The sequence below is a fragment of the Lolium rigidum genome, chromosome 7 (genome assembly GCF_022539505.1).
Source record: "Lolium rigidum isolate FL_2022 chromosome 7, APGP_CSIRO_Lrig_0.1, whole genome shotgun sequence".
NCBI lineage: Eukaryota > Viridiplantae > Streptophyta > Magnoliopsida > Poales > Poaceae > Lolium > Lolium rigidum.
Window position 1 is genome coordinate 157,863,646 of NC_061514.1, and position 65,147 is coordinate 157,928,792.

The 65,147-nt window shown below is 42.2% G+C and overlaps 2 protein-coding genes and 1 non-coding gene across 3 annotated transcripts; all 3 read right to left on the reverse strand.

Annotated features, from left to right (window-relative positions):
• Positions 1-39,696: 39,696 nt before the first annotated feature.
• Positions 39,697-39,770, reverse strand: TRNAV-CAC. The gene has a single exon. It is a non-coding gene; the product is annotated as a tRNA-Val (tRNA).
• A 58-nt stretch (positions 39,771-39,828) lies between these two features.
• LOC124677759 lies at positions 39,829-40,472 on the reverse strand. The gene has a single exon (XM_047213721.1). It carries the CDS (start codon positions 40,290-40,292, stop codon positions 40,083-40,085), a length of 210 nt encoding a protein of 69 aa, XP_047069677.1. The 5' UTR covers positions 40,293-40,472; the 3' UTR covers positions 39,829-40,082.
• Positions 40,473-59,959: 19,487 nt separating this feature from the next.
• Positions 59,960-60,324, reverse strand: LOC124678935. The gene has a single exon (XM_047214787.1). The coding sequence runs from the start codon at positions 60,322-60,324 to the stop codon at positions 60,115-60,117; it is 210 nt and encodes a 69-aa protein (XP_047070743.1). The 3' UTR covers positions 59,960-60,114.
• Positions 60,325-65,147: the final 4,823 nt, after the last annotated feature.

The following is a 65,147-nucleotide window of genomic DNA, read 5'->3' on the forward strand; positions in this document are numbered from 1 at the left end:
CACAATAAATAGGAGAGTCACACACCCTAAAGATCACATCACACGATCTAGCTTAGACTAGAAACACAAACATAGACACATATAGAGAGATATGAGGGAGCAGGCCCAAGCAAGGAACTGGAGGAGAAGGACAAGCTCAGTTTTCCATCAACAACAGAATAGGAAGTGCCTAGTTCTTCAAAGGTTTAGCTAAAATCTCTTATGATAGAGCCATAGTCAGAATAAAACCATGGAGTAGATTTTTGCACCATAGGATTAATCCCTGGTATTGCATTAGCAAGGCACACACACTTGCTAGTGATTGCAAGCACATGCACCACTGGTAATCCCTAGATTAACCTTGCATTTCCACACTAGGAATCACCTAAGAAGATCTAGTGGAGAAGGGCACAAGGCACAACCACTAGTACTAAAAGACATGCTTAAATGGAGGCTATGTAGTCATAGCCAAGGATGAACTATGACCTAAGAGAGAGGAGAGGAAATTAATGCTAACAACCTAAATGATGAACAATAGAACCTATAAACCAATAGTAAGCTCAAAAATTAAGATACTAAGCTCGCACTTGAGGTACTACAACTAACTAACAAGTAACAACTAAAGGAATTTCTATAAGCACTGCATTAATTAGACAACACATGAAAAGACAACAATAACCATCAAAATTGAGTGCTAGATAATGATTTGAGTGTTAGATAATGATTTGAGTGCTAGATAATTACTTGAGTGTGCTAGAGAAACACAACAAACCTATAAATTATTTATTTTAGGTTGAATAGCAAGTAGCGGCAATTAACTGTCAAAACTAAAAAAATTAACAAGTTCTAGTAAGTACAATTGTTAATCCACAAGATAAATAATTTAAGATATTAACCTAGATCCATTATGAAGCCATCAAAGCCATTAGATCATCCATTAGAACCCTAGAACCATTTTCTAATAAGTGTTGACTGATAGAACTGAAGAAATTTAGTTAACAATGTTAGTTTGGAAGAATTGATGCTTAGGACTAGCTTAGATGTTGTCCTACTTACCAAGAACGCATCAAAACACCAGAACCACCATTATAACATCCTTGAAGCTGGAGAATTCAAGTTGGCCATGGTCAACAGTAGGAAACCCTAGAATTTTGATCAAGATGAAATCCATAAAGATATGAGTAGGTACGGAGGGAGGGGCGTAGGAGCCGTACCTTGACATTTAGAACACCGTAGGGGAGCTCCCGCTAGACTAATGGTAGCACCATGAAAGATGGAAGTAGAGGAAGTACAGGGAGCGCCGCTACGCTAGCTTGACCTACACAAGGACCTCGACACCACCGCGTAGATGCTATAGGAGCCATAGGCATAGCCATGAAGTCCATGAAGCTCTCAGAGCTGGACGACGCAACCATGGCGACTTCAGCAGCCAAACCCTAGAAAAGGGAGGCCATGCACAAGCTCGAATATGACAGGGGGAGGTAGAAATGTTAGGGTAGGCGTTAGAGGGCAGAGTGGCACATCGTTTGAGTGCTTGCATGGTGGGAGTGGCGGCCAGGAATGGCCGCGGCATGACAGGGGTGACTCGGTCCCCTCACGAGCGAGCGAGTGGAAAGAGGAAAGGAGAGAGTGGAGCGGTCGGTCGGTTCATCCAAACTGGTTTGGCCACGTTTTTGTCCCAAATGTTTGACGGGACCGGACCCACTTATGAGGGGCATTTTTATTTCATAAATACCTAAAAACCCTAAAAATCATTAGAAGCCCAAAACAATGTCAGAAAAATATAATGAACATACCTAAATAAAGATAAAGTGAATAATGGAAAAATGAACCTTGTTTGATTACTTGAAGTCATTTTGTTTATAGAATTGTCTGAGTTATTTAAATACCTAAATAGGAATAATGCCAATTCAAAATCCAATTTAAACTCAACTTAAAATTTTAAAATTAACTTGGATTTATGTTTTAACAACACTAAACCCTAATAAGGTAATTTTGAAAATTCCAAAGTTAAATTCATACAAGAATATTAAAAAGATATATGCAAATTCTAAGCAAAATTCATATAGATATATGAAAATTCTAACGTGAAATTTAAATAAAACATAATTGTTAAAGTTAATAAAACTTATAATACGATTTAATAAATTATTCAATATTGAGTGCGAGCATCCTAAGAAAGAAGTTCACTATTTTTATAAACATCAATGATAAAAGTAAAATATTTTATCAAATGAAATTCACCACTTTGCCATAAGGCAAGTAGTTGAAAATATTGAACCTAAACCCTAAAAACGCATCATTAATGGGGAGGGATACACCACACTAAAGATCATCCCATAGTTTGCACCATAGCATCATTTGGATCTTAAACATTGTCCTTATCGAATACTGATGTTATTTTTAGAGCCCATGGTCCAGGGCCACTTAAATTATGCAAACTATGGTAATTCACAGTCACCATCCAAGTTTATCTTGCATTTTGTTGGTAAAGTTTATATTTTTTTTCCAAAACCCTCATTTGCATTCAAAATAGAAACTATTTTCTAAATTATAAACTGAGGGTCATGGACCAAAATTCGTGTGCTCTATTTTTTGCAACCTTAAGTTTATAAAGAGAGATGGGTTTGGACCCACGGAGTTTCTGTTGCAATACTCCGAGGGGAGTAGTATTTACAAAATGGTGTTTCGTGAGTGTTATGCCAACGACTTGTACACTACAACATGCAGTGGTGTACTGGGCCACTTCAACTATTTCTATAAATTGAATCTCTCTGTGCCCTTCTCTTATCTGTAGGAAGCCTCATTACTTTGAGCATCTTCGTTTTGTGTTCTTTGCTTTTAAATTCCTTTCAATTAACCTTTCACCACAAAATTTCCTTTCACCCATTTCTTGTACAACATCTGCAGTCAATTCACTCAAGACTAGTGACACTTGGGTGCTACCAAAACACCCATAAAAATACACTATCCAAAGCTCTTCTTTGGGACAATATAAAATTGGGAGAATACTTCCACAAAATTGTTCTTTAGCAAACTTGTTCTAGTCTATGCATCACCTAGCTATCAGAACTGTTGCCCCTACTGTTATAACTCCTAACGTGTCATCTATTCCTCTAGATTCTCAAGGTGCTAAAACTTTGGTTGCCCCAAATGTCAGTGTTCTTGATGTGTCAGCTCAACCTATGGTACCTCCTCGAGGTGCTGCATTTTCCCTCGCCTTAAGTGTTAAATATCTTGATGCCAACCTCGTTCTATGCTAGATACTATAAGTGTTGCAACCTATGCTCCCATAACTTTTGTTGCTTCAGTATGTGTTGAATCTACTTGTGAAGATGTCCTAACTCCAAATGGAACATGACATGCTGTGCTAACTTAGGATGAAAGTGAACCTGATGTGCTAACTCAGGATGAAATTGAACATGTGTTCAGTACTCCTCTAGGTGATTCTGGTGGTGTGTTAAATACACCTCCAGATGCTATTGGTTCTATGCGAACTAGTCCAGATGATGTTGTGATAACCCCCACATAGCAATCATGCTTCTAGATTCGGTTATCCCACTAGCTTGTAGTACAAAACCTAAAGGTGTTCCAAGAAGGGAGTTGCATTTTTTTATTTTTGGAGGAAATAATTAGAAAAATAAATCACAAGAAATCATTCTAGGTAGCCATACTTCGCGCCCTTCTGGAAAGTGATCATTGCACATTGCAAGACTTAAGTATTCCATCCTGTTATATGTATTCAAGACAAGGGAATAACCAACTAGCTAGGCTCAAGGAGTCAGTCAGACCATGATACTAGACAAGCTCGTGGACGTCTGCCTGGTGGGCTTATGTGAAGGGAAGATAGGCTGGCTCGAAATCCTGGAAGGAGAGAAAGGGACCAACGTGGAATACAAGTCGAAGACTTAGTAGTAACTCTCTAGGACTCGGAGCCCTAGTGGAGTCGGCGTAATCTTGTAAACCATAGCAGGACGTCTGTATATGTCTCACGTGGAAGTCCTAGAGGACACCAAACATTATTTTCTCCCATTCTCTAGCTTCACTTTGTGCTTCTGGCAACCTTGTAAACTGGTTTATCAATACCAAACTAGCAGGAAGTAGGTCTTCACCTCCTCCAAGAGGGGCTGAACATGGGTACATCACGTGTGTGCCAATCCCATTGAGGTGATCCGATTTCACCATCACCTTCCACCTCTATGAAGATACCCCATGTAGCATCTATACCGTCAATCCCTCGATACTTGGCGCCCACCGTGGGGCATCGACTGACATCAACATTCATGATCTTGGCGGGAACTCCCCCCCGGTCAGCGACGAGACCGCAATGGGTTGGATGGTCACCGTTGTCAACTATGGTCTGGTCTCACGCCACAACTATAGGCTAGCTCCCGCACCAATCACAGATAGCACGGTCATACCGATCGGTCGCATCGATGTCTTTGTTGGCTTCACCGGTTCTACTGAGAGCCTTGGGCCTCATGACCCCGCCCCAACGGATGGACATCCATCGACAACATTGCCAACCCTACCATGATAGGAGGGGGGGTAGCAGTGAAACACTCAAACCGACGCCCCCAATGCTCACATCTGCGATGACGATGTTGGTAGTCCCATCACCAACCTCCCCGCGGGTGGCGGCCATGACAGCGAGATCCACAATGAATCGATCCTCTTCGCCCTGGACTACGATTCGAATGAGGATTCTACCAGCTGCATCTCACGTGGGACTGCTACACATGTCGCCTTATTCATGGCAAACCCCATCGACCCGACGACGATGGCTGCCGGCACCGTCACGATGGCCGCCGGCGCATGCACAACTATTGCCGGCGTGGATCGCGTCATGAGAGTGAGATTGCAAGAACGAAGGCAAACACTAAAGACGAGGCCGTGTAGCCGCATATGGAGGTTCCAACTCCGATGGCTTGCCGGGATGTCTCCAATGTCGCCTATCTTTCTTCAGAAAACTGTTTGAGAACCTCGTGATGGCAGCTAGTCTTATAAATTTTTTTATCCCGTGGGGAAATCAATCCGATGTCTGTGCACACGGTTTCGCTCTCATCGACAAGGTCATCGAGCAACAAGTCCAGGGAGTCGACTAGGAGGGGAGGTTCTAGTGTTGCCTGACTTCAAGCCAGACAACGTCCTCCAGAAAGGAGGTGGCCAGCCCAGCCACTGTTACAATCCGCCACCCTTCCCTAACGACACGACAATGACTCTCGCTCTTGGTGATGTGGAAGAATATGTTGGTGTCATCTACATTTCATAAGCTTCTTCCTCTGCGTGTTAGCATGTTCAACCTCCAAGCCAGTTGGCCTCGGCGGAGGCCCTCGTGTGTCTACATGGAGAAGGACCCGATCATAATTTTCATTTTTAATATAGGGTTCTTTTTTTTTGTAACATGAGGAGTTCGCTAGAATTTCTAGTCTTTTCAAAGTCCTCTATGTAACTTGTAACCCACCTATCAGATTTAATGTCGCTTCCGGGCTCTTCTAGACCCTTCCCTCGTTCCAAAATATAAAAATCCCAAACATCTACACCTTGCCGGCATTGTGGCCATGTCTTGGTGTGCTCATCTCATATGGTGGCAGGGCTAGACCCTAGCTAGCATTTCTAGCTATGTATCGTCCGAACTACCCTGCTCCTGAACGTTCCCGGCGCGTGCACAGTTGGGAAAAGCGAAAGTATGCTGCGGGCTCTCCTCCCTAAGAAACTGGGCTGACCGAAGAAACTAGAAGACCGTACAACAGTGCAATTGCAAGGTGTCGAGTTGCGCCAGGCTCCCCGACCCGGCCGTGCTGGGGCTTGGGCGTGCTCCACCACCCTTGGTCCGACAACGCGACGTACCTGATGTTGCCCTATATACGGTGGGCCAGCCATCTCCCGGCCGACCCAATCCGGAACTACATTTCGATTTTGGATTTACTTATATATTTCTTTATGCGCGCTCGACTAAACAGAGAAGCACAGAGTGGCAACCAAATTTTCGACTCGATCGATCCCAGTCCCAGCCAAGAGATTCCCTGGCCGGTGCGGAGCGAATCCGGCAAAGCGAGCGACGGCGAGGGGGGAGCCATGAGGAAGCGCGGCTACTACATAAGCCCCGCCTCCCTCCGTTTCTCCCGGCCGTTCGTTCGGGAAGGAAGAGGAGCTGAGGAGGATGGCGCGGCAGCGGGGGCGCGTGGTGCTGCGGCGGATCGAGGACCGGAGGCGGCGGGGGATCTGCTTCCGGAAGCGACAGGCGGGGCTGGTCAAGAAGGCGGAGGAGCTGGCCGTGCTCTGCGACGCCGACGTCGCGCTCCTCGTCGTCAGCCCCTTCGACGGCACCTTCCACCGCTTCGCCGCGCCGGCAACGTACGTGCCCCCCCATTTCCCCCTCTTTTCCTCCGGCGATTTGTTACTCTCACTTAGAATCAAGCTACCTAATTGTCTCCAAAAGCACTCACTTTTTTCCCCGTGCGAATGCGTGGTTCGACGGCCGGCGCCACACTCTTTGCCGCCGCCGGCTATTTTTCTTCTTCTCTACGAAGAGGCCATGGAGACCATTATGCGGTCGAGGAGCACTCTTAATTAAGCTCTGTCTCCGATCCGAGTCGCCGCTAGTTATTTTCTGACGCCGTTCCGGCAGTTGATCGGCAGCCACTCCGGTGAGGCTAGTGGCTGGCTGCTTTGAGATGGCTACACTGCACTGTTACACCACTGCACACTACAGTATTTTATGCTTCTGCTATGTGAGCTAGTACAGATACAGGCCTCGCTTGCCTTTATTTAATTGCTCGCAGGCGGCAGATGCAGTGTATGTACCGTTGTCCTGAATCAGCCATGTAGTCTAGTACGTGCCAAAACTATATCCAAGACACACAACGTTTAAATCATGTGGTTTCAGTAAAAAAATAAGACCTAAAAAAATAATTTCTCCACCTCCCCCATAGCAGGGACATGTGTGAGTCCCAACTTATAGCAAAGTTCATTCTACTAGATTTAGATGTGCGCCTTGGCGCACGATCCCGTGAAACTCGTATCAGTTCAAACTTTGTATAACACGGCTAAAAGTTACGTGAAAATGATATTCGTTTGTGAGGTTTCAAAAAACAAAGTCAATAGAATGATTTTACGACAAAGCACACAAAATTACAAACGAAGTTCTGAACATTTATATACAACCAGGAAAATAGATGATATATTATAGTACCAAACACTCCATGGCTATGTCGAGAGCAACAGAAGTAAGGACAAAAGAAACATCTACATAAGCTGGGCCATCTACTAAAGGAATAATTTTGATGTTGTTTGGTAAAATCGAGTTAATGAAATCCGCATGAGCAATGCCATCAGGATCCTTCTCCCATAGTCCATCTGATTGCCATAAAGAGATAAACATGTGTTTCCACGAAAAATCAAGAAGTTAAGTGGTAAGTCCTCCACTTTTTGTCAGTTTGGCTACTCCTTTCCCAACCTGTTTTTTACGACTTCCCATAATTACTCTTAAGAATGCCCCGAACTTGAAAATGGCAGATTCTAAGATTAGATCAATCTCTACAAAAGAAGACCAGTAACCTAGAATAATCATTTCAGTCTTAGGATAAACAACACAAAATGGCCCAAGAAACAACATCAAAATCATAAATAATTTCTTAAGACAAAGAAAAACCTACCATATTTCATTATACAGTCGACCCATCAGCTGATTAAAATAATAGTATGTTCAAACGATCACCACAATGTGAAATAACTGAATTTGACAATATTAAATTAGGATAATGATACAAACAGATCAATGCGGACCCATCTTTTACATCTCAGACATGGAGGATAATCTCCCCTTATTTTTGGCCGGCATGAGCATTTTGTTTGATCTTTGCATCGACAACAATCACATCACACAACTTAAAACATAATCATTGGATAATCTGAGCACAAGAATCACTGTCATCAATATTTATAAAGCCCTAGAGTAGCAGAAGTTTTTTTTTGAGCTGTAGAGTAGCAAAAGTTAGTACTGGCTTGAATGTAATTGTATAGGAATATCCCTGAAGTATAAGCCTCACATGGGTGAGACATACTTCTGATTCATTGTAGAATAATATACTTAAGTTTCAGTCTTGGATACAGCGAAATCTGCTATACACAAATTTAATGCGAATAAGCACGTAGGCTCACCTGATGACATGACGGCAGCAAAATTAAATGGAACTTCATCCCCAGAGACAGTTTGATTGGATCAGAATGAGTAGAAAGAGGAAACAATAATAAGCATGCATAACTATGGACGATATTCATATTAGTCAGAACAAGAAAAATATCACATCCAAAGCCATAAAAAAATCAAACAAACAAACTGGACGACCTCCTCAACCAGTGTCATTCAAGGCAGGGTTAGAGCCAGTCCTAGACGTGCTCAAACTCTGGAAGTTGACAGGGCCAAGTGACAACACAAAGGCAAAGAAAATGATTATAGTAGGAGCATCAATTTGATATCCTAATTTATAGATGTATCACGCATTACCAATATGTGTCCATTGCGGAGGTGGAGAAAGCTAACCTGCCCTGGAAGTCTCTGCTTTGAGGAGCAGCCGCAACAGCCAAACCAACATTGTCACTCGGGTTGTTCACCCCGCAGGAATGGTAATAGTCATCCTTCCAAAATGACTGTAGGAAGAAGGGGATCATCAATTAACACATGCACATGATATATCAATACTGCTAGTCTTTCAAAACATGTAATATAAAGTGCAGTCATGAACCATGGTGCATATTACAATGTCTGAAACAACAGATAGATAAGGAGAAAAGGCATGAGACAAAATATAAACAGAAAGAATAGTGGCAATGAGCACATGGATTGCAAGCGAGCTACTGAATAAGAACTTGATAAGAGAAAAGGAGAACACAAAAATGAGTTCAGATACATGAGATAGATCAAAGAGTAGTATTCAAAATGAGTCAAAACAAACCACACGCCTCTGAACCATCGTGTTGTCGTAAAGAAAATCTTAAGTCTTTCCACAAAATAATCGGACAAAAGTAAAAGAGCACAGAAAAATCATACTCGACAATTTAATCCAATAATGAAGAATCTAAAAGTCCGCAGATCGGAAATGCAGCCATTGGATTCTTCGATATAATCAAGTTCCTCCGAACTTTTCCTTTGTTAGTCTGCTTCTTCCTCGCAGCGGATGTAAGAAAATCATTAACCATCCAAGTACTGAAAACACTAAATGGTGAACAATCACAAATCCAAGTAACCATATAAGCTGATATGCATACAAAGGAACAATAATGAGCAAACACTTGCTCCTATAAATTCAAACATCAAGGATTCATTCATTTAATTTTGCATTTCCATGCGTCATCCATGGCATAAGTATGCAACGTGAACAACAAAATTAGAAACTACTATTGACTTTGTGTGATTTTAATCTATTATATAATTAAAACAACAGACAATCAATGATCATGCGAACACCTTCTCCTTCAAAATCAACAACACGAAATTATATTTGTTACTTCGATGCCAATAAAGTACATGAAAATGCATTCACAAAAGCAAGGCAGTACCAAAAAAAACCTCCATTGCTTGAAGTTCATCACAGCTGTATAACCCATAAATAAATAGGAACAAAGAGAGAGCACACAACCTACAAATCCAAGCTGAGCCGTGAGAATTTATGGTGCGCCATGGCGCACGATCCCCTGAAACTCGTGTATAGATGAAAAAAAATGATAAGACTTTTCTTAGGTTTTACAAAACGTAATGAACTACACAAAATTACAAATAAAGTAACAAACGTTTATACATAACCAGGAAATCATGAGGGGATATATTATAACATCTAAATCTCGTTGATACCATCAAGGAACACAAAAATCATGTCACAACATAACGGCACCAAGCAAATGTAATCCCAATTAGACCACCAAACAAAACAAAACACACATAGATAAGCAAAGTCTTTTTCATAGATAAAAATAAGTTCATATAAGTATATTGGCGTAGAGCCAAGAGTTTACAGAGTCTATTCCCTGGCTATTTCTAATTCAAGTCTTCTTTTTTGCCTGATCCGTCTGTCTGAGCTTTCGGCTGCATACGGCTATGAATGATTAACACGGGATATGAATCAGCATAGACCACAAAAACACATCGGACAGACTTACTATATCAAAGTTTGCCTCGTCATTAAGAACATCGGAAAAATCAGTAAGCCAAAATTCATACAGATTGAGCACACATCCAACAATGCGGAAACGAATAAGGAAGCATAATTTAGAGCAACACAACGCAGGGAAACCCATCAGAGGAGGGGCGAGTCATTGTGTGTTGAAGGATGTCGTTGTTGATATTTCTCCTTCTTATGGTAACTGACGGAGGGCCAGCCCGTTGTGTACTACAGGGAGGACAAGAAGTCACAGGGAAGGTAGATTACTAATTTACCATGGTTTTCTGTTTGTGTCTGCTGTCATGCAATACTGGCTACTTAATTTTGTGGTGTATCAAGTCCAATTGGTTTGTTGGACCCTGTTGATTTGGAATATAAACTTATGACAGGTTACTGATAATAGTATAGCAGGTGGCGTCTTCCGAACTTTCTAAATAATTGCGTGTTCATGCTTAAGAAGAACACGAGGGTTAAAGCCATTAAACAAGAAATATAAGTATTGGCTTCTTGTTACTTACCCGGCTTGCTCGACACATCGAAAAAACACTTGTACACCAGTGGAAGCAATGTCCGCACGCTTTTGTTTCTAGCTACTCGGTATATTGATGTATCACTTTTGTTTCTAGTTAGTCAGTTTCAACATTTTGTTAATCTGTCTATGCTGCTGGCTGAAACGTGCTATGGAGGGAATAAATGGTATGCTGCTTTCTTAGGTTATGTTATACAAAGTTAATACATGCCCATTGTAACAATGACAGAAGGGGACCTCAATTGTCATCAACTCATATGTGGTTTTTGTCTCTCAAAGGAAATATCATCTCGCTAGGTTGTTGTATCTATCATAAAAAAAAATCCTTTTTAGTGTCTCCTTTCCCGAAATATCATCTAGTTAGGCTGTTGTACCTATCATAAGGAAATATTTTTTAGTGTCTCCTTTCCCGATGGAGTGTGATAAGTTAGAAATGAGTCTGTTATACTATGTGCCAAATTCTCTGAAAATTTGACTTCTTTCCGTCCCCTCGGGGATTTATGAATATAATGGTACTATGGTAGTAATAAATTATGAACTATTATCTAAAGTTTTGTGAAATTTAAATGAGAAAACTTAAGCAGGGCTACGGTGCTAACATCTCGGTCCGTGAATGCAGAATTAGCTTTGTCATGCACATTGATATATTAGCTCCGGTGGAGACCAAATGGGTGTTCTAGTAGACTATGCGTGGCAGTATGGGTTAAAGCTGCATCTCTTATGACATCTGAGAAATTCTGAATATACTTAACTTACAGATGGAAACTTAATTTTGTAAAATGCACTCGGTGCCAAATGGAGTAGAAAATAAAAGCTCTAGTTCTGCATGTATAAAGTTGGTATCATGTGGATTTCAAAATATTGTTTAATATCCTAGAGCAATCATCGATCGTGTTACATTGAATGTGTCGAGCTAATTGCGCCGCATTGCAAAAAAATGAGAGGATTGTCTAGTGGCGGCTAGTAAAAAGAAGATGAACAAGTCGAGGTAATTGTAGGCATTTCATATGTAGATGAAAACAGTGGAACCAAAAATCCGAATGCGCAGACAAAATATGTTTTTATAGATTTCATCATTTCAAGGTTGAGGAAATATCTATAGATAGTTGAATGAGAAGGCTAACCTAACCGCATGAATCTCATGTGTAGGTCACCATGGGGGATCAAGAAACCGAGCATTCAGGAGGTACCAGGTGGTCAACGAAATGAACCCCAATTCATACACATTATGTACTTGGTCATTGTTCTCCCGGATCAGCGAAACACGCACAAGAGCATTCCGTTGAGATCGAGGTGAGATATCTTTTACCAAAGTGGCATGCATCGGTACTTTCTTGAGTTTCCTGCAAGATAAGTATATAGATCAGGTGTGAACTGATTGAATTAACGAACCACCGCAAGATAAAATCCCATGTGTATTAAAAAGTGAAACATACAAAGAGATTCAACATTATCACAAGGTCTAATCAATAACGAAAATTTTGTACCAAAAAGATAAGGAATGGCAATGCATGGAATTAACGGAGAATGCATACATGGTTGCCATCGTACTCTAGATCCATCGGAGGACGCTGCTTCCATTGCCACCAACTCATTTAAGTTGAGGAGCTTAGGCTGAGACACAAATATACAGCTACACCAGCTGCTAACCAGATTTTGCAAAAGGATATACCTGGCCTTTCTCCTATAGAAACCTGAAAAAATATAGGCATAGAGGCATAAAATGGCTGAAAATAATTTCAAGAAAGAGGAAAACCATATTATTGCAACTCAAACACCTAGGGAAAATACCAATACACACAGAGGTAACGATGCATACTTGGTGAAACCACACTGATCAATACACGGAGGCAACCGTATTTTTTGGAGTTTGGCACTATATAACATGCAGATTATTCAGCGAACAACTATCGAAATGTATATATCTAATAAAAATGGCATACACACTTGCAAAAATTTGTAATGAGCATATACCAGTTATACTTTGAATATGGTGCTTCATGTACAGCGAGGCGAAGATAAAAGTTAAACGGATTAGTTGTAGGACAAGTAACTGCCGACTAAAGTGATGAACCTAACTACATAGCATATTTTCACCTCATATAAATATTAAACTACATGTGTATCTCATTTATCATGTGAGCATGTATATCAGGTATTAGCACGGTTAAACTCCAAGCCCCTCATAGTAATCCTGCCACCATATCCTGACAACATCAATATATATAGTAACATTACACAGGAGATTTGATTGTAATGGTACTAATAGAAGAATGGACAGTAGCATCATATATACATTAAGCAATATGAATGACCTTAATTGGCCTAGTTGCTTTGGCACCAGCTTGGGAGGGCGTTGTGTGGTGACCTTATCTACCCCGTATGGTCCCGACACAAAATCTGTAGATGTGAACACATTGCAATGAGATGTCCAGAACTGAACAACTAAGGTTAGCACTTCATGCCTAAATACCTAGAAGGTTCTCTAGCACTGAACAACTTTATAATGTAATTCTGAAAATTATTGTCACTCTCATAGCCACCTAATTTGCTATTTAGCAACCAGATTTTGGGAAAATCTCGTCTCGTGAATTAAAGAACCACAATCTTGTAAAATAACTGAGCAGTCCATGATTAGTTCTACCAATTACCCTCAAAAGCATTACCCTATCTTCCAATTTGCTAGATCTGACACCAAAGTCAAAGATGAGAGGAAACCTGCAACAGAGTGTCCTCTCAGACGAAAACGACCGAGCGCGCTTTCCCTTTCCTTCCCGCAAGTGATGGGGGAAGATGAACATGTTGTAATTAAACGGAGAAAAAAGACACTAATCTTGATGGTGAGATGGTTAATGACCTGGACATGAATTTCGGGCTTGAAAACGGTGAGTAAATATGCAGTAGCGGCGCCGACCGCTCCTCCATCTAGCGCTGCCGCCGGTGCCGCCACTTGCTGCTCCTCCACCTCCGGGCCGGCGCTGCAGCTCGTCGCCAGCTCGCTCTCCTCTATCCTCACGCGCACCTCTCTCTCCTCCCCGTTGCGAGGCCGCTGCTCGCGCGCCGTCTACCTCTGCTTCCTCCCTCGCACGCGTCCACGCGAGCGCATCCGGCTCGTGGCCGTCTCCCCCAACCTCGGCGAGGAGATGTAGCAGCACGAACTTGGTCCCCTTTGCGCCGCCTAAATCGCCGGTGGCCTCCGGCGCGTCTCGCGCTGCTGAGCCCCACTCCGGCACCTCCTCCTCCCCCTCCTCTCTTCGCCGGGACGCCGCTCCCACAAACTCGCGCCCCCTTCGCTTCTCCGCCCGGTGAGCGGTGGAGGAGGGGATTCTCGCCGGCCGCCCAAGGCGCAACGGCGAGGAGGAGGACGGGCGAGGCGGAGGCGCGAGGTATGGTGGCGATGGGAGAGATGAGGACGGGTGAGACGCCGGCGGCGATGGGAGAGGAGGACGGGCGAGTGGAGGGTGCGACGCGGGCGCGAGCGATTGGGGGAGGAGGCGCGAGCGAGGGATTGGGGAGGACGAGCCCGCTCGGGGACTCGGCGGGCCGGCGGCTAGGGTTTCCGCCCATCGTATGTCTCCTTTTATACCTTTGTGACGTGTTGCTGGCTGAATGAACGGACGAGATTCCTGCTGATAAGATCCAATGGCCTAGAAGCGCTAATCGCTGTGAGGCCCCCTATGGGGGGCATCATATACAACGTTAGATGCATTGCAATTGTTATCACAAGTTACGTTGGGTTCTACCTTAGGGCGAAATTTCACATTATACACAAGCAATGCCCTAAGCCTCATAGCTAGTGTGATTTTCATAAATTCGAACATTTTGTGAAAGTCCAGCCAAAGGATGATCCTCCTCCAACTTTAGCCAAACATAACCTTTTCCCAACATTAGACTCTCTCGTGTTCTTGGTTACATATCTTAACATCAGGAAGAACCTGCGTACTGTTTAGAACATACTTTTTTGGAGGAAAATTGTAGGAACATTGTTTCTTTGAAAGATCAATGCCCTTAGGAGTTCAGAACTAGAACAACCATGGGAATTTTACAGGATAAAAACTTGTTTGCTTCAAAAAAAATTGAAAGTTCAAAAAAATAATCTTGATCTATAGCTTTAGCAAAATATGACCATTTTGCTCAATGTTGACCTTTCTTTCATTGAACAAATATACCTAGGAGTAAAAAAAAAGTTCATCGAGCAAAAGTATTAGGTTTGGTTTAAAGTTTGGAGGAGGGTCATTATTAGCTGAACTTTTATAAAAGATTAAAACTTGTCAGTTCTCACCATAGCTAGTGACAAAATCGTATTTAGTACTCATGCCAATACTACCATATGTGTTTTTTTTTCTGGATGCATGCGGTTAGGATTCATATATTCATGATGCAAATTCCCCAATTCGTTTTTCAGATTCACAGGGATCTCCTCCCAAGTTCCATATAGCTCGCCGATTCATTAATCAATCCCGCGCGCGGCTACTTTTATAGATGGGCCTCCTATGAAACTTGTCTTAACTTTGCTAAAATTTAAATGTATCCAGATTTGAAATAGTGTCTAGATACATGTACTAAATATTCAATGTGTATTGTGAAACTTGTTTATATGTAGGTTTTTGATTGTGTATAGGGGGCTTCAATTTGAATATATATCTTTCATGAAAATCAGTATAAGCTTATGCAGCGAGCTTCATTACAATGAAGCTTAAGTTCTAACGTACATGCGCAACGAGTCCACAATTGCCCTACATAAGAAGATGACCTGCAAACCAGAATTACACAATGTTTGTACCTATCGTATTAGGTACTGACCACATCAGTATCACTTAATGCTAGGCGACAAGGAAATATCCGTTGAAGTGACTATGCGTATGATTTCATGTACACGCAAGTGGATGCATTGACTGTAACTGTGGGAAAGGGCCTGTGTGTGTCCTACTTCGAGCTTATCTAGAGTTTTACGCCCAAAAGAAAAAAAAATCGCTCCCTCTTATCTTGACTTTGAAAATATCTGTCCAACTTTTACACCAGAACTATCCTTTGAATTGAAGGGTGTACATGACACGAGCTGCATCAATAATTTAAAGGTACGATTTTACCCTAGAAAACAATTTAGGCGGATGCTTTGAAACAAGCGATTAATTGTGGAAATGTAAAAAATCTGAAAACACACATTTAAATTCATGGCATGTTAAATTAAGAAAATAAAGCTTTGGTATTCAGGCTCATCCGGTACTAGGAACGGCGTAGGCGTTCTCAAAGATAAGAACCTTAAGGATGGAGTAGTGAACGTTTGGAGAAAGGAGGATATGATCATCCTAGTCACGGTAGTTGTTGGGAATCTTGTCCTGAATGCCACAAGTTGAGCTTAGCATGAGCGCTAAGAGGCATTTATGGGAGGACTCGGAGGATGTCGTCAGAAGTGTACCGACAAACGAGAAGCTCTTCATTAGAGGAGATCTCAATGGTCGTGTGGACACATCTAACATAGGGTTTGAGGGCGTGCATGGAGGCTTCGGGTATGGCGACAGAAACCAGGAGGGTAAAGACATCCTAGACTTTGCGGTAGCCTATGACTTGTTAGTCACTAACACCTTCTTTAGGAAGAGGCAATCTCACTTAGTGACCTTTAGTAGTTCCCAACACTCTAACCAGATTGACTTTGTCCTCACTAGAAGAAGGGATAGGAGGCCTTGTTTGGATTGCAAGGTGATCCCCGGGGAGTGTGTTATGGTGCAACATAAGCTTGTGGTAGCCGACTTCCGTTTTTACGGTCGTGTGATGCGGGATAAAGGCATCAAAATCACAAGAACGTAGTGGTGGAAACTCAAAGGGGAAGCACACTAGAACTTTTGGGAGAGGATGATCACAGAAGGATCATGGGACAAAGAGGGATATGCAGATAACATGTGGGTGAAGATGGGTACTTGCATTCGGAAGGTAGCAAGGGAGGTGCTTGGAGTGACAAAGGGTAAGAATTCGGAAGCTAAGGAAACATGGTGGTGGAATGAGGATCTCCAAAAGGGTTGTCAAGGAGAAGAAGGAGTGCTGCAAGAGTTGGCACAAAGATACAAGCACAAGCAAGATGGTGAAGTAAAAAAGGGCCAAGAAGAATGCAAGGTGATTTGTGATTGGAGCAAGGAGGCGGGTCTATGATGAGATATATGATAAATTAGGCACAAAGGGAAGCGAGAACTCCTCCCCCCGCGACATTGTTGCCATGACTTCGATACCTACATCTAGATCGGTAAAACCGACACAACCAAGGAGGCATGGCAAAGGAAAGTTGGTCCAGTAGCCATTGCTAGCGACATTGGAGAGAGGAACATACAACATGAGGTACGAGTTGTACCATTTCATGAAACAAAGTGGTGGCTCTCCATCGAAATAGTGGGTGAGGGGTGCATGATAACAACACATGAACATGAGAGCGCAGAAGAGAGGCTCCATCTCCTCCATGGGCAAGCAGGAGCTTGTTGGTTGCTAGCAGGAAGTAGGCGGCTTCGCTAGGAGTTTTATGTAGCACAACTCTTAGGCGACACCTGGTTCACAAACATGACTATCTGTTAGAAGATTATGGAATTGTAGTGTGAAACTTGTGCTCTTTTTGTATTGTTCATGTTCCTATGACCTATACTAAAACAAAACAAAAAACTAGTAAAGTCACATGGGATCACAACTTCAGAAGCAGATCTACGGGGTAGACAAATCGGGTTCCATGGATAAGGGTTTCTCAAGAAACTGCGCGAGGAAGGGTCCAGAACCCTCCCCGACTTGGATGGGGTCCTAAAATATTTATATGAGGGTGGTGTAAAGTGGAAAAGTGAGCCTCCCGAGCCACCTTTCAAGTTGTCCGGCTACTAAAGTGAAAGTATTGAATTAAGATTGTTCCCAAGAAGCCTTGGAACATGCAATACAAAATTTTGCATGATTCCTAAAGTTTGTTGTTATTTGAATAGCAATATAAGTTAGATAGAAACAAAATTTGCATTGGTGAAATCACATCGAATTTCAGACAAGGTTAGAGCTCACATGGTTTCCTCCTAAATAAGATTTTTATATTAAAAAATTTCTTCGTTGCAATCCTATGATCCAGTATACCATGGTTGTTCATGTCATAATGTAGCTTGGTAAATCTGTTACTGTGGCCCAAGATGTACAACCAAGGCATACTACTCCATCTAGTTAGGCTTTGCAAATATTGATGGAACTTCGATGTTGAGTGATCGGCGCAGAGATCGTGATGGGTTCCAACCAGACAATGTCTTAAGTCTTCACACATCTATCCAACGAGTAGACCTCCTTTGCCATCCGCTGACTGAAGGGGTTTCCATAGTAGGCTAGACCTCACGGCCAGTGGCGGAGCCAGGATTGAAGCAAGCCCCGGGCCAAAAACTAAGCCTAAATTTTTTTACTAAAAAATAGTCTTGTAATAGCACAGAAAATTTGGTACGATAGCAAGCATGTACACATATTTTTTAAAATCCATTGTTAACTCGCAAAGAAATATAAGAAATGATTTGAAATAGTAGAAAGGTGATACGAAAGATGGTACCAAGTCACTAGTTTTGTGCATCCATGCCTCCCATGGCTTCATCAACAACCTCATCAACACTATAAGAGGAACCAATACCTTTAAAAAAGCAAGAAATTTTCATATGGAAAAGCACAAAAATGAATTGACATGGTCCATCATTGATACAAATATGAAAACTTACCAAAACATGATGCATCAACTGTTAAAGCTTGATAGAAAATATCTCTTCATCTTCTGTTCCTAAACATAAAAGTAATTACAAACAATTGTTACACCCAGTGGCGGAGCCAGGATTGAAGCAAGCCCCAGGCCAAAAACTAAGCCTAAATTTTTTTACTAAAAAATAGTCTTGTAATAGCGCAGAAAATTTGGTACGATAGCAAGCATGTACACATATTTTTTAAAATCCATTGTTAACTCGCAAAGAAATATAAGAAATGATTTGAAATAGTAGAAAGGTGATACGAAAGATGGTACCAAGTCACTAGTTTTGTGCATCCATGCCTCCCATGGCTTCATCAACAACCTCATCAACACTATAAGAGGAACCAATACCTTTAAAAAAGCAAGAAATTTTCATATGGAAAAGCACAAAAATGAATTGACATGGTCCATCATTGATACAAATATGAAAACTTACCAAAACATGATGCATCAACTGTTCAAGCTTGATAGAAAATATCTCTTCATCTTCTGTTCCTAAACATGAAAGTAATTACAAACAATTGTTACACCATATTTATTCATCATCTGGTCTCACTTCTCAATCTCTATCTAGTTCTAAAATAAACAAAAAAAAAACTAACTGAAAGGAGCAGTAGTGAGCCGGAGAGTCGGAGATCGAATAGCGGGACTGCAGGAGTTGGGGCGGGCGCGTGCAGCAGCGGTGACGGAGGCCGGAGGCGGTGGCCAGATACGCATGCAGGCAGGGGAGCCGGGGCGGGAGGTGGCACGGCGGCCGGCGTGGGCATGTGCCCGTGGCGCTGTGGCGGCGATCCCTGTGCTAAACGGAGTGAGTTGGGAGCTGCTCGAGTGCTCGCGACCTGGTCGAGATTGGTAGAGAAACGAGCCTTCCTCGTTCGGTCGAGCTGGGCCTGGCCAGGGCTGCGCCTCGGGCCAATATTTTTTTCCGGTACTAGTAAGAAGAAAAGTTTCCAGCGCCCCGTGCCATGGCCCTTGTTGCCCTGGGCCTGGCTCCGCCCCTGCTCACGGCGCCTATGTGTAGTTCCTCATTTTCAAGAGTGCATTTACTTCTGGCTTATGAGTCATACTACGGCAAAATTATGAGGATATATGAAAGGGTTTTGCAATAGCTATTGTCAAACCCTAATCACTATATGAAATGGGGAATGACAAGATTAGGAACCCTACCCAACCAATGAAAGTGTCTTTACTAGATAGTCTCTTATAATCTCCATGCGAGAATGCAAATTTACTTCAGACTCAAGGAATTGGGTGATGCTTGGTCGACCTTCTCAAACTACCTCTGGGTACAAAATTATGGCTTCTTGGCTAGGTTATGTGGTTGCACATAAGGTCTAATAAGGGTAAACCAAGTCATTCTCAAGATATGGGAGCAGCGGGAGGGGGGTTAATTAGAGAACAAGGTCTTTGAGGAACTAACTTGCTGGATAAACTTTGAGGAACTAACTAGTTGTTCCCTAAACTTTTGTAGTGAATCTTTGCACCGTTTCCATCATATGTGATGTGGATTCTATGCCAAGTTCTTTGTGCTTGATTTGGGAGTGGCCCGACGTTTTGAATATGATGGTACATGTGCAAAAGTTCTAGTAGCCTGGAGTAGTAAATGTGAAGGGTCATGTGAGGGTCAAGAGTTCCTCCAACGGGGATAAAAAAGAGAGGTTTATGGAAGAACTCCATTCAATCCATCACATCATTTTCTTATTCTTCCTTCTTATCAAGGTTTGCAAATTAAGCCCCCAAGTCATGGCTTATCACTATGGATTTGGATAGGAGTTTTAGAAAACCAATGCTTAGAGGAAGCGCTTGAAGAGTTCCTGCTCACCAGTGGCTAGAGGCAAGAATTACTTTCATAGTTCTCCCATTGATAGGGGTCCCCACCATGAACTCGTAAACTCCACCATATGTTGGTCGCCTAGGCTCGATGTCCCAAAGTTCCCGGTCATTGTGGCTATAAACAAATGTTATTGTGACTTAGTTTTGATTGATTATGAAGTGGCATATATCCATGTGTTAGCTCGAGGCTTCATAGACAATACGGAATAAGATACACCGAGGGGGCTCGTATCTCCTCGGACTCAATGCACGTCACTCGGAAGTAGAGTTTTATTAGGAAAGGTTCACCTTGGAGAGCAGATGTAGAAGTCAGGGACAATTTTCTTATAGACTAACCTCCTTCCACCTCCACCCTTGTGGTGTCGGCGCCAGTGAGAACTTCATGATCGCCTCTTCCTTGTGGACATGCTCTCCAACTAGAGATACCATTCACCGAAGATGGCATGAGGTTGGCTAGTCCTGCCGCTTAGAAGCTTCCGCGTGAATTGCCACTATGCGGTTTGGAAACCAATTCTTGGGATGAAGCTCAAGGCAGACATTGTCCTTTTGATTTTCACGGAGTAGTTGTCTACTATTTCTTCTGATCTAGACACACTCGTCCGCTTTATCGGCGTCCAGCACCTCATAGGCGATGCTCATGAGCTCTCTGACTCTCAGAAGTTCAAAGATGTTTATGCCCTCGTAGCATATCCTATTGTACGTGTGAATAACATCATCTCCTATTGCATCTCAGAAATGATGTTGAAGTGACGGTAAACTCACATAAGGGTACCATATCGGTTTAAAATGGTTAGAAGATATCGTTTAACATAATGACTCAAATGGATGTCCTAGATGAGGAGGCTATACTATGGAAGGTTTTATTTGCTTATCAAATTTATGAAATGTAAGGAGCACTACTTTTCTATTTATAAGAAGTAGAGTTGCATTTACTGAAGTAATTTATGTAAAGAGTAGAATTGTAGAACCAAAAAGTGAATAGTTATTTATACATGGTGAGAAGGTATAAGAAAGAGATGCATGTTTTGAGACATCCCTCCCAAACATGTGTATTTTGGTAAAGATCAATAAAAAAATCTAAAAAGATGCTAGTTTTGAGGCATCCCTTCCAAGCATGTGCATTTCCGCAATGAACACATTTGTCTTATAACACCCCCCCCCCCCCCTTTGATTGTCGATGCTTGTTCAAATATGTCATCTTGAAAGCTCCTCCAAAAATCATATAACATAACTATGATGAGATGTACTTCATATGCTTACAAAACTCCTTCGAATGATGGAAACATAATGAAAAAAATAATATACAAAATATAATTATTATTTTCTAGTTCATAACTCATGTGGGATAAATATTTAAAAGGAAAAACCCCGTAAGTGAGTTCAGAGAAAAATAAGTACGCATTGTATACTTTATAAAACCTATTAAATAGAATATAAGGTACGAGCCCATATGATTTTGCAAAGACATGAGCTTACTGACTTGACAGTACAAGGAAAAGGAGTTATGTTTGTTATAGCTTAGGAGGAGACTTTCGCTGAACCTTGGAAGGCTTTGCAAACCACTTCCATGATCATGTTTTAAAATGTGAAAGCTAGGAATGGCATTGTGAAAAGTTAGCAAAATTGTCGCAGTATTTGTTTGTAGGAGCAAGCACTAGTGTAGAGCGATGATATGGAGACGGGTCAAAAACCCTATCGGCCACGAAAAATGGCCCCATTGCCACGAGCCTGAAGTTAATGTCAAGGCCTAGTTGGCTAGTTGTGCATGGTGCGAATACTTGTCACCGATGAGGCCCCTTTGTTGGCAAAGGTTATTTGGAAGACCCTGTAATTTCCTTAAAGTCGGGAACAATAATTACAGTTTTATGGTTTTGTCCCTTTGCGGTGAGGGAATTTTCGTATGCATACAACAACCAGAGATTATTTCACTCAACATTTAATTGTCCATGCATCACAAGCATAACATCATCAATATCAATACAGAATGAGACTGATTCATGAAACATAAAACTATTACATACATTTGAAAATGTAATCAAGTCAAGCATGCATATCTATGATACTTCGACATATCGAGATAGATCTAGGTGAATTAATGAAAGATAACAGTTACATGATATTTTGACTACCTATCATACCTTGCAAGGATATAAAAGGAAAGTGGAATTTCTCTCTAGTCATGTTCGCATGGAGACGATATTTCTTTATTTATCTTTCGTCACCATCCTTGTACAGAACTGCAGATTTCACACTTGAGTTGTGATATTGCTTCTTACAAGTGAAGAAACACCACTCATTGGGCATGTACATATGCCACGGCTGCTTAATTTGTTTAATACAATGTCACGAAATAAACTACAGGTTTTCAGTCAAGTTAAAAGTTAGCAATAAATCCTAAAATAACCTAACAGTAAACAACACCCACAATTTAACCATTCCACCATTTTGTAACTAAACAAAAAAACCTAATAGAAAACTATAATATCACTCACAATTAGCATGAACTATAACACAAATTTGTGGCTACGTAACCTAACAGAACATTCACACAGTAACATATCCCCTAATTAAATAAAATGTCAATATCGAGTTATGAAGAATCGACAGAAAATGGTAAATAGCCGAACTGAAAATCTCTAATAGAACACATGAGACATACTTAATTAGATTGATAACTACACTTTTTTTTCTAAACAAAACATTCAACATGCCCTAAGTATACAAAATGACAAGAGCAAATCATGAAGAATCGACAGAAAATAGTAAACAGCCGAACTGGAGATCTATAATAAAACACATGAGACCTACTCAATTAGATTGATAATAGCACATTCACAATAACAACTGCCCTAAGTAAACGGAATAACAATATCCCTAACTATGAAGAAAGCCTAGTTTATCGTTACAACATCACGTTACAGAAAGATTTATACCTTCAATTACGCGAGAGTTTGTGGTCGATGTCGCCCTTAGGTCCGACCGCCACTAGAAGTGCCGCCCACGGATGCGCCGCCCACCACCGGATGAGCAGGCCGAAGAAGAATCCATATGCTCCCAACGCCGCCCAGATCCGCGCACATCCAGTGGGCTTTGTCTTCTAGCTCTCACCTCCTACCCAGTGAGACCAAAACTAGATAACTAGGAAATGAGGGCATTGAGCCTCCGCTCCTCGACACAACAGATGCGTTCCCTCGTGCCGGGACAAGATGCAAGAGACCACCAGGCCACCTCGAGCGCGACCCTTGGCCGCTTTGTTTGGATGCATGGAGAGAGTAGGGACAGAGTGAGGGTAGGGTTTCTGTGATGGGTAAGTGTTGCATATATAGGGAATGGATTTTATCAGAAACGGAATTTTGTGTAGCACCGCTTCTATAGAGGATCATATGGGAAACAAATGTATGTGAAACTTCGTCTGCAATATTTTGATGACGAGCATAAAAAATTGACCATGGCCCATGCTTTGGTGGCGCATTTCTCGCCGATCTCCTAGGAAACGCGTAAATATTTTTAATCGTAGCTCGTATTGATGTCATTTCCATAGAGGGGTGTCCTTGGCGTCGCTCTATACTAGTGAAGTCCAGTGATGTCTACAAAATTGCCTCTTCGTATCTTCATTTGAAGAGTCTCTCCAGAAATGTCTACCACTCTCTATATTCCACCAAAAGATAGATTTTAGTTCTTCGTAACTACGAAGCTCTTCTCTCTCAATCCCCTGGTCTCCCCATCTTCCCTTGGTATACTCATCACTTGAATAGGAAGGAAACCTAACCTACATTTTTTGCCCCCTTCCCCTTATATCGCCTTGTTTCTCCTAGCGGTGTCGGTTCTCCATTTGTGTCTCTCTACCCTCTATGTCTTTCATGTTCTCCATGTGTTGGCAGAAGGACGTCGACCTCCTCACTCGGGATGCAGCGAACAAGAAAGAGATGAACTCCTCGTCTCCTCATGGGGCAGAATAAGGTGACATTGCCAACTCGCCGTGCTGCCTTCGATGCAGTTTTTCCACTCGCTTTATCTGTATGGCTTCGTTTTTGACTCAATCAATCCTCCTCTCCTCTCATATGCCATATTGCAGTGTGCAGCTGGAATGACATTGGACATCATTGATCTGCTCACCGTGGGAGCCTTGGGTAGATGTGGGAGGGAGGTCATTTCTCGAGCTGATCCATCTCTCGCTCTACAAAAGTGTTGCTCAAATCACTTGCTTTGGTATCTTAATATTTTTGCCACGTCCTTTGTAGAGGTTGCTCGAACTTCCCTTTTTCCCAAATTCGCCAACTGTTTATGCACCGAGCGAGATGACAAGTCCATTGGACTTCCTCTAAGATATTAACTTCCCGCTTTCTTATTGTTAATGATGATAAAAATATTTAGAAAGAGTATGCTTGCTAATAGTGCTATTTATGTGAAATGTTTGAGTTTGAATATGTGCAACACCAACAACATTATCATTGTTGATAATGGCTAGTGATTCGGTGGAAGCAATACCAACTGAGTAATGAATGTATGTGGTTACATTCTGTGAAGCACATGTATTCACATGAAGACTTCTATTTCACAATGATTAACATAGGTAGCGATGAAAATTTGTTTGGAACACACCACTGGGTTTTTATCCCATTGTGTAGGTACACAAAGCATTTATGTGATTTGGGATTGTGCGGATAAGATATCAGTATCCATTAGATAATCCCACAATACCATAGTCTAGATTTCTCAGAGATCGAAACAATAGGCCAAGATCGTTGATGCTTTGAAAATATTGAAAATACATCTTTATTGCCAACCAATGGTGTTTGGTAGGTCCAATGGCATGGAAATATGGAACTTCAGGTCCAATATCTATTATTGATCTTCTCATAGTCTAAATGACTCTTTCTCTACATCAAGAGGTCAAACAACCATTATGGTGTTACATGGATATGACTTCTCCATATTAATAATTTATAAATTTAGGCAGCATGGTGTACCATGAAACTTGAGTGAAGTTGCTCGAACTATACTCCCTAGAAAAATCTGGTTTTATCAAAATTATAAATCTCATGTTTCAACTTTTAGATGATCACATGATTTTTCTATAAATTCTATATTTCCAATGATGTTTAGATCCTCAACAAACATTGAGATGATGCAAAACCAAGTTAAGGATCTTACAACTGAAAGATATGGGAAAATCATTATTGTCTAACTAGCCGCGAATGTTGTACCAAAATTGCTCCAGCTATTTTAAGTCATGTAGCGACTTAGTGAGTTTATACATGTTATTTTTTCCTTTATATTCTGAACATAGCAAACCTATATGTTTGATCAAGTAGCATTAAAGATGTGGTCACTACATCTATTAACTACATAGGTATGCGAGTTTCTACTACCACTATTTTACCGAAAAGTGATTCTACTCATGTGTGGAGAGCATGTTAAAAATATCTATGTGGCCATGGATATAAAAATAAAATACAAAGTTGTAACAAAATCATCGAACTTTAGGCCACGCATGGCTATAGATTTTTTTGAAATCTTTGAATTATGTAAGTGAATCGGCGAGCTTTGATGATTTGCTTAATGTGGAATTTAGATTCTTGACTACCTACATTTGAGGTGTAAATGTATCGGAGGTTCCAATTGATTTCATGACATTATTTACGGTACTTAATTAAAATGCTCCTAGTTTCTAAAAATGGTTCATGTTGAATATATATTGTGTTGTCCTTGGATAACTCCACATATTAGGATCTTAAGGTATTTATGATTGACAAAAATACAACTATTCCTCATATATAGATCCCATATTTGTATGTACGTTGGGTGGTAGTATCAACATGTAACCAAATTATGACATGTAGGATACTTGTTAATCTTTAGTTACTAATTGTAGATAATTACTTTATATGCATAAAGTGACAATTGAGTAAAGACTCAAAGTGTAAAATTGCATGACTTCAACATTAAGGTTCGTTAGTTACGATATAATACTAAGGATCATGTAGTGAGCTTGATTCTCTTCATATGGGACTTATCTAGACCAATTTGAGCCTGGACATATTAAGCATAGTGTTGAACTTCGATCCAAGCTATAGAGCCATACAATAAACAATGAAGCTACGTGAGGATAATTTTATTGAGTTGTCCATTTGAATTGATTTGATTGTGTGTTCAGGATAATAATAATCTAATTTAATAATCTGCCTTGTTGTTAAGAGGCACACATTGGATCATCGTGTAGATATGTTTATTAGAACCATTTAACACCTCAAAGGTCTAGCTAATAGTTTTGAAGAGCCACATATCTTGTATAGAATGTGTTTAAATAAGTTGAATGGTTCACCTTCGATTTTAAGGCACGAGGGGCTTGAAGCTTTGATGTGTCACATGTATTACGGATAAAATCTGGAGATTGGGAGAATTTAGCATCATTAAACCATGACTAAGAGTTTGCAATGCAATGTCATCTTAAAAATACCTTAAATGCAACATCTTCTACCGGTACAATCCTAGCAATAAGGACGGAATTTGCTTGTTATGTTCGTTTCCTTGTTAAGAGGAGATACTCTTCTATATAGGCATCCTAGGGATCAATATCCAAACCATTACTGGATGAAGTATGGAGACAAAAAATGGATCGGGATCAAGTGTATTCTCTCCATGATGATGGTATTTATAATTAGCGGAAGGCACAAGGAAGAGTTGCGTGTTTGTAGGTGTCCCTTCCGAACAGGTCCATTTTGGCAAAGGTCGCATCTATTTTCTAACAGTTCAGTTAAAACCCACTAACATGCGAACTCCTCACCAAAAATATATTACAAGTGGCCTTAAGATGAATGAGTACAAATTCTAAAGTCCTCCTACTCTATTGGCCAGCCTCTTTCCTGTGAATTGCAAACTCTGCGGAGGTGGATAGGATGTCCCTGATATCAAGCCATTCACATTCAATTCACAATATTTTCATCTGTCTTTAAGTTGTTGGTGATTTCAAAAGGAGGGAAGAATGCACCAAACTCCTCCTTAATTAAGTAGGTTGTAAAAATTCTAACATTGTCAGGAATTTTTTTGTTGGTCATTCTTGGAGGTGTTGGCTTTAATAATCCCACCTACATGCCTTCTAGAGCATTTTCTGCCTGATAATCGACCGTCACGATGAAGAGTGTGGGCTATAGCGCTTCTCCTTGATGGAAGCACGTATGGATGCACGCACGACGATCTATTTAACAACATTCGAAGAAGGATGAAAGATAGGGACATTGAGATCTAGTTCCTCCAGGCCTCCAGCTAACCATAGGTTTGGCAAAATTTTGAGGTATAAAAAGTTATGGAAGTACTCTAGTTGATTTTATTTTCTTGATGGACACACTTTGATTAAGTTCCTTTTGATGGAAGTACCGTGATATTTGGACAATAGTGTTTCTATCATCTCTAGGCAATCCACGTACATTGCCTCTTGTGACTCGATGAGGCCAACATGTGAATAGAGTTAGTCAATAAGGCGTATACTTGGACAAAAGAGGGCAAAGGGTAATTTCACTGAATTTCAAAAGCCAAGACTGAACCAAAGACCTATGATGTGATACCATGTTAAGTTTGATACACCAACCAATAGAACAAAATTTCTGAACTAATAAAAAGAGGACGAGCCATATACACATAATGTAACAATAGGTTTGTAACTTCTCTTGTGCCGCAACGTGGACTATCCTACTGAGCTAATGAAAGCATCCTATGACTCGAATACACATCAATTTTCGAGCTCCATCTCGGGAGGATGACCCCCGGTAGATCAAGACTATGAAAAATGCCATGATAAGATGATTGTAAACCGGATTAAAGATTAATCCGGATCCTGAAATCTCAGTTTAGCAATGCTAAGTTGATACAAACCGGTATACCAGGAGAGGTATGCCGGAGTAAGGGCAACCGGTGATATCTAAGCCGGAGATACGCCCAGGAGGTGAAATCAGAAGGTACAAAGAACAAGAGGCCGGTTCTCACAGGTAAGGATACCGGGGATCCGGCATAGGCTCAACTGTAGCATGTCAGTACCCTGGTCCAAGATTCCTTGAAGGACCAAAGGACAAGATGAGCGAAGCAGTTCAGCTTTAATCAAAGCCCTGAGACCAAAGAGGAAGATGACGTAAAAGAGACCGGACGAGGTCACCAGGCCTATAATTAAAGAAGGGAGTGTCACCATGGGGCAAAAGAAGCTTTATAAAGTAGCTTAGATCAGCAAAGATACCCCTAGAGTTCCTTCTCTTGTAAGCCTCCTCTCCCCTATATAAGGAGAGGAGGGTTCCCCTGTGCGGGAGGCTCAAGTCTTGGGTAGTTACAGAGAGCGTTAGGCTAGTTACCGTACGTCTTCAACCTTTGGCCAGAGGCCACGTTGTATAGCTCCCTGTTCTTGAGATCGAATACGCATCTTGTTTGAGCTTGTCTCTTTAGTTTCCCTGGGTTTTCACCTTCATCTTCCCCTCCTCCAGATCCCCTTGCGTACATCCGGCCCCAATCTTAAGCCTACCCATGGCATCTGTCTGTTCACCACGACGACACTCCACTATTATCAGTTATCAGGTACATTTAAAAAGGTCTGAGGTTGAATCATATTATTTTGATTTCAATTTGTTCCCCAGTGGATTTAGAGGTTCTTTTGATTCATAGGAGGCTAGAGATATGGACGCAAATTTCGGAATCCAAGGGGATTAGACTTCATAGAACCAAGACCGAATATATGAGATGCGATTTTAGTGGTGTCGCGTGCAAAGAGGGAGACGTTAGTTTAGAATGATAAATGGTGCCTAAAGAGACACCATTCGATACTTAGGAATCAATGTTTAAAAGTAATGGTGATAGCGATGAGGAAGTTTTCCACATGCTCAAGATAGGTTGATGAAGTGGCAACAAGCATGTGGCATCCTATGTAATAAGGTCTCACGAAAGTTAAAAAGGCAAGTTCTATAGGATGCCTATCAAATCAGTGATGTTGTATAGAGCAGAATGTTGGCTCACCTAAAACAACACATCTAACAAATAAGTGGTGCCGAAATGCGCATACTATGATGATGAATGGGTTTTCATAAAAATATCTGAATCAGAGATGATGTAATACGTGATAGGCTAGATGTGACACCGATATAAGAATCTAGTCCAATACACCTCCTGAAACACCAATTACTAGTGGTATTCTCAAGAGTATTTTTTTTTTTAACATGGAGCGCCTCGAAGGGCGTAGAAGCTTTCATTTATTCGACTTGGTGGGTGTATAATTTTTTTACAAAGGACCCCATAAAATGAGAAAAATTACATAGTCCCCTGGTATTTGCAGAAAAGATCCCACTAAAAAGTATGCAAACGCAATCGGGTCCTTCTCTTTCCCTCCGATGAGCTGGAGATCAGCGATGTCGCCGTCGGACTCCAAAGCGGGGACGACACCACTTGCTTCAAAGCCGGCGATGGACGCGACAGCAGACCTCAATAAGGGCCTCCGGTGGAGGTTGAAATATGGCCGGACTTCACCGGCGTGGATGACGAACGGCAGAAATGCCGCCGATGTGTTGCTCAAGAAGATTGCTTCTGAAGAACTCCGGCGCCACCTCCTCTTCGCAACCACCTTGCACACTCTTGACTCCGTCGCCACCATGACGCTCGGGACCAGAGAGAATAGCAGAGGAGACTGGGTCGAGGGAGCAGCACGGGCGTACCGAAACCGTGACGAAGAAATCGGCCTGCCATCAAACCCGACGAACCTGCCACGGACTCGGGGAGGTAGGCGTAGATGATGGCGGCTACGGCATACCCAGAGGAGCTTATTGACGAAGCCATCCTCAGGTCTTCTTCTCCCTTCGCCCTTCCACCATGGACAAGCTTGGAGAAGCTGAAGATCTGGAGTTTGGTTGTTGCTCCAATACAACCAAACCAGATGACGGGGGAGGTAGTAGATGGCCTTATTGAAGGAGATGCCGCACCACTTCTTCGCCGCCTGCCACCAATCCTGCCACCAGAGAGGAGCGCCACCAATCCTGCCAGAGGAGCAGCGACGAGGAAGAAGATGAGGACGGACCAGATCTGGCCCAGGATATCCGGCCTCCTACTCCCAAACTCCACATGGGTAGATCTCGAAGAGCAACAACCTAAACTACTATGTACAGGCGGCCAGGCTCCTCTCCATCCTCCGCTCCGTCCGGCAGCACCGACGGAGAAGATTCTGGGTCGGGCCGGCGACCACGGCGACGCACAGGCGACTCTCAACGCAGGTGAGGTATTGTAGCAGCACGAGAGAGGAAAAGGGGGAAAGTAGTTCAACCCGCCGCTTCTCAAGAGTATGGAAAATAGTAGGAAGGACAAAGGGCGACCAAAGTTAGCATGAGCGAGTATGGAAAATAATAGGAAGGACAAAGGGCGACCAAAGTTAGCATGAGCAGAGACAGTAAAACAAGACTGGATTGAAATGTGCCTCTTAATGGTAGTGCATGAAAATCAGCAATCCATGTTTCAGAATTATAATTTTCTCATTCCTTTTTCTTTTCTCTATTCTTCTCCTTTTAGTTTTCTTGTAGCCATGTTGGGGTTTCATAACTAGCCTATCCCTTCATATCTAACCTATCCCAACATGCTTGAAAAAAAAAACCATCGATGTGTAGTTTGATCCATAGGATAGAAAAAATATAGGATTAGGAGACTTATAGAATTGAAATGCCATGTGTAATTAAATCTTATAAGAAGAGTAATTCTCTTTGATTGTGGAGAAGAAATTTACCATGAGGTCTAACCTAAAGCTTTTCTTCTATGAAGTTTACACTACAATGATTTCTATGTGATTGTTTTCTATAGGATTTGACCCTATCCCTATGACACTGGGCTTCTGCAGAGAAATTCCCATAAGATCTCAATCATATATAAATCTGTTGAAAATCCTATGAATCAAAAGAGCCTAAATAGTGCTATGCGTCCATTTGCAACAAACATCTGCAACCCATCGTAGAATGGAACATTTACCTTTTGCTGCCAACGAAAGTAGAATTACATTAAATTGATGGTACATATCACAAATACAACCTAAATCTGCAATACATCCAATTCCAAGATACCAGATAAACCAATGCACAGGTTCTTACTTGGTACAAACGCAATAAAATCTGCACTGCTGATAGTCCTACCTTGTGTGGAAGTCTTCATACTCCTTTTCGCGGCTATTTGTTACGACCAAATGGAATAACAGTCCGCCTTCTGAAGGGCTTGGGATGAAATTTCCAGTTGAGTGCAGGTGACTTCACCTCTCTCCAGAAATGGTAACATCCTACGGGTAACAAGTTAACAACTGCTGGTTATCAAGGCTATGAGGAACTGAAAACTGGTGGCATACGTCCGATAACCAGCATGTTCCCAGTAAGACTGGATAGTGATGGTCTTTGCAGTTGTTCTCCAAACCGTTGTCAGCTCTGTATTATTAGAAGGCGTACAAAAGCTGATACTGTAAAACCAAAACAGAACAAAACCTACGCTGGCTAAGCACAGCGAAGAAGCACAACTAAGGAAAACAAAACAAGAAACAGTACACCTAGCTAGGCAAGCATCAGTTTAGTTGTTATATTTTCCATCCTCGTAGTAGCTTTCCTGCCTCCTTTTTCTTAATGATATACTTGGTACATTTTATTCTGAATAACTTTTGCACATTTATGAAACTTTTTTGCAGTATGGAAAACATCATCAAACGTTATCAGAACCGGCCAGCAGCACAAAAAAGAGTACACGGCAGGAGCCTTCTTAAAGAGGTCACAAAGGATAGCACCAACATCATTAAACCACCATTTTAAGAGATTTTTGTTGTATCCCCTCTACTGGACATCAAAAGTTATTTTTAGTGCTTTGATACAGATATCTTACTAAGAGCATATCAATGTAGTCTTGCTACAACAGTAACCATTTATTTTCTTTCTTTTCATTTATGATAAATCGGAAACATATATAAGTTGTTAGAAATTTGGAAGTTGCATGGTGATGGTGTTGAATAAATGAGACATTATGCACATGTATGACCTTTTGGTTTGAGAGTATTTTTAGTACTGCTAATGCTCATTTCTTTTCCAGAGAAGAAGCAAAGATTGTCAAGTTCCTGTAACAACAGTAGATAGAAGGCCAAGCAATGATGACATGTAATAACTGAAACTTACTTCTGCACGTTGCAACTACAAATTGTTCCAAAATGTTGACTAACATGAACCATCTGCAGGTCAATTGATGAATCAAGCATATCCCAGTTGACCATTGAACAGCTTAGCAAAATTGAAAGAAAACTGGAATATGCACTAAGGAATACAAAGGCAAGAAAGGTATGTACAGTGTGGTATAGTTGTACAGCAGTAATGGACATGAAAATAACTATATAAATATCTGTATGGAGTGTGATTCTTAATGTGAATTTCATGTGATCAATGCTAAATAAAAAAGAAATTTCCAAATTCGTGGACACCCTAGTTATTTTAAAGCAAAGTTTAACCTTACCCTGTTGCTTTCAAAGACCCCTGAGGTAACATGATACTTTACTTGAAATTCTTGAATACGCATCCAAAGGAAAACTATGCAACGAAGTCTTTGAAAGTACATTTGGGTAGGAAGCTAATAAATGATCAACACAACAAACAAGTCAGGCTATCTCAGACAGGACTCCAAAGCATTTTCTTCCCGTTTCTGATTCTGTGCCATTTTTTCAGTTCGACAGATACTTATGTTCCATGAAAGCTAGGGTTTCTCATAGTCAAACTACTTAGAAGAACATGTAACATTGACAGATCTGACATGGAAGAGGGGTTTGAGGCAACATGATAGTCACTTGTCGTTAATAACACTACTCACGTCTTGAACTACCTTTATGAAAACATGCTCCATCATTCATAAGATTACATGTTCATAGTACAACCTCCTATGTTATTGATTCAACAGTTCGAAAGTTTATTTTTTGAGAAATCACAAATATAGATACAAAATTATAGAGAAATCCAAAATTTACCCCTTTTGAAGGTGTGATCCTGCTAAGCTTGACTCCCTCCACTGTCCAAGATGAATTTTCCTGTCTTACGGTGATATGGAAGGAGTTGCGCCAACATAGTTTCCACTCTTAGATAAGGGAGTGCATTTGTAGCACTGTTAGGACAAAAATTCAAACGAAGCTCTGCCTCACGATTCTTGGTCAGCTACTTGTGACAGGAAGATGACTAGTCCTGTTTCTTTCACTATCAATGCGTATTTCAGCTGGCTGCGTTGCCAATCATTTTGGTTTGTTGTGGTTTCTATCTTTTGGTGCTTTAGAACATTCTGAGTTTGATGCGCCCTCGGATTCATATTTTAATTCAACACGCCTTCTCCTTCGTGGATTTAGTTGGAGGCGGATAGGATCGTCAAAGTAAAAGAGAAGGTGAGTCCCAATATACAAACAAGAAGTTTCTAATTCATCTTTGCACTAAGTACTAGTTTTACCACATCCAACAGATGTGTCCATTCAGATCTCCTTTGGGATCATCAAGTTCACACTGTAGTCAAGCAGCAGCCAAGAGGCTATTATCTGTTCAGTTCTGTGTAATGAATGAAACTTAATCAGAGAAATGCATGACTCAAATGTTCATAATGCCTGCTATTGCTAGATGTGCACCTTTTTTTTCATGCTTGATGTGTTTAAGGACCCAGCGACCTGCTGCTCTGTGATTGAATTGCAGTAGCAACAGAAAAGCAAGCAGTAGACGAATCTCAAAAACAGATGGAACAACTTACTCTGTACCTTGATTACACCTTTCTACATGCCTGCAGGCTAAAGCGGTGCTCGATGAGAGCGACCTCATGAAGATGGTCTCCAGGACGGAGAATGTAAGTGGATTGACCCATTCCAATTATTCATAACACTCGGTCTCGCTGCGGTGTTGATCTCTGGCATTTACGCAGAAGCAGGATGGAGGAAGGTATGCAACTGGAAGCCAGCAGGGCGACGGGGAGGTAGATTTGACGCTCAGCCTCCGCACTGGTTTTCGTTGTAACAGTGGTGGCTTGCATAGGCACAAATTGCCAATAAACCTCAACCGGCCGTGAGCCCGTGAGAGCAGAGGTGTATCTAGTGGGGGTGCCATGGCAACCCCTCAAATAATGCAAAATAGTCTATACCAATTATAATACACTAGGTATTTTCATAATTTAACACTATTAGTTGAAATTGTGATGGTAATTACACTAAAATATACTATCTGTAATGTGATCAGCACAAAATTTAAGTCCATTTATTGAAGTTGTGATGTTCATATAAACTGTGGCGCCCCCAATACTATCAACCAAGATCCCCCGCTGCCTGAGAGAACCATCCCAAGTGGCACCTTTGTCAGTGTTGCTGTGAGCATATATCTAATATGTTTCTGTGGTAAATAGTGTGTTGGATGAAACTGAAAAGGCCACTTGCCTCCCTTACATCTCTCCAGATTTTACCATGAACATTTGTATTTTACCGAATATTTCTATTCTACTGATGTACTCTCTGTTAAGGCACAAATATCTGAATCTCTGATAAAATCAAGCCTTTTTGTGTGTCATGAAGATATTTTCAGTATCATGTTTGCTAGTCCAAATCAAATTAGTAAAATCCAGCAGAATTACTACAGTTCGATCTATTTATTTTTTGAGTAACTTTATTACTGACGTTTGAGTTCTTGAGGGAGACGAGGAGGGATGTAAAGGGTAGTAAACATGTTTTCTGTCTGGTCAATCACACAATCTGCAATTCAGCGGATGGGGATCCATCGAATTCCAAATTTGCACACTCATCAACCACTTGCGGAGATGTATGTGATCCGTCTCTCTGGTCCTATGTCCCGGATATTATGCATGCTCGAAAAAACTCCTAGAAACTATATAGCTCATTTAATACTTCCAGAATATGTACCAATATGGCCATATGGGGACTAGAGGCAACCCGTAGCTAAACATCTGTAGCAGAAGAAGAAGCCTTGACACACCTTGCTCTGACGAGAAGATTTCCTTGCGGGCCGTTCCATTACTAGAGGGCGCTCGCTTCTCCGATCGAGCGGCGGGCGGCGCCGGCGTTGCGTCCGTCGTTGGAGCGAGGAGGACTGGGATCGGACGCGAAGCAGGGAAAGATTCTGTCCATTTCCCTGGCCGCGTGTCCCAAGGTTCCGGCTGCAGCCGCCAGGTGCCCGTGAAGCCCTGAACCGACGCCGCTCCAAACGTGGATTCCCTCAGGGCATCTCCAACCGCGCGACCCAAACGGACGCGCTGGGCCGTCCGTTTTGGGCCGTTTGCGTGGCCGAACGGACACCCGGACAGCGGCCCGCGTCCGCGTGTCCGTTTGGGTCGCACGCTGCGCCCAACGCGCGGACGCAGCGCATTGGTAATAAAATAAAACAGAAATGAAAATAAAAAAGGAAAAGAACAAAACATAAATTTAAACTAGTTGGTCATTAAACTTAGCCCTATTTTGGGCAAATTTTACACAAAAGAAAGCCATATATGGCTTTAAACTAAAAAAAGCAAACCCTAGCCAGGGTTTGCGAGCTCGCGGTGGCCGCCGGCAAGCACTACCCCCGCAGTACTCGTCATCGTCGGCGTCGATGACGACGACGCCGCCCGGCGGCGACGCGCCGTTCCGGCTCGACACGCCGGAGGGCACCGGGACTCCGGCCGGGGGTCCCACCGCGCCCTTTCCCGAGCGGAGTGCGCGTTCGGCGGGCTCGCCGGCCTGCGCAGCCGTGCCCTCCGCGCGGACTCCCGTCGGAGCCGCTCCTCCGCCCTGCGTGGCCGGCGCTCCTCCTCCGCCGGGCGCGCGGCCCGGCGCTCCTCCTCCCGGAGCGCCGCCCGACGCGTAGCGGCCTCCTCCCGACGGCGCGCGCCGGAGGAAGGCCCACGCGTCCGCCCGGGCGTCCTCCCGGGCCTTCTCGGCCGCCTCCTCCCGAGCGCGGAGGTGCGCAGCCGTCTCGGCGAGGAGCGGCCATTTGGCCGGCTCGTCGAGGTCCTCGCCGCTCGCGGGACGCCGCGAGCGCCGCCCGCAGCCTCCGGGTCGTTCTCCTCCTCCCGGGGCTGCGGCTGCGGCCGCGGCCGGGGCCGGGGCCGGGGCGCGGGCTCGCCGATGTAGAGGCCGCCGGGGCGGCGGCCAGCCCGCCTAGCGGCCGTGCTCGGCCGCGCGCGAGGCCGCGCCGTCGCGGATGTGAAGCACGTGCGCCGCCGCGCATCGTGCTCCACCTCGAACCACAAGTCCCGGCTGGGACTTGCGTCGCCGTACGCGGGGTCCCGCCGGAGGTCCGCCGGCAGCCGAGCGCGACGCCTCCGGATCTCGGCGTAGCGGGCGCGGCCCGACGCCGGGATGGGCGGCACCGGAACCCGATCCGGGCTCGAGTGCCGGCCGTGGGGAGGTGCACGTCCCCCACGGCATTGGGACGCCGGCGTCCCGGAACATCCGCGCCACCGCTACGGTGACGTAGATCCGGTCGCGTCCGGGCGTCGCCGGCGGCCCCATGGCGAACGGCGCCGGCGCGACCGGCCGGCCGCTGCCGGCCTCGTGGTCGTTGGCGGATGGCGAGAACTCGCGCTTCGGGGCCATGGCGGCGCGGAAGCTTCCGAGCTCGCGCGTGCGGCCGGAGTGGAAAGTGGGGACCGGATAGGGACGAGTCCACTTCCCCGTCCACATTTAATAGGACCGGGGCACCGACAGTGGGCCAGCCACGCGGACAGGGCGGACACGCGAGGACGCCGCGTGCCATCCGCGGCCACGCAAACCCGGCCCGGATTTGGGCCGGGTTTGCGTCGTTCCGACGCCGCGGCCGTCCGCTTTTGCGGTGCGTCCCCGCGTTGGGCCGGGTTTTTGTCCGGCTGGACCCATCCGGACGCGCGGGCGCGGGATGGGTCGCCCCGTTGGAGATGCCCTCACCGGGTAAAAATGAGCGCGGTCGTTTGGATTTCCGATTCCTTGGACCCCGAATTTTAAAAAAAACAAAACAAAAAGATATGTTAAAATGTTATCCAAGCTAGACATCCATAAGATCCCTCCCCTAACCCTCGCGTCCACGCGGCGGCCCTTCCTCTCTCCCCTAGCCCTCCACTGCGCGGTCTCCTCTCCGCCGCCGGTCTGGAGTGTCGCCGGGCAAAGTCCCCGCGGCGCGGCAGCGGTGGCCTTCCTCAGCTTGGCGATTGGGGTGCGGCGGCGTCCCTTCACTCCTTTCAAGCGGCAGCGATCCGAGATGGCGGCGACTGGGGAGATCACGCATCAACGATGTTCGTGGTGGTCGTTGGCCCCGAGCCCTTTGGGCCTCGGCAGGCGGTGGCGCTGCCGACCTTCGGCGGTTGCAGGGTTTCCTCTTGGGTATCTCTGAGTCAAAGAGGGCGCCAGGATCTGATCCGGGTTTGATGGTGGTGGCTTCTTTTTTCGCCGGAGGAGGTCTGCTGGTTGCTGGGGTGGCGGATCACGAGATCCGTCTACTCCGGCGATGAAGATCTAGTCGACGACGAGCTAGCGATGAAGGGGCCACCGGTGAAAACCACGCCTTGACATCGTTCTTGGCGGATGATGGTGGCGGCTATTGGCGTCGTTCCCTTGCGAAGGCACCATCTTTGCTGGCCTCTCTGCTTGCTCTTGCCGAGTTGGGGACTCGCGGCTGTCGGTGAAAACTGTGCCACGATTGGCGGGTGATGGCGGCGTTAAGCGTCGCTTCCTTCTTGAAGGCATCGTCGTCGTAGTCTGCAGCTACTCACTCGTGCTGCTCCGGGGGAAACCCTAGATCCGGGTCTCCCGAATCGGATGATGACGACGCTTCGTGCGTCGTTCTACCTCTTGGGGCATCGTTTTTGGAGCTGCGGCTGGATGGAGGTGGATCTTGGTGGAGTGGTGTTCATCTACCACATTGACGTTGATGATTCTCGGCAGCGTGGAGCTGCAGGGTATCGAAGCCGGGCGCGGACTACTGGACGCGTGCAGGATGGTGGAGCTGTCTGGCGTCATGGTGACATCGGCAGCAGGTCTGGCAAGGTCAATGCGGTGATCCCTCTTGAAGATGGGTGCGAGTAAGACGGCGGAAGCGATTTCTATGGCGTGTGTAATGGCATGCGCTCAGGGTCCGCTTGACTTGTTGTGCTTCTCATCCGCCAATGGGCGGCTTGGGAAGGCATTCAGTTTTAGATGATGTGTGTTGGTGTATTGTCAGGGTAATGACCATGTTCATGGTCACCCCTTTCATCGCTCTTGTAGGTATAGCGAGTTGCCGCTGGAGAGGTGGCTTCGAGTTGATCTTTGTGTCTCTCTTGTAAGGCTTTGCGAATAATTTAATAAAGAAAAGTTGTGTGCATCCTTTGGATGCAGAGGCTAGAGCGATGCTCCCATTTCGAAAAAAATGTTAAAATATTATCAAAAAATCTCGTAGATAATTTCACATTTGTATACATTTTCATTAATATAAGTATGCTCATTTGTGCGTTACATAAAAACCAGATGTGTGGATCTACAATAAGAAATAATACATCTATTCCAGTTCTGCATGTCAGTTTGCACCTGGTTTTTGCCTAAACAATCAAATAATTCTATTATCCTCACTAATGCAAATATCAATCTTTTTGCTTGTTTCACAATAAAATTAGACGCACATATTTGTCGGATATAGTGGGTACAATGAAAAAAAAATCATCTTGATCCCTCAAGTCCACGCTCATTGTGAGATCACCTGGTTCTACCACGAGCCGTCCACATTTAACTCGGTTAAATCTTCTACAATTTGAATCGGAAGGAGGTGATGTTTCAGCCACTTCACATCATTGCATCAATTTTGTTTAAACCCGCAGAAAGTTGATGGAAGCTCTCACTTATTATGTTTTCTCATTGCACATAACTCAAACTAAAATCGGAGAAGCAATTACTGAATCTTCAAGCCTTCGATGTTCATTTCTTTGTGCGGCTCCTTTTCGTTTCCGAAACTAAACTCGTGTAAGGCTTCTTTTCTATAAAATGGAGCTAGGAACAGCTCCCTTTTCACCAAAAAAAATCATTTCTTTGTGCAATGAATAAAGTCATTGTTGCGATGTGTACTTTGCTTAACTACTAAGACAAGTCCCTTAAATAACTTTCAAAATGGTTGATGTAGTCTCTACCGTTCTTAAGCTTCTTATAAGTTATTCATTTAGTGGTGCATCGACTATGATACACATTATGAACTTGTATCTTCTTAATGATTTTATTTATTATCAAGCCCCTCACCCTTCCTCAGGAGTATTTGTCGATTTTTTTTTTTTTTTACTTTGCAGCGTCCCCAAAGTAAAAAAAAATGTTTGGAAAATGAAACAAATTGAAACGGACATTTTGCAACATGTAGATGCACAATTATCAGTAAAATATAAATAAAAAGAAAAAATGAATTTGTCTGAGCCCTGGTTCTGAAACGGACATTTTGCAACATGTACATGCACAATTATCAGTAAAATATAAGTAAAAAGAAAAAAAATGAATTTGTCTGAGCCCAGGTTCGAACTGGGGACCTTTAGTGTGTGAGACTAACGTGATAACCAACTACACCACCCAGACGAGTTGATAGCTGACGTATTGGGAAAGTTTATGTATCTTCTAATAAAGCGCAATCAAATCTTCAACCACAATCAATCGATGAACTCGCGGAACACACGGCAGAAGAAAAACAAGTAGAGGACGAATCGAGCTCAGGAGTTGAGGACAACACAACATATGCAGCATCTCGGATCTTTACCGCCCGCCGATTACTCAAAGTTTATAACCAAATACACCGCGCGAAATCACAGTACAAGACCATACATACATAGCTCAACAACCAGCCAGATCTTGAGCTAAATAAATAAGTGTGGACGATCCCGAATCAGTGGGCTAGCCGACGTAGACGTGGACGCCGATGGCGATGAGGAAGATGGTGACGAGCGCGAAGTAGACGACGGCGTGGACGAGGATGGAGAGGCCGCTGGTGTGCAGGCTGCCGAACTCCGCCACCCGGCCGCGCCCCGGCAGCGTGCAGAGCAGCCCCGGCGTGAGCAGCACGAAGAGCACCGTCGCCACGATCACCGGGCCCCAGTCCGCCATTCCCCCTCCTCCAGTTCGATCTCCTCTCTGTCTAAATCCCCCGAATTTTGAGCAGCTTTGTGGATCGGATTTGCTGGTGGGTGGGGTGTGCACTGGACTGGAGTGAGCAGAGGAGGAAGTCGAGCGTTAATTAGTACGCGGCTCCAGCGGGTTCGCCATGCGGTGGGCTCCAGATCTTTCTTTTTTTTGGTATATGGTGTGCTCCAGATCGCCTCTGACAGGTGGTACAAATGTTTGCGAAATGATGGGGGCCCACACATCATTGGCGGGACAGGGGCCCGATCTGGTGTTCAACGGAAAGGGGAAAGGATTTCGTTGGGTGTGCGTTGCGTGGCGTGGGCGCGGATGGAAGGAACCAGACGGAGCGTGTCAACGAGGCCTCAAAAGAATGAGCGGTTGGAGTGCAGACACACGATACGAACGGTGCTGCATCAGCCTTCATTAGTTCATTGTCTCCTCGCCCAAAGGAAGTCTTCCTGCTCTCTCTTTTTCTTCCCTACATCTAGCCGTATGTCTTTTGTTTTAGAGGAAAAAACAAAATATATAAGACGATTAATTAGTAGCAGTTTTTTTTGTTTGGAGGAAAAATATAAAAAAACATTCCTCTTAATATAGTTTATAGTTTGTTTGGACCTTTTTTACAGTTTCCATGATGATCTACCCAACCAAAGTATTTATTCGTATAATAATTACCTAACTACACCATGGCATGTTTTTGACATTAATTTGACCATGCTTATACTGCAAACAATACACCCCAGTTTGCATAATTTTGTTTTGTTTTTCGATCATCTCTTGTGTAGATACTCCATCCATACCATATTATAACTTTTTAGTGTAATATCCCAGGTTTAGAGGCAATAAAATGAGAGAACACCAAAGTGTGCATTGGATTCATGCATAGAAAATCCGGGGAATTTTCGCGCTTCAAATAAAACTTACCACAATGAATCGAAGTTTCACTTGACTTGTCGGAATTGAAGTAGATCATCAAGTCAAGCGTTATAAACTCCACTCGTGATCTTTGCTAAAACTTTATTTTGGGTAGAGATGATTTGATCTATGGATTAGATCAAATGGAATTAGATTTACAACAACACATTCTTTAAGAATCAAACCCTAACTTATTAACACTTAAAAGTTAGCAACTACTTTTGTGTGTAATATAATTCACCTATAAATAAGGTAAACCACAGGGTCTAAAGTGCTTAAAAGCCACACATTCTTATGTAAATCATAACTTATTAAATATATGGAATATCATAAAACTAAATCCATTTACATTACAAGTTATAGTTCAAACTATTTGAATAAAACTAACTATGAGTATTTTGAAACTCATATGATCATGCCTTGGTGAAATCAAACACCAACTATCCAAATGTGAGAAATAACCCTCAACCTTGATCTTTTGATCAATATTATAATATAAATCCAATCCAATATGATATAGTGACTCATCCACAATAATAAAACCATCCACAAGATATTTAGTAACAAATGCCACTTGGCTATCCAAAAATAAATCATATGAGAGGATAATGATCTTGCCACATAGGAGGAAAATATCTACATGACTTGCTTTCCAAGTTATGCCACCTCATGCTCAAAGGATTGCTATGGATGAGGGCATGACAACCAAGCACCTTACTCATCCCACCAAAACAAGAGTCACCCACCTATGTGTCATGATACTAGAGCTTGCCCAAGCCTATAAATAGAGCCACACCCTCCATCCATTTAGTCATCTTGTAGCATGATGCAAGGAAACACACACATAGAGCCACTCCATACATTAGCTAGGATTAAGATGAAGAAGCTAGGAGGTGGAGGCATACCACAAGATGCAGGTTTATCAGATTTCCTGAAGAACAAGCTACAGAAGATACCAAGGTAGAATTCCTAGGTAAACCATATATTTAGAGGATCATATCATCATCTCTTGAGTAGGACCTTAGGATATTCCAAGACATTGAGAAGTGAGAGAAGTTATAATACTCACCATATCCATGTTCATACAAGAATATTAGAAAAGTACTAATCCTAGTTGTTCAAGTCAATATTTGATCTTGGAGGTGAGAACCCTATTCCAATAGCAATATCTTAGGAAACCAATTCCATAATCATCACAACTTGGTATTAATTATGAACCCTAAAAATCTAGGATGAGTGTGATGAGAGGAATAATAAGGAGGGATTAGTGAGGAATGAGTGGATCTTGTCTAATGCATGATTATACCTTGTAGATTTAGATCATAAGTTAAACCATATGATTATTAGATCTCATTTATCACATAAAATAATAAGCATATCACTAGTAGTTAACCCAGACCAATCCTCATGCCTACTTATATTGAAATTTAATGAAGAGTATGCAAAACCCTAAACCCTTTCACATAGGATCCACTTCACATAAAATGATATGCCCTACCTTGTGTATCATGGATCACAAGTATAATCCAAGCTAGAAGTTGCTAAGCAAGATTAGTAATTATAGAGTTTAATCAACCATTTTCTCAAACCTTGAGAACTATCATTCACATAAAATCATGAACCAATTCCATTTCCTTTACCATTTGTTAAACCCTAGCCATAATTAAATTATATGTGAATGATCACTATGGTTAAGCACTAGAAAAATAGAATGTGTTCACCATGCACATGTTCTAAATTTCAAATCAATTAAAACATGTTTAATTCCTTAAATTAGCAAAGTAATTGAGATAAACCCTAAAATCATATCTATTTGAAAATTTGAATTGTGTCTCATAAGAACCCCAAATTAATCAATTATAAAGTGATTGTTTATAAACAAAATAATACAAGTAGGTAGCATTATCAAATTGTTCTGATATTAACATATTTTAGAATCTGCAAAACAACACATAATTCAAATCAAGTTAAAACCGATAAATAAAAACAGAAAAAGAAAACAGAAATTTGAAAAAGAAAATGGAGGGAAACTTACCTGGCGAGCCGAGCAAGCACCGCAGCGAGCCCATCACCACCACGTCCACCAAGCCCAAGTATCAGCCCAGCCCAAAACCACTTACCGTTTGGATTGCTTTAGAAATCGTGCGAAGAGAGTCGCCCCTCTCGTCTTCTTCCTCAGCATCGACAACGCACAGGCGCGTCCCATCCACGTCGTCGCTGCGGATAGGGACGATCCCGGACGCCAGAGACCATCTCAGAGGCACCTCCAAGCTTCACCGCGTCCGAGCCTATCCAAAAGGGTTAAGATTCGCGCCCGAACTGTACGTCACCGTCACCGTCGCATCTCCGTCGTCGCCGCCGGTGAAGTGACGGTTCTGACCTCGACGGGGGCTATAAATACAACCAGAGGAGCATCGTGACATCCTTGTTCATTCCTATCCTTCCAATCTCTCTCTAGCTCCTCCTAACCATCGTCCACGATCAGTTTCTGCCGCCGGAGTCGGAGACGAAACCGTCGTCTGGGGCCACCCTAGCGTCGGTAGAGTAGCCCAGGAGACGCGCGTCACCTCAAGGAACATCCCGGCGGAAGGAATTGCGCGAGGAGTTCTCGGCCGAGCGATTCGACTCGTTCCCTTTCACGGTGGCTCGCCGGAATCCGCAAAATAGGACTCGCCACCGTCACCAATCGTCGCCATCGAGCACACCATCAACCTCGTGGTGAGAATACGCATCTCCGGAGCCTTTCATTTTGTTCTAGAATCCATCATAGCGTCCGATTTGATTTCTCGCCGGAGCCACCGCCGCAAAGACCTCTCGCCGGTGATAGCTCCGGTGATCCCTCGGCAAATCCATCGCCACCGAGCAGCCTTCGCCGAGTCGAGGAGATTCGAAATATATCACTAGGCCGTCCTGGGGGCATTAAAACGGCGGCGCCGTCCTCTACTGCTCGCCGGCGTCAAGCCGTCGGCGAGAGAGTGACGTGGCCGTGGGACCGGGAGACCTTTGACTTGGTCGTTGCCCCGTGGCAGGTGACCTGGATGCAGGTCCCACCTGTCTGTCTCTAGAGCTAGGTAACGAACCGGTACACTTAGTATTTTTGTTTATTTCAAATTCCAGAAAATCACTGAAACTTTGCAAAATCATAGAAATTTCATTTCAACTCGGAAAAATATGAATAATATATCAAAATGCTCACAAAAATAAACTCTATTCAAATAAAATATTAAACAAAAATGTGTGTCAAAATAAAATTTCACTTATTTTTAAACCTTATTAATTATGCCATTTCAATTACTTAAAAGACAATTTGAATTCAATAATTAGTGAAGTTTCAAAATTAAATTTTAACTATTCAGTAACTAAGTAAAATGTTAAGATCAATTTTATTTATCATATTTACATTTACTTAATTATTAGTGGTAATTCATAAACCCTAATTTGCAAATTACCATTTACTATTTTCTTTAAATAGTAAAACCTCAAGAAAAGATTATAAGCCAATATTATTTTGGTAAATCAAAACTTATTTACTTAAACATCTTTAGTTAACAAGTTGATTATTTTAAACCCTAATAACAATTATTAAACCCTGATTCTTAATTAAACCTAAATAAGAATTACCCTAATTATTAAATCTTGTGGAGATTAATAAAATGTTAAACCATTATTAATTTGACTCAAAGTAATTAGTAACCACAACTCTATTACCAATTATCATTTTAGGAGTTGTGCCATAATTTAGAAACCCTAAGTTTAATTTAAGTAAGACATTGATCTCATTATTTCATGTGTTCATCCATAGTAGTTGCAAACCTAAAACCCTAAGGATTTAACCCATGTGATATTTACACTTTAGTAGTAACTCTAAAACCCTAGTTGCTTATCACATGTGATCATGTGAGGTTCATCTATACCTATAGAACCCTAGTAAGAAACCAATGAATGCATGCTTATGATCCATTAGCATAAACCAAGTCACATGAGATTATCATTTCATGTTCCTATTCTTAATTAAAACCTATATGATTCACTAGTATCACCTAGGTATAAACCCTAGCTTGCTACCACATATTAGCACCATTGATCACCAATCCTATATACCACACCATTAGGATCAACCTCAACCATCAAACCCTAGTTAAACCATGATGATAAACCCTAATACCAACCTTGTGTAGCAAATCACATCACATGTTCCTATCCAACTAAACCTTACTTAGGAAATGATAAACCACTTAGCTTAGAAACAATTAGAGATTATTTAGTAAAGCAATTGTGAAACCATAGTAAACCCTAATAGCTAATTTATAGAACCATCTTAAATAACCATCCTTTGATATAATGCTTAGAAGAAACCATAGCAATAAACCTACCAATACTTGCTATATAGAAATCCATTCCAAGTTAAAAACCCAACTAGTTCCTATCCAAGAACTAAATGAATTCAATAGTAAACCCTAGAAAGCCATAACACCTATATATAATAGTTCATGTTCTTAATTAACCTGTTCTTCAACAGCTTATTCTTTTGAAGTACAAATACCAATCAAACCTTAGAAACCCTAATCCTTCTTTGAAATACTCAATATTTCTTAAACAACATGTTCTTCAAAAGTTATTCTTTTGAAGTATAATATCAGTAATCATCAACCATGTCCCGTAGAACTTAAAATTGACAACTGTTCTTCACATATTATTCCACTACTATTCTTTATGTGTATGATTGTTATGATGTCTTATATCACTTGATTTTGATGCTAATATAACCAAACCCTAATAAGAACCTTGTTTGAGAACCATTCTAAAAGTGCAACCAACCTAAAGAAATCTTTACAACTCATACATCCTAAATCATTGAGGTTAGGTTACGCTCGGGACGATTGCATCTCATATTATGCATTATAGCATCTTTGCCAGTTCTTTAAACATTGTCCTTACCGGACGATGATGGTATTTCAGCATTTGGAGTTATCATGTATCGAAGCTTTTGCCTGCATAATCTTGCAGTCAAGAAAGGCAAGTTCATCGCTTGCTCATGTCATTTGATTATTTTTATCAAACTATATGCAAAGTACTATACTTATCACTCATGCATTGAAAAGCAAAAATTATTTTACAATTATGAATATGACTATGTGGTGGGCAATGGAACCATGGTATGTGTTGATATGGTGGAGGTTCCATTGCAATGGGTTATATCACCCTAGGATTAATTACCAATGCCGTCCAGTGATTCTAGCGCCGTACATATCGCGTTATCCATAAGATCTATAATGGCTCGGGGAAGTCAGCCGTATCTTTTCCCTTCGCACGCCAACGGATGGTAGAGACGGTGGGGTGTTGGAGGCACCGCCGCAATAGGTTGGGATATCCTTTTAAATCCCCATCCATTAGTGATGTTAATCTCTACCATCTATGAGGGATTGTCCGGAGTACACCATGAGTAAAGCCGTATTATCGGGGGAAGTCTACTGGAGGTGTACGGTCGGACAAAAGGGTGGGTTTGCAGGGTCGCGGAGAAGGCAGTGATTGGCTTGGATCTTATACTGGGCCCTCACACCAAAGGAAGTGTGGACGGGGACATACTCTCGGCCGGCAACATGGTTAAGATCTCTTGTGGGGTAAAGTAACGCACCTCCGCAGAGGGTATCAAGAATTGTGACTCGTCACTCCCTGTTCCGGGAAGGGAACTGCGAACGCGGCAGAAAGGAACTCCACGAAGTTCTAGTCAACCTTTGAAGACCGACGGGCATAGTTTTCAGAATAAAATAAACCTTTTGAAGAAATGTTTATGAAAACTTGCATTGGCCTATGACTTTCCGGTCTATGGCTGTAGCTAGTGCATGATACACCTATTTCCTAATATGAACTTGCTGAGTACGCTCGTACTCATTCTATCTCGTTTGAACCCCCTTCTTAGAGCAATGCACCGAAGGAGAAACTACCGTGGAACTCGAAGACAAAGGAGTCAACTGCAACAAGATGAAGAATCCAATCAAAGAAGTCAATGGAGTCAACTTCCGCATCAATTATTATGGAAACCTAGACTAGTAATAGAAGGGAACCTTTCCCTAATCCTAGCACCTAAGTAGCTAGATTTCTATAGCAAGCCAAGTAGCTCTTGAACTGGAGTTAGCAATAAGATAGACTACGAGTCGTTCTTCCGGAGCTTTATTTGAAGTTTTACCTCACCGTAAAGTAGGAGGCTGTGTGGATCTTATGTAAACAGTTCGTGTGTACTTCTATAGACATACCTTGGACTCGCATATGTTTCTGTTGTACCACTCTGAGGGATGTAATATGGGTGGAACGGTGTTTCACTTGTGTTATGTCAACGACTTGTGTACTACACCATGCAGTGGTACGCTGGGTCACCGCATTTAGTCTCAGTTTTGTAGACCCTACTACCCAAAAGTCGTCACCGAAGGTAAAGTACACCCGATTGGTTTTAGTGGAGACCTATAGGTTTGGTAGTGTCTATAGGAAGTTGTCTTAGCCAAACCAACTATTCTTTTGACTTGAGATGGGTATTCACTTGAGAATAATCCTGACACACTTGAGTCAATATTTCTTATCTATTTTCTTAAGTGAAGTTAGTTAGTTATCTTGCTTCATTCCAAATAATTAGAACACCATTGAAGCTTAAGATAATGTGTGGTAGTAGACCACAATTGGTATACAATACATGGTAGTCCAAAGAGAGGATACAACCATAAGGAAGATATCCTATTGGAAGATGTATACCAAGACATATTATGGTTAAGTAAGAGTCATTTAAAATGTCAAATGACTGATGTTAAGTAATGTAGATAAGTAATATGAGGGAGTATATACCTATGATGAGTCAATCATAGGAGGTAAGGAAGAGTGATAGGAGTCATATAAGTCTACTTTTCATGGTAGAGTTGGTAATCATATATGATTCACTTGAGAATCATGATGTGAGGGAGTAGAACATCATAAGTACGTTAACAGAAGTATGATGAGGAGTAGGATTTAAGGAATAGTTCGAAAGCTTAGGCCTTAAAATCCTAATAACCGTACTCAAGTATTCTAGAACCATAGTCCTTAATTTAAAGAAGGCTTATTTAAAGCATATCACATAGAGAAATCCGGGAGTTATAGGTGGTATATTCTAAACAATCATGTGTTTAGAGTAGACATGTTAGAACTAATTGTATTATAGGAAGTAGTCCTCAATCGCACATATATATGGTATACTATTGTGTTAGTACTTCCAAAGAAAACTAGGTTAACTTCAACTATCCCAGGCTACTTTGTTTCAAGTTCGTCTTATTGCAAATGTGCAATTAAGATAAATGTTGAGACCACTAGTAAAAATTCACGTATTGTGCTAAGTATCACAACCTAAACCTATCTTATGTGGTGTTATATACTACACATCTGATCCTGATGTTTAGGGATGTCTTACCCAACTATTATATTCAGGCATATAAGGATGTGTATTATACTATTATAAACACAAAGCTAGATTTTCTTGGATTTTCTTGAATCTTCATTGATTGACTAGATCCATACATGAAGTTTGACTTTGATATGCAAATGCATGTTGCAATATCAAGCTCTTACTTGATGTTATAGGTCTAGAGGGTAAAGGTATTCGTGTGAGGAAGTGACGAATTCGAAGATTTTGAAGATAAGATGAAGGTTCACTTGAAGAAGGAAGTAAAGTTGTGGGAAGTAACCACAATACTCCGAAGGAAGGACCAATCAAAACTCACTTTTATCCTTAATCAAGGAGTACTTCAACATGGAAGTATCATGAAAGTGAGGAAAATAGTGAATATGGAGCAGAAGAAGTGGAGCCATATTCATTCTGGAAGAAGGGAATGCAAGTGAAGTCACTTATAATACTATTTTCATAGTGTCAACAAGTGGTTTTCTTGTAAAACAAACCCTGGAAGAAGGAAAATAGACAAGTGAAGTCGTAGCTGGTATAATAAGACCGCAACTGATATAGGATAACCATGAAGAGAAAGCATGTGAGGTGAAGTATATCTTAACTAAAACTATGTAAGTAGCCACAACTGGTAGGTAGATATTGACTAGAACCATAACATGGCCACAGCTGGTATCCAATAAGCCACATCTGGTACTAGGTAGTCTGCAGCTGGTACCAGATAACCCACAGCCTGAACATTTCTTTACCCTAAAAGAAAGGGGGATTCCACAGCTAGTATTTCACAGCTGGTATCTTGTAGTTGGTAAATATTTAGTCGGAGAATTCATAATGGATACCCACAACTGAGTGGATACACCACAAAGAATTCTTCGTGAGACTCTAGAAAAGTACAAACTACAAGTTAGACCAAGACTAAACTTCTAACCTTGGAGTTTAATGATTAGAAGAAAGGAAGTTTGAAGATCATTAGTAAACTCCAAGGGGGAGAGGAAGGCTGAAGAAGAAGTATTAAGATATTATTGGTAGTGTGATAGATGGAGAAAAAGGTCTGAACTGAGAGGAAGTCCGATCTTATTTTTATAAGGTTGTTGGGAAGTACCCATATAAAAGTACTCTCAGGAGATTGTCAGACCAGAAGCCGAGGTTTATATCTCGAAGAAGTAAGGGTTAGACCTTAACTTAAGTGGGTAATTGTAATTACTCAAAACCAAGAGAACTTAAGTAAGTTTTAGAAAATGAAGTTGGATGAAGAAGATATCGGAGGACAATCAAAGCCTAAGAAAACAAAAGATCGAAGGGTTTGACTATACCAAAACTAATGATTATTAGAAAGATTCCTTTCATGGAACCTAAAGAAACCAAAAGGAGGATAACTAGCATAAACTAGAAGCCATGATTGGATGGACTAAATGAGTCTAATCCATTCGTAGGACTAAACAACCAGGACCATGCCTATTGTAAATATCTTACTAAGTACCATTACTTTCGTTATGGTAGTAAGGGAAAACAATACCCTACCTTAAATAAATCTTTTAAAATTAAGGTTTGAGTATCGCAGCTGGTAAATCGTAGTGCCATATTACACCGCAGCTGGATTACCGCAGCTGGTAGAACCAAGCTTTGAGTACCCAAATAGGAAGATGTCACCACAACCATTAGTAAAGTCCATTAACACAATAAGATGTCCTAATCCAAGAATCTTTGGAGAGTAAGCCTAGAAGCTTAGAATGTTGGAAGAAATCTTAGAATTTAAAAGAGTAGCAATGCCAGACATCAGAAGACTCCAGGAAGGATCTGGACAAGGGATATATCCAATTATATCTAGTGTGATCACCATGAAGTTGAAGGATGGTGATATGTTCAAGACATTTCAACATTCCGAAACATGAGAGCGTTTGAACTTCGGGACGAAGTTCAGTTTAAGGGGGAGAGGCTGTAATATCCCAGGTTTAGAGGCAATAAAATGAGAGAACACCAAAGTGTGCATTGCATTCATGCATAGAAAATCCGGGAATTTTCGCGCTTCAAATAAAACTTACCACAAGAATCGAAGTTTCACTTGACTTGTCTGGAATTGAAGTAGATCATCAAGTCAAGCGTTATAAACTCCACCGTGATCTTTGCTAAAACTTTATTTTGGGTAGAGATGATTTGATCTATGGATTAGATCAAATGGAATTAGATTTACAACAACACATTCTTTAAGAATCAAACCCTAACTTATTAACACTTAAAAGTTAGCAACTACTTTTGTGTGTAATATAATTCACCTATAAATAAGGTAAACCACAGGGTCTAAAGTGCTTAAAAGCCACACATTCTTATGTAAATCATAACTTATTAAATATATGGAATATCATAAAACTAAATCCATTTACATTACAAGTTATAGTTCAAACTATTTGAATAAAACTAACTATGAGTATTTTGAAACTCATATGATCATGCCTTGGTGAAATCAAACACCAACTATCCAAATGTGAGAAATAACCCTCAACCTTGATCTTTTGATCAATATTATAATATAAATCCAATCCAATATGATATAGTGACTCATCCACAATAATAAAACCATCCACAAGATATTTAGTAACAAATGCCACTTGGCTATCCAAAAATAAATCATATGAGAGGATAATGATCTTGCCACATAGGAGGAAAATATCTACATGACTTGCTTTCCAAGTTATGCCACCTCATGCTCAAAGGATTGCTATGGATGAGGGCATGACAACCAAGCACCTTACTCATCCCACCAAAACAAGAGTCACCCACCTATGTGTCATGATACTAGAGCTTGCCCAAGCCTATAAATAGAGCCACACCCTCCATCCATTTAGTCATCTTGTAGCATGATGCAAGGAAACACACACATAGAGCCACTCCATACATTAGCTAGGATTAAGATGAAGAAGCTAGGAGGTGGAGGCATACCACAAGATGCAGGTTTATCAGATTTTCTAAAGAACAAGCTACAGAAGATACCAAGGTAGAATTCCTAGGTAAACCATATATTTAGAGGATCATATCATCATCTCTTGAGTAGGACCTTAGGATATTCCAAGACATTGAGAAGTGAGAGAAGTTATAATACTCACCATATCCATGTTCATACAAGAATATTAGAAAAGTACTAATCCTAGTTGTTCAAGTCAATATTTGATCTTGGAGGTGAGAACCCTATTCCAATAGCAATATCTTAGGAAACCAATTCCATAATCATCACAACTTGGTATTAATTATAAACCCTAAAAATCTAGGATGAGTGTGATGAGAGGAATAATAAGGAGGGATTAGTGAGGAATGAGTGGATCTTGTCTAATGCATGATTATACCTTGTAGATTTAGATCATAAGTTAAACCATATGATTATTAGATCTCATTTATCACATAAAATAATAAGCATATCACTAGTAGTTAACCCAGACCAATCCTCATGCCTACTTATATTGAAATTTAATGAAGAGTATGCAAAACCCTAAACCCTTTCACATAGGATCCACTTCACATAAAATGATATGCCCTACCTTGTGTATCATGGATCACAAGTATAATCCAAGCTAGAAGTTGCTAAGCAAGATTAGTAATTATAGAGTTTAATCAACCATTTTCTCAAACCTTGAGAACTATCATTCACATAAAATCATGAACCAATTCCATTTCCTTTACCATTTGTTAAACCCTAGCCATAATTAAATTATATGTGAATGATCACTATGGTTAAGCACTAGAAAAATAGAATGTGTTCACCATGCACATGTTCTAAATTTCAAATCAATTAAAACATGTTTAATTCCTTAAATTAGCAAAGTAATTGAGATAAACCCTAAAATCATATCTATTTGAAAATTTGAATTGTGTCTCATAAGAACCCCAAATTAATCAATTATAAAGTGATTGTTTATAAACAAAATAATACAGTAGGTAGCATTATCAAATTGTTCTGATATTAACATATTTTAGAATCTGCAAAACAACACATAATTCAAATCAAGTTAAAACCAGTAAATAAAAACAGAAAAAGAAAACAGAAATTTGAAAAAGAAAATGGAGGGAAACTTACCTGGCAGGCCGAGCAGCACCGCAGCAGCACATCACCACCACGTCCACCAAGCCCAGTATCAGCCCAGCCCAAAACCACTTACCGTTTGGATTGCTTTAGAAATCGTGCGAAGAGAGTCGCCCCTCTCGTCTTCTTCCTCAGCATCGACAACGCACAGGCGCGTCCCAGCCACGTCGTCGCTGCGGATAGGGACGATCCCGGACGCCAGAGACCATCTCAGAGGCACCTCCAAGCTTCACCGTGTCCGAGCCTATCCAAAAGGGTTAAGATTCACGTCCGAACTGTACGTCACCGTCACCGTCACATCTCCGTCGTCGCCGCCGGTGAAGTGACGGTTCTGACCTCGACGGGGGCTATAAATACAACCAGAGGAGCACCGTGACATCCTTGTTCATTCCTATCCTTCCAATCTCTCTCTAGCTCCTCCTAACCATCGTCCACGATCAGTTTCTGCCGCCGGAGTCGGAGACGAAACCGTCGTCTGGGGCCACCCTAGCGTCGGTAGAGTAGCCCAGGAGACGCGCGTCACCTCAAGGAACATCCTGGCGGAAGGAATTAAGCAGAGGAGTTCTCAGTCGAGCGATTCGACTCGTTCCCTTTCACGGTGGCTCGCCGGAATCCGCAAAATAGGACTCGCCACCGTCACCAATCGTCGCCATCGAGCACACCATCAACCTCAGGGTGAGAATACGCATCTCTGGAGCCTTTCATTTTGTTCTAGAATCCATCATAGCGTCCGATTTGATTTCTCGCCGGAGCCACCACCGCAGCACCTCTCGCCGGTGATAGCTCCGGTGATCCCCTGGCAAATCCATCGCCACCAGCAGCTTCAGCGAGTCGAGGAGATTCGAAATATATCACTAGGCCGTCCTGGGGGCATTAAAACGGCGGCGCCGTCCTCTACTGCTCGCCGGCGTCAAGCCGTCGGCGAGAGAGTGACGTGGCCGTGGGACCGGGAGACCTTTGACTTGGTCGTTGCCCCGTGGCAGGTGACCTGGATGCAGGTCCCACCTGTCTGTCTCTAGAGCTAGGTAACGAACCGGTACACTTAGTATTTTTGTTTATTTCAAATTCCAGAAAATCACTGAAACTTTGCAAAATCATAGAAATTTCATTTCAACTCGGAAAAATATGAATAATATATCAAAATGCTCACAAAAATAAAATCTATTCAAATAAAATATAAAACAAAAATGTGTGTCAAAATAAAATTTCACTTATTTTTAAACCTTATTAATTATGCCATTTCAATTACTTAAAAGACAATTTGAATTCAATAATTAGTGAAGTTTCAAAATTAAATTTTAACTATTCAGTAACTAAGTAAAATGTTAAGATCAATTTTATTTATCATATTTACATTTACTTAATTATTAGTGGTAATTCATAAACCCTAATTTGCAAATTACCATTTACTATTTTCTTTAAATAGTAAAACCTCAAGAAAAGATTATAAGCCAATATTATTTTGGTAAATCAAAACTTATTTACTTAAACATCTTTAGTTAACAAGTTGATTATTTTAAACCCTAATAAAAATTATTAAACCCTGATTCTTAATTAAACCTAAATAAGAATTACCCTAATTATTAAATCTTGTGGAGATTAATAAAATGTTAAACCATTATTAATTTGAATCAAAGTAATTAGTAACCACAACTCTATTACCAATTATCATTTTAGGAGTTGTGCCATAATTTAGAAACCCTAAGTTTAATTTAAGTAAGACATTGATCTCATTATTTCATGTGTTCATCCATAGTAGTTGCAAACCTAAAACCCTAAGGATTTAACCCATGTGATATTTACACTTTAGTAGTAACTCTAAAACCCTAGTTGCTTATCACATGTGATCATGTGAGGTTCATCTATACCTATAGAACCCTAGTAAGAAACCAATGAATGCATGCTTATGATCCATTAGCATAAACCAAGTCACATGAGATTATCATTTCATGTTCCTATTCTTAATTAAAACCTATATGATTCACTAGTATCACCTAGGTATAAACCCTAGCTTGCTACCACATATTAGCACCATTGATCACCAATCCTATATACCACACCATTAGGATCAACCTCAACCATCAAACCCTAGTTAAACCATGATGATAAACCCTAATACCAACCTTGTGTAGCAAATCACATCACATGTTCCTATCCAACTAAACCTTACTTAGGAAATGATAAACCACTTAGCTTAGAAACAATTAGAGATTATTTAGTAAAGCAATTGTGAAACCATAGTAAACCCTAATAGCTAATTTATAGAACCATCTTAAATAACCATCCTTTGATATAATGCTTAGAAGAAACCATAGCAATAAACCTACCAATACTTGCTATATAGAAATCCATTCCAAGTTAAAAACCCAACTAGTTCCTATCCAAGAACTAAATGAATTCAATAGTAAACCCTAGAAAGCCATAACACCTATATATAATAGTTCATGTTCTTAATTAACTCTGTTCTTCAACGAGTTATTCTTTTGAAGTACAAATACCAATCAAACCTTAGAAACCCTAATCCTTCTTTGAAATACTCAATATTTCTTAAACAACATGTTCTTCAAAAGTTATTCTTTTGAAGTATAATATCAGTAATCATCAACCATGTCCTGTAGAACTTAAAATTGACAACTGTTCTTCACATATTATTCCACTACTATTCTTTATGTGTATGATTGTTATGATGTCTTATATCACTTGATTTTGATGCTAATATAACCAAACCCTAATAATAACCTTGTTTGAGAACCATTCTAAAAGTGCAACCAACCTAAAGAAATCTTTACAACTCATACATCCTAAATCATTGAGGTTAGGTTACGCTCGGGACGATTGCATCTCATATTATGCATTATAGCATCTTTGCCAGTTCTTTAAACATTGTCCTTACCGGACGATGATGGTATTTCAGCATTTGGAGTTATCATGTATCGAAGCTTTTGCTCGCATAATCTTGCAGTCAAGAAAGGCAAGTTCATCGCTTGCTCATGTCATTTGATTATTTTTATCAAACTATATGCAAAGTACTATACTTATCACTCATGCATTTAAAAGCAAATATTATTTTACAATTATGAATATGACTATGTGGTGGGCAATGGAACCATGGTATGTGTTGATATGGTGGAGGTTCCATTGCAATGGGTTATATCACCCTAGGATTAATTACCAATGCCGTCCAGTGATTCTAGCGCCGTACATATCGCGTTATCCATAAGATCTATAATGGCTCTGGGGAAGTCAGCTGTATCTTTTCCCTTCTGCACGCCAACGGATGGTAGAGACGGTGGGGTGTTGGAGGCACTGCCGCAATAGGTTGGGATATCCTTTTAAATCCCCATCCATTAGTGATGTTAATCTCTACCATCTATGAGGGATTGTCCGGAGTACACCATGAGTAAAGCCGTATTATCGGGGAAGTCTACTGGAGGTGTACGGTCGGACAAAAGGGTGGGTTTGCGGTGGTCGCGGAGAAGGCAGGTGATTGGCTTGGATCTTATACTCGGGCCTCACACCAAAGGAAGTGTGGACGGGGACATACTCTCGGCCGGCAACATGGTTAAGATCTCTTGTGGGGTAAAGTAACGCACCTCTCAGCAGGGTATCAAGAATTGTGATCGTCACTCCCCGTTCCGGAAGGGAACCGTGAACGCGGGCAGAAAGGAACTCCACGAAGTTCTAGTCAACCTGTGAAGACCGACGGGCATAGTTTTCGAATAAAATAAACCTTTTGAAGAAATGTTTATGAAAACTTGCATTGGCCTATGACTTTCTCGGTCTATGGCTGTAGCTAGTGCATGATACACCTATTTCCTAATATGAACTTGCTGAGTACGCTCGTACTCATTCTATCTCGTTTGAACCCCCTTCTTAGAGCAATGCACCGAAGGAGAAACTACCGTGGAACTCGAAGACAAAGGAGTCAACTGCAACAAGATGAAGAATCCAATCAAAGAAGTCAATGAAGTCAACTTCCGCATCAATTATTATGGAAACCTAGACTAGTAATAGAAGGGAACCTTTCCCTAATCCTAGCACCTAAGTAGCTAGATTTCTATAGCAAGCCAAGTAGCTCTTGAACTCGGAGTTAGCAATAAGATAGACTACGAGTCGTTCTTCCGGAGCTTTATTTGAAGTTTTACCTCACCGTAAAGTAGGAGGCTGTGTGGATCTTATGTAAACAGTTCGTGTGTACTTCTATAGACATACCTTGGACTCGCATATGTTTCGTTGTACCACTCGAGGGATGTAATATGGGTGGAACGGTGTTTCACTTGTGTTATGTCAACGACTTGTGTACTACACCATGCAGTGGTACGCTGGGTCACCGCATTTAGTCTCAGTTTTCTAGACCCTACTACCCAAAAGTCGTCACCGAAGGTAAAGTACACCCGATTGGTTTTAGTGGAGTAACCACGAGTTTTGGGTAGTTCATCTAGCCGATAGTTGCAAGGCTGATAACTACTGCGTACCGATGGCAACATATGTGTGCATTTAGTAATAAATAAAGGCATCTTCGTGGTAGTGTTGTAATTGTTGCTTAAATTTTCTATGTAGTAGGTCTATTTGTGATGAGACAATAAATAAAACATGAGAGAGAATAAGGTTGTTTGCATATAAACTAAGAAAATCTACACAAGCTTCATGGTGGATAAATGTGAAGATTTATTTATTACCTCTTGTTAGATAATTTAACAAACATTATTAGTGTACTTGTGTGATATTTTGTGTTGGTTACTCACATTATATTTTCAATTAATTGTATATTTGGAGTCATTAAAGAGTCATGTGCCACTGCAGAACAACAAATTTACAGCACTTCCAACGTTCGACTTAAGCCACTTGCAATGCAAAGCATCATATAGGGAGTATAATGCACTATGCTACTAGGTGTGTATGGTAATGCAATGGAATGTCATGGTTCCATTCCACTGGTAATGGAACGGTTCAGTTGTTCTGTTTGGTTTGGAAAAAACGGTAGAATGGAATGGTTTCATTTTGCGTTTGATTGGGACAAAATAAGTGGAATGAAATGTCTAAAATTGGGTTGAACTCGGCTCTTTTATACCAATGGTGAGATTATCTCACACGTGCTCACAAGTAAAATTACAAAAAAATGACAAACTTCAGCTCCTCTAATCTATTTAGTGTTGTAAAACTTAGGTAGACAGGGACCAGCCGTAGGATCCCTGCCGCCACCGCGACGGACTACCGCCGTCGTCGTGATCGATTTTCTGCCACTGCCACGTGTTCGTGCCGCCACCGCCATTGCGAGCCGTTGTCGAAGCCTCTAATCCCCGCTGCCCCACCTGCGTGCTTGATAGACCCCACCTCCTTAGCGTACTCTTGTTGTCACTGCCTTGCCAGATTCTCGCCGTCGCTGGTTCCTGTGGCCTCAATCGCAGCTGCTCGACTAGGTGATGGTTAGCGAGCGGTTCCACTAGATTCATTGATTCGATGGAAGTAGTGCATTCTGAATAGTAGGAATATATTCCCTTTTTAGGAACCAGTTCGTTCCGTCCCTTTTCTACAACCAAACACATGAAATGGCTCCAGGAGTAGAACTGTTCCATTACATTCCGCTTGATTCCGTAACCAAACACATTCTAGAAGTAGGCTAGCCATAGTGCTAGTATCATAGATAGTATCATATATACTAGGCCCACAAAAATGATGATGTGACATGTAATTAAGGATGAGAGATAATGTTAGAGTAACATAAGTGGATACTGTATCATAGCGCACGTTACGAGAAAAGTACATGTCAAATAGATCATGTACATAGATTTACATTGGGATTCTACAAAACAATAAATTTAGAAGTTTATGATACTACTCTATAATACCACCCACTATAGAGATAATATCATAGACAAGTATCATATGCATGATACTAGTATATGATACTATGCACTATGACCAGCCTAAGGTTTTCATTAGTAGCATTAAAACACAAGTGACCCCTAGTACTCCCTCATTCTCATAATATGTTGCCTATAAGTTTTAGTCCAAGTTGAACCATGCAAAATTTAACCTAGTATATAGCAAAAGTTATTATTATCTATGATACATCATGTATATAATATGAAACTATATTTCGCCGCGATTCTAATAATATTAGTTTCATATTATGGAAGTTCGTGTATTTTAATAAATAATAATTGATTAAACTTTACAAAATTTGGAATTATGCCCAACATAAATTGGGACAAAGGGAGTAAATGGCTTTTATTATATTTTCTCAAAGCTCCTCTCTGTTTCCCAAAATAAGACGTATAAATTTTAATTAAATTCAAAAAATGTAAAAAATGTCTAGGTTTATGAAAAATGTTATCAATTATAATATAAAGTTAATATTGTTGAATTCATAATGAAGGGTATCTGCATCTTATACTTTTTAGAGTATTATTAGAAAAATAAGGCATGTGCAGTGGCAATGGTTATCGATATTCGTGTTTGTTGGTTTGGTTGCAAGTCATCTTGTTTAATCTATGATTAATGGCAATGGTTATTATGCGTTGGTCCTTTGAACCTTACCACAGGGTGTGATTTCACATCCATGTACTACAACAAATTCTACTATAACAAAATTTGCTCACTTTGAGGATGGCGACATGTATTTGGATTCCTCTAAAATTTATAGTTTTTGCTAAGTGATCAAAAAAAATTACTACATATTAATTTTACTTTTAAAGCTTTTTTACTACACTTAATAATTATCAGTAGATCGGTAAATTTTTCATAAAAATAAATAAATAAATTATCAATGGATCGCGCTAAAAAACATGATGCAAATCGACCGCGCTCGATGTATATCAGCTGTTCCAAGAATCTACGTGTAATTGGTTTTAGGTTTAGAGTTTTTTCATTACACTTAAAAATTATCAATAGACTGGTGGATTTTTCGAAAAATCAATAAATAGTCGAGGACAAGAGATTGTTTCACAATTGAAACACCTGTTACGCACGAGTTCAGACAACACAACATATGCAGCATCTCGGATCTTTACAGCCCGATTACTGAAAGTTTACAAGAAGCAAAGACCGTACATAGCCCAACAATCAGCCAGATCTTGAGCTAGATGCAAGTGGGGAAGAGCTGGAATCAGTCGATCGATGCTAGCCAGCGTACCGTCTCGCCTCACTATCGCCCCGCTCTCGTCTCCGGCGGGCGGTACCGCCCACTCTAACGCCCGCGTTGGCACGAGCCTTACGCACGAGTTTAGACAACACAACATATGCAGCATCTCGGATCTTTACAGCCCGGTTACTGAAAGTTCACAAGCAAAGACCGTACATAGCCCAACAATCAGCCAGATCTTAGCGCTAGATCCAAGTGGGGGAAGAGCTGGAATCAGTGGATCGATGCTGGTGTTGGTGGGTGCGCTAGGCGCCTAGCCAGCGTAGACGTGGACGCCGATGGCGATGAGGAAGATGGTGACGAGCGCGAAGTAGAGGACGGCGTGGATGAGGATGGAGAGGCCGCTGGTGTGCATGCTGCCGAACTCCGCCACCCGGCCGCGGCCCGGCAGCGTGCAGAGCAGCCCCGGCGTGAGCAGCACGAAGAGCACCGTCGCCACGATCACCGGGCCCCAGTCCGCCATTTCCCCTCGTCGCTGATCTCTCTTATCAAAGTCCCCAAATTTCCAACAGATTCTGGATCGGATTTTGCTGGAACTCTCTGGGAGCGCAGTGGACTGAAGCAGGGGAAAGGACACGCATTAATTTGTACCCCAGCTGGTGAGCAGGGTGGACGGAAGCGTGCGGGTGGGCTCCAACTCAGCTCCCAATGGTGGGTTGCAGCTGATATGCACATGACACGTGGGGCAGATGGGAAGCGATAGGGGGCCCATACGTCATTGGCGTGGTAGGAATGTGCTCGTGGTGCATCTGGAGAAGGAAAGAATACGTTCCGTTCTCGTTGAGGAAACCCTTCGCTGCGGGTTGCGTGGCGTGGGAGCGGACGGAAGGAACCAGAAGGAGCGTCTCGCTCGCACTCCCCAGTGTCTCCATCCCACGCCACAGGAGAAGGAAAAACGAACGGTCAGTCAGCAAGGGTGCTTCTGCAGGTGCATATGCAGCTTTCTTTTGAAATGTATTTTAAATATATTTAAAAATGTTAAATAGATATACAAAAATTCTCTGGTATATATTGATATGTTAGAGCATCTCTAACAGAGCCCATAAAAGGGCCAAAACCGAAAAATAACCGCCAGTATACGGGTTCAGTTTGAAAATCGGCGCAGATCAGTTACTGTAAATTTCGGCAGAGCCATACGTTGCAAGCTCGGGGAAGGAAGAGTGCGCAGCCGGGCGGCCACGAATTCGCCGGGCGCGGGCGGGGTAGCTGGTGGCGGTGCGGCGCGGCGTGGGGCGAGGCAGAGCGCTGCCAGGCAGGGCGCGGCGGGCGCCCCTACCCCTATGAGCACCTCCGGAAGACTGAGCCGGCGAATTGGATCTTGAAATTGACGAAGTCACCACAGGCGTCTTGCTGTCGACGGGAACATCGCCTCCCACTGAATGAATATTCCGCCTTTATGAGACACACAGATGTCAAACCTGGGGTTTGAACTCTGGTGGGTTGGGGGTACAACCACCCTCCTAACCACCCAACCTCAGGTTGGTTCTCATTTCTTGAGACATTTTTTTTTTACACAAGGCATAAAAAATATCGGTTTTGTGCGAAACTTTACGTACGCACATAGAACATGTCCCTCTACATGCGGATTTTCTGAACTTTTTCAAATATACTTTGTACATACCGGGGCATATGCATCACGGACCAGTTTTGAGTTTCCACGGTGAGACTACCTTTTTTAAACGGGAGAACGGTGAGACTGGAGGCTCGCGATACACAAGGCGTTGGATCAGGGTTCTTGTCGCCCCTTCGGACCCTTTCTTCTCCGACCTGGCGTTCTGTACTAAATCTAGAAATGAATTGATGTTTTGCTTTAAGAATTGTTCATAAGGAGCGTACTTTTTATCTTCCCAGTGCATTTTAAAAACAAAATTTGCTTCTCTCTCATCGGACGTGGATCAAGCTAAATCATATTCAATACACAACCTCCTTATTTTTTAAATGACCTTAGTTCATTAAAGTGGGGAATTAAAAAGAAAAAGATCGTGAGTGACACCTTCTCAATACATTTCTTCCGCCGACATCAAAAACAGTGGAGGAGGAAAAAAAAACCTCCCCTCTCCCGCGCCGACCCCCGCGACGGCCGGGCCACGCCCCCTCCCCGGCCGGCGCTCCCCCTCCCCTCGCGCTCCCCCTTGCCGCCGCCGTCGGCGGGAGCCGCCGGGCCTTGCCTGGGCGGTGCCGGCGGCGGCGGGGTCGTCTCTACCCGTCGCGGCGCTGGGGGCGTGGGGGTCCTGGCGGGAGGCGGTGCTCTTCGGCGGCAGCAGTCCGGCGCGGCGGGGTGGAACCCGTGCGTCGGGTGGGTGGAGGAGCGGCGTCGCGACCGTTGGTGGCGGAGCTGCGCAAGCGGACGGCCATGGCAGGGCCTGCTCGCCCAAAATCTGGGCCCAGTTTGGGGCCCAGAGGGGCTGGGCGGGCGGGCTGCGCATGGCGCGTCAGTGTTGCTCCCTGGAGGTGGAGTAGATGCGACGGCGGTGGCTGGGTGGCGGCGGTACTCCGGCCGGCCTGCTGCAACGTGGTAGTGAGGTCTTTGCGGGCCTATTTGGGCCCGGCCGGGCGGGTTTGACCTCGCTGCCATGTCCGATCGGCTACCGCGAAGGCTGAGGTGCTGCTACCCCCGACCCGGCTGTCTCTCATCTCTACGTCTAGGCCCTTCTCCGGCGACCACAGCGAGACAGCGAGGATGGCTTCAATTAAGATCGCGGTGGCATGTGCTGGTGGGCGGCAAGTCTGGTGGAGCACGTCGAATCGTCCGGGTTTGTGGGTTGGGGTACGGGAGAAATCTTGTCGGCAGGCCCGACACTGATACGGTGACGCCTGCGGGTGTCGGCTTGCCTTCCTGAAGGGCGTCGGTAGTCCCTCCTCCCCAATCCCTTCCGCGTATCGGGGGAAACCCTAGGACCAGTCCGGGCAGCAGTGGCGTCGTCGTCAGTTTCCTTGTTGAAGGTGTTGCTTGATACGCGGCGCTTCGGCGTGCTAGGAGTGTGGTGGCATTCTCCGGAGGGCGCAGCGGTTGCGAGTCATTCTTGTTCTTGTCAAGCTGCCGGTGTCGGCTTTGTTTTCTCTTTCTTTTCTCCCGTGTTTCCTTTTGGTCTTGGTTGTGCTGCAGCCCCAGCGTGCTTGTTGTATCGGTTGATCGCTATATTAATATAGCGGGGGAAAGCCTATTTCGAGGAATACATTTCTTCCCCCACCTGGTGATTTATCATAAAATTTTATACGTCCATTTGTTTGTGGCCGGATGGAGGAGAGGAAATACAAGTTTGAGAAAATATAAGTACCACGTGTATGTGTGTAAATCGTGTAGAAATCTATCTATTCATGCTAATATTATCACATAAATTATTAAGTAAAAAAGTTGGATGAATTACTTTGTAAACGTTAATTAACCCGATCAGTGGTCCATCTTCACTCATCTCCACGAGGATTTCAAAATGTATTGCTATGTTTCAAATAACCTTTTAATGTTGCCAGACTAAGAGTATGCCATGAAATTACTATCATGCGAGTTTTCCGTAGATGTAGAATGATCTTCGCAATCAAATTATTATAATTTGTCAGCTAAGTATTCATAATCTCGCAAGTAGTTACGTTTATGATAGTTATAAATAAAAATAAAAATATATGTCAACATAGGATCTATTTTCAAAGATATCCCAACTAGTCAACAATGAAACAAAGATATTTGAAGAGGTACAAGTTTCAAAATTTTAAATATTGATGAAATCTTGGAGATGTAATCGCATATTCATTAGAGGAGTGAGTCACCACACTATAATCCCCGCATGCACGGCTGCTACATAGTCTGGTCCTAGATTTTTTCTTTTCAGTGACACCATTTAGTTATTTGGTTCAAAATAGAAAATACATGAAACTTTCTTATGAACTTAACTAGTTTTACAATATGTTTAGATCTCTTGTTATGATTTCTATGAATACATAAGACGGCCAAGGTTTTTACCAGTAAAATAATCACTTAACTGCATCACGCTACAAGAAATATGTTGACTTACGCCCTTTCTTTTTCGTCACTAAATCGTCACTGTATTCAAATTATGACGTTCTTGTGGCGAAAAATGGATCGTCAAAAACGGTGTGTCAGAAATCAACCAATCTGGTGGTGAAAAATGGATCGTCAAAAATGGTGCGTCAGAAATCAACCAACATGACCTTCTACTTGGAACCGTCTTAATCATCCATGATGATATTAAATCGCTATAACCTTTATGATGATGCAATTTATAACGATTCAATATCATCACCGACAATGTGGCCATGCTACATCAGATCCTACGTGGGCAATCCGACGTGGTAAAATTATGATGAAATTAAATCCTATTAATTTAAAATCAGCCATGGCCATTTCGGTGGTCTACATGGGCCAAGCCCAATGATTTCAGCATTTTTTTCTTGCTGTTGGCCCTTTTGGTCCATTTGTCTTTTCAGGCTTAGCCTTTTTTTTCGTCTCTCTTTTGGGTCTTAATCTTTCTACAACCATTTTATTTGCTGGAATTTGGCCTTTTTGTAGTTCATTATTATTTTTTCAACATATTTTCGTAGCTGATCTATATAGTTAGAGCTTTAGCCCCTCTTCCGATACACTTTTTATTCTTAATTCCAGGAATAATAGCCATTTTTAGCAAATTTCAGAAATAATACACCGTCGGGGTGTTTGAACCCGAAATTGCAATATCGGGGTAGACGAACTCGAATTAGTTATCTCGGGGATGAGGAACCCGATAACACGATTCTTCTGCGCCGTGAAGAAAAAAGAAAAGCAACAAAGATGTAATCGGGGTGGGGGAACCCGATTTCTAAAAATCGGTCAAGCTGAACCCGACTTTAATAAATCGGGTTTGTTGAACCCGATCTTTTGGCAGCAAGAATTTTTCTCGCCTTTTCGCGTTCGCACCGCCGTGTTTCCCTCCCGCCTTTGCCGCCACCCTTCCCGCCACTTCTTCCCGCCATCATCTCCCGCCACTATCTCCCGCTATATTTTCCTGCCACACTGTCGATTTTTTGCCTATAAAAGCAGGCATCGCTACTCTGAATTGCACAAATTCTTGTATCTCTTTTTTATCCTGTTTGCTCACCCTTAGCTATCATGAGTGTGCCTTGCTCTGACCAGGAGTTTAGGCCGGCGAAGACGAAGGCTGCAAGTTTTCCCCCGGGTGTGACTGCGGAGCGGTGTTGGTGCGGCCGTCTTGCAAAGGTTATGCAGGTGGAGGATTTCCCCGACCAGTTCGGCATGAAATTTTTCATGTGTGCGAGCTATGAGCATGATCCACC

Bases quoted from the DNA above. Each gene is read 5' to 3' on its own strand.
- LOC124677759 (XM_047213721.1), bottom strand. From the start codon at position 40,292: ATGGCGGACTGGGGCCCGGTGATCGTGGCGACGGTGCTCTTCGTGCTG.
- LOC124678935 (XM_047214787.1), bottom strand. From the start codon at position 60,324: ATGGCGGACTGGGGCCCGGTGATCGTGGCGACGGTGCTCTTCGTGCTG.